Here is a 72,089-nt window from a genome sequence, read left to right as displayed (position 1 = left end):
TTCATACATTTAAAATTCCTTTTCCTTTCCATGAATCTAAAAAGCCCTTGTGTGAGTATATGTGTGTGTGTGTGTGTGTAGGGGATGGGTACTATCGAAGGGTGATCTCATCCATAAAAAACATATACACATTCATACATTTAAAATTCATTTTCCTTTCCATGCATCTAAAAAGCCCTTGTGTGTGTGTGTGTGTGTGTGTGTCTAGGGTGCTCATGATATTCCACAACATATCTTATGCAAACTCTCCATACACTCCATACATTTTTTCACTATTACCCTTTAGTCCTCCAACTTTTAAAATCCTAGATTACCCCCTGTTTGTGTGATAGGTTTGAAAACTAACAATTTGCCCTCTAAAAGACCCATGCCGCGGCATGAGTTTTTCATGTCGCAGCGTGAAAGAAACATGCCGCAACGTAGCTTCCGCAGAACACTCCCGAAAATTCCAAAAACTTCATGCTGCGGTGCAGAACTTTCTGTGCTGCGGCGTGGACCTGAAATTACCCATTTTCTGGGTTTTTCTCCACTCAAACCCACTTTCCTTACTTCCCAATCAATATACTCACCCTAAATTCACTCCACTAACATTTATATGCATGCAAAAACTCATCCTAAACATACCATGAACACAAATCACCCAAGTTGGGATCTCCATGATCCCACAATTCAACCCAAAAAACCCATCTCTCTCTCAATAACTCTCAACTCTTCCACAACCCACACAACAAACCAACCCTTCAAAAAATGGTTGGATTTCCACTCAACCACACCAAATATAACACACATATTGCACCCACAGTCAACACACAAGAATAAGAGAAGAAAATGGAAAATGTTAAGGTTTAGGATGAAATGCATGCATGAATTACACTTCATAAATGCTCTTAAACTCCCTCTAAATTCAACCCAACTTCTATCAACTCAACCAACCCTTCTCATGAAGAGTACCCATTCATGGATCATCATCAAACTCAATAACAAGTTTTATACACAAATCTCAAGCATATGGACTTCATATGAATTCACATAAAACAATCTTTATGCTTTACTTGTTCAAACAAGGGGTTAGGGTTGGATTTACTTACCTTATGCTTGAAGAATTGCATAAAAGCTCTCTATCCTTGTTGGACTTGTTCTTCCTCTTAAACCCTAAGCATAAACTTAATAAGAATTCAACATTAACACAACTTAATCTTATGTCTAGAACAAGAATCCTTACCTCTTATACTTAGGATAAAATCCTTATAAGAATCCAACCAAGAGCCTCAATTTCCTTTAGGAAATGGATGAAGAGATGAGAAATGGAGAGTGAAGTTGGCGTGAAGGGAGTAGAGAATGATAGAGTCTTTGTGCTTGAACCCTTAATATCTCATATTATAGGCATACTTTCCCATTTTGCCCTTACACTTTATTAAAAATTCATCTTTGTCCCTTATCATTTACACTAATGCCCTTACTTTTATTACATTCTCCATCAAATTTCCTTATTTTCACTCCCCACATTTTCAACTAATAGGGGTAGAATGGTCATTTTGCCCCTAAGGAAGATTCTCTAGAATTTTCTCACGATTCTTCGCCTCGTGACAAAATCTAGGAGTTCTTTGCCTCGACGAAGTTCTTTCTTCTCCTCGGCGAAGTTCTGACACCAATTTGGGAAAAGTTCATTACCGTGGCGAAGTTTGCAAATGTCGATTTTTCAATCTTTCTCCTTGAAATAAGCAAAACTAAGGCAAAAAGCACAATAAAACATATCCAATTAACTTAGGCCAACATACAACATTTAAAAGACAAATAAACTTGAGTAAACGATGTACCTCAAATGGGCTTTACAAGTTTTCCCCTCCCCCCCCCCCCCCCCCCCCCCCCCCAAAGAATTTCATCTCCGAAATTCAAACAAACAACTCCGGGTAACGGTTCTGCATGTCTTGCTCTGTCTCCCATGTAGCTTTTTCAACTTTGTGATTTCTCCAGAGGACTTTCACTAACGGAATACTCTTGTTTCGAAGCTCTTTAATCTTTCTATCTAGTATCTGAACTGGATGCTCCTCATACACAAGATTCCCTTCTACGTTCATATCCTCTATACTTAGTATATGGGAAGGATCACTGACATACTTTCAAAGCATCGAGACATGAAACACATTATGTACTTTGTCCATGCTGGGTGGTAGTGCCAACCTGTTGGCAACTTTTTCCACTCGTTGTAACACTTAAAATGGACCAATATATCTTGGTGCTAACTTCCCTTTACTACCAAAACGCATTACCCGTTTGTAGGGGGAAACTTTCAAAAAAACTTTATCACCCACTTCGAACTCAACGTCTTTTCTTTTCAGATCAGCATAGCTTTTCTGCCTATCTTGGGCTTGTTTCATTCTGCTTCTGGTCAACTTTACATCTTCTATCATTTTCTGAGTCCTTTCTGGCCCAAGAGCTGTGTTCAGTTCATCTTTCTCGCATATCCCATCCCAATGCAATGGAGATCTACACCGTCTACCATATAAGGCCTTATAAGGAGCCATCTTAATTGTAGACTGTTAGCTATTACTGTAAGCAAATTCCACCAAGGGTAACATCTCATGCCAGGATACTTTATAATCCATACAGCATGATCTCAACATATCCTCAAGCACTTGATTCGTTCTCTCTGTCTGGTTATCTGTCTGAGGATGATAGGCAGTACTAAAAGCCAATCTGGTACCCAAGTTCCTCTGTAAACTCATCCAAAAAGCTGAGACAAATCTGAAATCTCTATCTGATACAATTGTCTTGGGTACTCCATGTAACCTCACTATCTCTTTAATATACATATGGGCAAATTGATCTGAAGTAGTGCTCCCCTTTACTGGAAGAAAATGGGTTGATTTAGTCAATCTATCTACAATCACCCATATAGCATTATAACCTTTCTGTATTCTAGGGAGACCGGTAATAAAATCTATTGAGATACTCTCCCATTTCCATTCAGGAATACTAAGTGGCTGAAGCAACCCTGATGGCCTTTGGTGTTCTACTTTCACTTGTTGACAAACCAGGAACTTAAGTACAAAATCTACAATATCTTTCTTCATACCTAGCCACCAATATCCTTTCTTTAAATCTTGATACATCTTGGTTGCTCCAGGATGAGCAGTGTATGGTGTGTCATGAGCCTCTGTAAGAATTCTCTTTCTTAACTCATCATCTAGAGGAATACACAACCGATTCCTGAAACAGAGGACACCATTTAACAAAAAGAACTATGGTGTCTTGCTCTCATGCACCTGCTGAACTATTTTCTGACACCACTCATCAGCTACTTGCTTTTCTTTGATTTCTTCCAGTAAGGTAGACTGAACTTCTAACCTGCCAATCCTTCCTGGTATGACCTCAATCTGCTCTTTACACAACTCTTCTATTAACTCTTTCTGCTTTGTGAGTTGGGAAAAATAAGCTTTCCTACTCAAGGCATCGACTACCACATTGGCTTTCTCTGGCTGATACTTAATCTCACACTCATAATCTTTAACTAGCTCTAACCATCTTCTCTGTCTCATATTCAACTCCTTCTAAGTAAAGAAGTACTGTAAACTCTTATGATCAGTGTAGATATTACTCTTGGCACCATAAAGGTAATGTCTCCATATCTTCAATGCAAAGACCATAGCTGCCAACTCTAAATCATGCGTAGGGTATCTTGTCTCGCACTCTTTCAATTGCCGAGAAGCATAAGCTATCACCCTACTTAACTGTATCAATACAGCACCAAGTCCCGGCAATGAGGCATATATATAAATATCATAATCCACACCCTCCTGTGGTAAGACCAAGACAGGAGTTGAGTTGTCATTAATCTTTTCTTCAACTCTTGAAAACTCTCCTCACAGGCATCTGACCATATAAAAGGAGTTCTCTGTTTGGTAAGAGCTGTCAATGGCTTAGCTAACTGGGCAAACCTTGCTACAAACTGGCGGTAGTAACCTGCTAGTCCCAAGAAACTTCCAACTTCCTTCACTGTCTTTGGCCTTTGCCAATCAAGGATTGCCTTCACTTTACTAGGATCCACTGAAATTCCCTCGCTAGAAACAGTGTGGGCCAAAAATATCACTTGATCAAGCCAGAACTCACACTTAGAAAACTTGGCATACAACTTCTTTTCTCTCAATCGCTGTAGCACAAATCTTAAGTGTTCCTCATGCTCTTCTCTTGACTTTGAGTAAACCAGGATGTCATATATAAATACCACTATAAACTAATCAAGGCAATCATGAAACACTCGGTTCATTGAGTCCATAAAGACTACTGAGGCATTAGTTAACCCAAAAGGCATCACCACAAATTCATAATGCCCATATCTTGTCCGGAAGGTAGTCTTAGTGACATCTTGTTCTGCCACTTTTACATGATGATAACCCGACCTCAAATCAATCTTTGACAATACAGCAGCTCCTTTCAATTGGTCAAAAAGATCATCTATCTGAGGTAACGAGTACTTATTCTTCACTGTCACTTTATTCAACTCTCTGTAATCAATACACATCTGTAATGACCCATCTTTCTTTTTTACAAACAAGATTGGAGCTCCCCATGAGAATGGCTAGGTCGGATAAAACCTTTATCTAGAAGCTCTTGGAGTTGCTTCTTCAATTCTTGAAGTTCGGCTGGGGCCATTCGATAAGGGGCTTTAGAAATCGACGCTGTCCTTGGTGCCAGTTCAATACTAAACTCAACTTCTCTTTTCGAAGGCAAACCCGGTAAGTCTTTCGGAAATACATTTAGAAATTCCTGGACTACTGGCACACTCTGCAATTCTGGTTGTGGGAAATCTCTACTTTGCACCACATGGGCTATATACTCAAAACACCCTTTCCTTAACATCTTTCTAGCCTTCATGCTACTAATTAGCATACTCAACTGGTGGCCCTCTCCAAAACTAAACTTATCTCCACTATTGAGATTAAATCTCGCTTTCTTCTTCGGACAATCAATTTCTATTCCATACCTCCCTAGGAAATCCATGCCCAAGATCACATCAAAATCGGGCATATCAAACACTATTAAGTCAACTGCTAACTCCCGACCACGGATCACTATGGACTCTCCTGACAGCATCTCATGGGTCACAACACTAACCCCATTAGGTAACTCTATCTTAATAGGTTGGCTCATTCTAGTAGGCTTCAAACCTAATCTTTCTATCATCCCATAAGATATAAATGAATGAGTGGCTCTAGAATCAATTAAAGCATAAAGAGGAACTGCATGAAATAATAACTGACCAGTAATAGCTGATGGACTGGCCTCTGCTTCACCTTGAGCCACTGTAAACACTTTGGCATTAGTGCCTCTGGAATTCTGTGCTGCAGATGGAAAAGGTGTCTTACAATCTTTCATCAGATGCCCTGGCTACCAGCATCTATAACACACATGACGGCCCAGCTCTCTCAGGCACTCTCCTGGATGAGTCTTCCCACACTTAGGACATGGGGGAAACTCCACTGTTCTTGGTCGTTTACTCTGCCAATCTTTTATGTTCTTCTTTGGCTGAAACTTCTTCTTATTCTTCACTTATCTATTTCTTGCACTCTCAAATCTTTCTCTCTGCGGAGTGAGAGATGGTTCACTTGGTCCCGCCGGGGTGAGCTTGTTCACAAAAAGTTTTGCCCTTAAAGCCCTCTCTAAAGCTTCACTATAGGTTCGATGGGGCTCAGCTCCTGCCATTACATCCTGAGCTATTTCTGGCTTCAGCCCATTGACAAACTTATCCCTTCTCAACTCTGGGGTACTCACTATACCGGGTGCAAAACTCGCAAGGGAGTTAAACCTCACAAAATACTCTTTCACTGAACTCAACCCTTGCTTCAAGCTAATAAATTCTTGTTTCTTCTCATGTCCCCGATCCACTATTCTATACTCAACATCAAATAATCTTCTGAACTCTTCCCAAATCATCACAGAAACATCATGAGTGTCTTCCATCAATTCCCACCAGATTTGGGCATCACCCCGGAACAAAAAACTGGCATACTGGATCTTCTCCCGGTCGGTCATAGGAAACAGTGCCGTCAGATGTTCCACATACCTAAACCATTCTTCTGCTATTAAAGGGTCTGTCGTACCTTTAAACTCTGATGATTGATGTTGACTTGGAAGCCCATATATCGGCTCAATCCAATTCTGTACTATCGAGGGTATCGGCCTTTCTCTTTCTCCTCTAGTAGGCGGTACTTGAACAGGGGTTTCAATTCTTTCTGGTTCAACCCTCCCTTGTCTTTCTACTAAGACTTGCTGCACAATCCCCTGAATTCTAGCTTCATCAAGGGTAGGGGGAGTAGGTTCTGGTGGGTTAGAGGGTTCCCCAGTACTTATTGAATTTCTACTACTTGCTTGGGTTCTACGTCTCATCTACAAGACAACCACACTTTATCAATTCAAGCAAAACTTAAAGTAAGGAAAGAATTAACTTACAACAGTCAACTACGAAACATCGCAGCAGTGAGAGTGGCACACTGTCAAATCCTAAAATCTTTGCTCTGATACCAACAATGTAATAACTACTTTCTACTAGTATACTTTAGAATATATACGATGAAAACATACATACTTAGCATATGAAAAATAGTTGGGCCCAAATTTTTTCTTCCTTTACTTATAAAATATAATTATTTACATATACCAAAATAACATGTATAAAAACTTTAGCAATGATGGACAGTGATGCCATTTCTCTCCGTTTTTCGACGTCCATCCAACCGCTTCTCACCTATTTCCTGCAAAACATGGAAAAACAACGAGGTAAGCACAAAAATGCTCAGTAAGTAAATCCTTTTCTCTTCTATCCCTACAACTTCCTCTTTGATTCTTTCCTTACTTATTTCTTTTCTTCTTCATTCTTTCTTAGTTCTTTCTCTATTTCTAATTCTCACAGCTCTTTCTTTCTTTCTAATTCTTGCAATTCTTTCTTTCTATACTTTCCAACCACGAGGGAAGTTATGGTAATATGCATGAACGAAATGCATATGCAATAAGGCATAGAAATGCATTTTCTTTCTTCTTTTGTATTTTTTATTCTATTTCTTTTCTTTTCTTTTTTTTCTTGCTTGCTCAAGCTCCTCTTTTCTTTCTTGTTTTTCTTTTCTTTTCTTTTCTTTGCTTGTTTAAGCTTTCTCATTCTTTCTTTTCTTATTCTTATTCTTTCTTTTCTTAATCTTTGCCAAGAAAATACACTTCATAAATGCTCTTAAACTCCCTCTAAATTCAACCCAACTTCTATCAACTCAACCAACCCTTCTTATGAAGAGTACCCATTCGTGGATCATCATCAAACTCAATAACAAGTTTCAAACACAAATCTCAAGCATATGGACTTCATATGAATTCACATAAAATAATCTTTATGCTTTACTTGCTCAAACAAGGCGTTAGGGTTGGATTTACTTATCTTATGCTTGAAGAATTGCACAAAAGTTATCTATCCTTGTTGGACTTGTTCTTCCTCTTAAACCCTAAGCATAAACTTAATAAGAATTCAACATTAACACAACTTAATCTTATGTCTAGAACAAGAATCCTTACCTCTTGATGCTTAGGATCAAATCCTTATAAGAATCCAACCAAAAGCCTTCAATTTCCTTTAGCAAATGGATGAAGAGATGAGAGAAATGGAGAGTGAAGTTGGCATGAGAGGGAGTAGAGAATGATAGAGTCTTTGTGCTTGAACCCTTAATATCTCATATTATAGGCATACTTTCCCATTTTGCCCTTACACTTTATTAGAAATTTCATCTTTGTCCCTTAATCATTTACACTAATGCCCTTTCTTTTGTTACATTCTCCATCAAATTTCCTTATTTTTCACTCCCCACATTTTCAACTAATTAGGGGTAGAATGGTCATTTTGCCCCTAAGGAAGATTTCTATAGAATTTTCTCACGGTTCTTTGCCTCGGCGAAAAGTTTTTTCTTCGCCTCAGCGAAAAAATCCAGAGAGTTCTTCGCCTCGGTGAAGTTCTGACACCAATTTGGGAAAAAGTTCATTACCGCGACGAAGTTTGCAAATGTCAATTTTTCGATCTTTCTCCTTGAAATAAGCAAAACTAAGGGCATAAAAGCAACAATAACACATATCCATTTAACTTAGGCCAACATACAACATTTAAAAGACAAATAAACTTGAGTAAATGATGTACCTCAAAGTGGGCATTACAACAACCTTCCCCCCTTAAGAAATTTCATCCCGAAGTTTACATACCGATTTAAAACAACTCCGGATATTAAGCTCGCATATCTTCCTCGCTCTTCCAAGTTGCTTCTTCTCCTGAATAATTACTCTACTGAACTTTACCTAAGGAATAGTTCTAGAGCACAACTCTTGTCTTTTCCAATCAATATTTTTTTTTTTTCAGTCTTTCCACATATGTTATATCACTCTTTATCTGAATCGGTTGTTGCTACAGTATGTGTGAAGGATCGGGTATATACTTGCAAAGCATGGACACATGGAATACATCATGGATTCTGGATAACTCCTGTGGCAAGGCTAACCGATATGCCACAGTTCCAATTTGTTCTAGAATCTCATATGGTCCAATGTATCTTGGTCTTAGCTTGCCCTACTTCCCAAACCTCAACAACCCTTTCCATGGTGAGACTCGTAAAAACACCATGTCTTTAACTTGAAATTCTAATTCTCTTTTACGCTTATCAGCATAGCTTTTCTGCTCATGTAATAACTGCTTTCTACTAATATACTCATAAAAATACACATAATAAAAATACATGTATAGTAGCAAAAGTAGTTGAGCCCAAATTTTTCTTTTACTAAAATATATACATTCTTTACATAGTACAAAATCTCATGTACAAAAACCATCAAAAATAGTAGACAGTGTAACTATTGCTCCTCGCTTACCGACGTCCATCCGACCGTTTCCTCACCTATTTCCTGCAAAACATAGAAAACAACGGGGTAAGCACAAACAATGCTCAGTAAGTAAATCCTCTACTCCCTATTCCCGTAACTCTTCTCTTAATTCTTTCCTTCCTTACTCTCTTCTCATTTTCTTTCTCTTCTTATTCTTTCTATTCTCTATCTCGATTTCTCTGTTTCTCACAATTCTTTTCTACTAATTCTCTTTCTCTCTGTCTCTGTTCTTTCTCGTGCTCTCTTACTCTTTGCCGATCGGACTCAATTATGCATGGATTCGGAACCCTTGGCCATGTGAGTGTATTTTCTCTCTCTCAGGTACTCTCGGGTATAGCCCTCATCCGCACGTACTCTCATGGGCTATACCAATTCTTTCTCTCATGCTTAGGCCGCTCTCTCAATGCGGCGTACATGCGAGAATACTCTGCCCATTACTCACAGGTTCCCCATTGCACAACCTATTCTATTCTCTTCTTTAGCGCTTCTCTTTCTTTTATTCTCTCTTTCTCTTTACTCTTAAAGTGCTTTATTCTTAGAATTTTATACTCTTTCTCAAGCTATTATACAAATGCAAAATATATGCTTGTGGATGGCTCATGTTCATTAAATGCACTCATAGAATGCAAATATGCAATGTTGCAATAAGTTAAGGTTCCCTACTCATACTCATGCTTCTCTTAAGCATTACATCAAACTATAAGTGTGCATACAAAAACTCTACTTTAATTATAACACTACTTCTCTCTTTAACCATCCAAAATGGGAGAAAACTCCCTTGTATAATCATAGTTCCTGTCAAGGAAAAACACTCCCAAAAAGTTTACTCAAAACTCCTCCAACTTCAACCCAACCTCCATCTCTTATCACACATCTAAAAACACTTCTCATAATTTAAACATCTTCAACAACCATAAATAAATACACATCTCATCTCAATTTCTTAACAAGCATAAAATATACATACATAAAGAAAGCTCTACTCAAGTGATTTCTTAAAAACCTTAACTTGAATTGGATTTACTCACCTTGTGATTGAGTGACTCCACTAGAATCTCTTTTCCTTTGGTAGATAGTCCTCTCTCTAAAACCTTAAACAATAATACTATAAGACTTCAACACTTCTATAAATAAATCTCACATATATAGCAAGAAATCTTACCTTAGGATGCTTTGGCTTAACTCTTTACCAAAAACCACTCAAAAACCCTCTAAAAGTCCTTGGATAATTGAGTGGGAAGTTGAGAGAAGATGAAGAATGGAAATGGTGGTGGAAGTAGAGAAATGAGGGGTTGTTCTAAGACTAAGGGCATTTTACAAACATTCTTTCCCATTTTGCCCTTACACTTTCTTAGAAATTCCATCTTTGTCCTTTAATTCATTGCAATCACACTTCCAACTCCGATACATTCTCCATGAAATTTTCTTACATTTCACTCCCCACTTTAGCTATAATTAGGGGTAGAATGGTCACTTTGCCCCTAAGGAAAATTCTCTAGAAACTTCACCAAACATTTCAGTTGGCTCTTCGCCTCGACGAAAAATTATAGAACCTACACAATTACAAAACCTTTGTCACCGCAGCGAAAATTATTCTTCGTCCCGGCGAAGTCTGGAACATCAAGATTTCGCCAAGTCTTTACAATTTTCAGGGCAACCACTCAACCAAACCAAAACACTCATTCAACTAAGAGTCAACCAAACAATATTAACAACATGTAAACTCAATTAAGGGCAAATCAAAGAACATTTAGGAAATACTACATACTTTAACTACGTACTCAAGTGGGCGTTACAGCTCATCTTGGGCAGCCTTTAACTTATCCCTAATCATATTGATCAAATCATTTGTTCTTTGCACAAAATCAGAGGCCCTAGTAGCTTCCTTTCACCTACTTAGTCCCAACAAATCGGTGTCCTACACTTCTTGCCATAGAAAGCTTCATAAGGTGGCATCTCAATGCTCGCTTGATAACTATTATTGTATGCAAACTCAACCAAGGGCAAATACTTATCCTAACTCTTTTTGAACTGTGTCACCACGACTTTCAACATATCCTCTAGAATCTAAATTGTCCTCTTTGGCCCATCTCTTACAGGATGAAAGGCTGTACTAGACCTCACTTTTGTCGCCAAAGCATTTTGCAAACTAGGCCAAAAGCAAGATGTGAATCTTGGGTCCCTATCTGATACTATAGATACTAAGGCACCATGGAGCCTAATTATCTTCAACACATAGAGGCTCGCCAACTTGTGCAGAGAATATGCTATCTTAATTGGCAAGAAATGAGTAGACTTCATCACCTGATCTATGATTACCCAGATACCATTGTGACCATCCTTCGTGCANATTATCAGTTTAGGGTATAAAGAGAGAATAACGGGAGAGAATTTGTTATGCTGACTCAGGGTATCATGACAGTAGAAGAGTATATTGTAACGCCCACATGGAGGTACGTAATTTAATTTATGCTCTTATACCTTTAGTTGATTTTTGCTTAAGTTATTTTGAGAAAATGTGAAGAAAATGCCTTAAACTTGCATTAAGGGTAAAATGATCTTTTCACTCAAAATTAGTTGAAAAAATGGGGAGGGAAAAGAGATAGAATTTCATGGAGAATGCAATAAAATTTTGGCGAGGGTCAACAGCTTAGTATGTTAATCAGCAGTGTAAAGGCCAGAAAGATGTTAAGAAAAGAGTGCTCGGGGTATATTGCTCATGTAGTGCACAGTAGTGTATGCATATTTATGATCCAAATACATAAATGCATAGATTATGTATTTTCTTTTCTATTTTCTTATTCTTTATTTCTTTCTATTCTTTCTTTCTATGCTTTCTTTCTTTCTTTCTATTCTTTCTTTTCTTGTTGATCGGACTCGATTAAGGCATGGAATTGGAGCCTTGGCCGTGTGAGTGAATTCTCTAATTCTGGGTACAGTCCTCATCCACACGCACTTCTAACGGACTGTGCAATTCTTCTTTCTGAATTCTGAGGCCGCTCACTAAAGGCAGTGTGCATGTGAGACTCTGTCACTCATGACTCCCGATCGCAACAACCTTCTCTTCTTTTTATCTTTTTACACTTCTTTAACTAAAATTTTAGATTTGAATATCTTAATATTCTCATTTCTTTCCATTTTCTCTTTAACATATTTTAGTGCTTTTTCATGCTCTTATGAAGATGTATGCATGTAGATGGTTTCATGCTTATAATTCTTTCTAAATGCAAATGTTTAAGGTCACTCGAAATGTCACGCAGTGGAAGGGATTGGGTTACACTGTCAAGTTGCTATTTTGAGTATATTTTGTAAATATTTGTATATAAAGAAAAAGTAAATATGGGCCCATACTTTATTACTCGTTTATATGTGTATTTTCTTATACATAGTTTTAATGAGTTTTATTGATTATTTTATGAGTATACTAGTTAGAAAGAAAATATTACATATATGAATAAGTTTTTGGAACTTTCTAGGTTTGCTATAGAGATTGTAGANTGTGAAAATTGTTTGAAGATCCATGGAAAACTGGCTAATTGGAAAAGCAGCAGGCATGGTGATAGATCCAATCGTGGGTTTCCTTCAACAAATGAAGCTGAAATGAGTCCCTTCAGTAAAGAGCAAATGGATCAGCTCCTTAAATTGCTAAAGTCCAATTCCTCATCTAGTATTCCTAGGGTTTCCTTGTCTCAAACAGGTAGTGATCCTCTTGCTCTATGTTATTCTTCAAATTATGCTCCTTGAATCATTGATTCATGAGCATCTGATCATATGACTAGTTTTTCTCATCTGTTTACAAATTATTTACCTTAATCTGGTAATGAAAAAATAAAAATTGCAGATGGTAGTTTTTCACCTATTGCAAGGAAAGGCCTAATAAAGATTTTTGAGAATATAGATCTTAAATCAATTCTCCATGTCCCCAGACTTGCCTGTAATCTTTTGTCCGTGAGTAAATTGTCCAAAGATTCTAACTGTCGTGTTATTTTCTCTAATTCTCACTGTGAATTTTAGGACTAGATCTCAAGGATGATGATTGGCAGTGCTAGGATGATAGACGGTCTTTACTACTTTGGTGACAACTCCTTCAGTAATAATAAAGCTCAAGGTTTTAGTAGATGAGTTCAATTTCTGCTCGTGAACAAATAATACTTTGGCATCTTAGACTAGGACATCCTAGTTTTCCCTATCTTAAACATTTATTTCCTGGTTTGTTTAAAAATTTGGATTGTTCATCTTTTCAATGTGAAAGTTGTCATTTATCAAAAAGCCATCATGCTACTTATTCCTTGAAACCCTATAGTGCTTCAAAACCATTTTATTTAATTCATAGTGACGTATGGGGCCTTTCAAAGTTATCTTCAGGGGGAGAAAAAGAAAAAAGAAGACAATTTTTGGGACATACATGTTTCGTTACCTAACCCAATTTTGAACAATCCTGGTCTTTCTAGTCAACCATTGCCAAGTATTAATGTATCACCAACAAGGGAAGAAATACTACAAAATGATCAAGACGATCTGAATATTGAGCTTTAGGTTTATATTAGAAAGAGGACTCATACAAAAGGTAAAGACTTGTCTATCAACCCAGCACAAAAGCATCCAAAATCTCTTAGAGATGGTCCTAAGAACATTCCAGGTGCTCTTGTTCCTATTCCTGCTTCTATTGAACCTTCAAATAATGAGCCCATAGATCTTGATGTTCCTATAGCTATTAGGAAAGGAGTCTGGTCATGTACTAGTCATCCTATTGCCAAAAATTTATCTTACCAAAAACTTTCTAATAACCATAGAGCTTTTACCTCTAAGATATCTCACTTGTTTGTTCCATGGAATATTCAGGAAGCTCTAGATGATCCAAATTGGAAGTTAGCAATTATGGAAGAAATGAATGCTCTTAGAAAGAGTGGCACTTGGGAGGCAGTTGACTTGCCAAGGGATAAAAAAACAGTAGGATGCAAATGGGTGTTTACAATAAAGTGTAGAGCTGACGGAAGCATAGAGAGGTACAGGGCAAGACTTATGAAAAAATGGTTCACAAAGACATGCGGGATTGACTATCAGGAAACATTTGCTCCAGTAGCCAAAATAAACTCAATCCAGGTTTTATTATCTTTGGCAGTGAATTCCAGCTAGCCTTTACATTAGTTCGATGTAAAAATTGCTTTTCTAAACAAAGACTTGGAAGAAGAAGTTTTTATGAACCTACCACCTAGATTTGAGGAAACATTTAGTAAAGATAAAGTTTTCAAGTTGAAGAAGTTGTTGTATGGACTCAAATAATCCCCTAGAACGTGGTTTGAATGCATTGGGAAGGCTGTAAGAAATCATGGTTATTGTCAAAGTCAAGTAGATCATACTATGTTTTATAAACATTCAAGAGAAGGTAAAATTGCTATCTTCATTGTATACATAGATGATATAATCATGACAAGTGATGACAATGTTGAGTTGGAACAACTTAAAAAGAAACTTGCTAATGATTTTGAAATCAAGGACTTGGGTATACTCAAATATTTCCTCGGGATGGAGTTCGCCAAGTCTAAGGAAGGTATATTCGTTAATCAATGCAAATATATACTTGACTTACTTGGTGAAACAGGTTTGCTTGGAAGCAAAGCAGCTGAAACACCAATTGAAACCAACATGAAACTACAACCTGCCAAAACTAAAGAAATGGTGAATCGGGAGCAGTACCAAAGACTTATTGGAAGACTAATTTATTCAACCCATACACGTTCAAATATAGCTTTTGCAGTAAGCATGGTTAGCCAATTTATGCATTCACTTGGTCTTGAACACTTTGATGTTGTGTATTGAATCTTGAGATACTTGAAAAGGACTCCTGGAAATGGTCTGCTGTTTAAAAAATGTGGCCATCTACAAATTGAAGTCTACATTGATGCAGACTGGGTCGGGAGTATAACGGATAGAAGATCAACTTCTGGTTACTGCACCTTTGTTGGAGGAAACCTAGATACTTGGCGAAGCAAAAAAACAAAATGTGGTGACTAGGAGTAGTGCAGAAGCGGAATTCAGATCAATTGTTCACGGGATTTGTGAAGGGGTGTGGATTAAAAGACTTTTAGAAGACTTGAAGATTCCTTACTCCTCACCCATGAAGGTATATTGTGACAATAAGGCAGCAATCTCAATTGCTCATAATCTAGTTCTTCATGATAGAACAAAACATGTGGAAGTGGATAAACACTTTATCAAAGAAAAGATTGATAGTGGAATGATCAGCATGTCATATGTTCCAACCACTAAACAAATTGCTGATATACTTACAAAAGGACTTCAAAAGAAACAATTTGACTACTTGACTAGCAAGCTGGCAATGGAAGATATTTTCAAGCCAGCTTGAGGGGGAGTGTTGGAAAATAGAAGATTTGTTCCCGTAAATTAGGCTAATTGTTTCTTATAATTAGGCTAATTAGTTGCTGTAAATTAGGCTAATTAGTTCTTGATTTTATGCATTGTATTCTCCTATAAATAGGAAACATGTACAATTTGTTAATAAGAGAGAAAAGAAATATATAGAATTCCTACTAAAAGTACTTTTTTTTAACTCTGCTTTTACTTTCCTAGGGTGGTAATCTATCATGCGCTTATAATCCTTAATTGACTCTCCATCTCCCTGTCTGATATTCAACTCTTTTGGGCTAAAAAGGTACTTTAGACTCTTGTGTTCCGTACAAATCCGGCAAGTTACTCTATATAGATAATGTCTTTAAATTTTTAAAGCAAACACCCACTACAAGAATTTAGGCTTTTCAAAACAAAATAATGTCACTATAAATATCAAAATTGTGACCATTTCACTAATGTGGAAAATTATATTAGTCACTAGATTGGTCACATTAAGTTCGTACTCTTAAGTATATGGTGACGAAAGAGTGTTTGATCATCATAGTCTAATTATTTATTGTGACAATAATAATTTGTCATTGTAAACTAGTTTATTGTGAGAAATTATTTATAGCAATAGACGACAATTTTTATCACTATAAGTAATATTTTATCACAATTGATTTACATTTAAAGAGCAAATGATAAGCTTTATGACGAAAATATAATATATGATGACGAAATTGATTTTGTCAAAATTGTGACAATAATGACTAAATTATATTCTCATAATTTGAATAGTGACCGAAATTTATTTGTCATTGACTTTATTGTGATAACATTTATTTTGTCACATGTTTGTTTATATGATAATATTATTTGTCAAAAATTGCATAGTGACGAAAATAATTTTGTAAAAAATTTAATAGCATGACAAATAATTTTTAATACAAATATTTTTACATGACAAATTTTTTATTGACAAAAAAATATAGGCGTGACAAATATTTTTTGTCGTCTCAATATATTTTGTTTCTCTATCTTTGCATAACCCTTCTTGCATATTTTTTGGGTAAAAAGGTAATTATATAAAGAATAAAAGAATTGCATCCCAAAAAGAGGAGCCTTACAAAGTCAAGTTCCTTGGACAAGCCCAAGCAACCAAGCCAAAGAAAACAAAAAAGGTGGCATGGATTTACATTCCAAAAAAAGCCACCAAGCAAGCCTCAAAGAGGACTCTACAAAATGACCAACAACACAAAAACAGTGTCGAACTTTGGTATACAAAAGCCAACTGCACATGCTATACACAAAAGAACCATCCACCCAAAGAACCCAAAAATTATGCACAACTACTAAAATCCTGCTTATATACGCAACCAAAACAAGAAGAAAAGGAGGGAGCAGCAACATGCAATCTGTAAATAATTCCCCAGCGAAAAAAGCTCCAGAAACGGTTCTGGTCAATGGCAAGAAAAGTCTTCTTCCAAGCCTCCAAGGTTTCAACATGGAAATATCTACAGCCCAAATAGTAATACTCACCTAGCACACACGAATAAGTAAGCAAGAATGCAGCAGCCCCCTTGGAGGAAGAGACTTGGCAGCATCCAAAACCTGAAGAGTTAAAAAAAACAAAAACAAAAAAAGGGAAAAATATCGTCAATACAATATGAACAATGTTTATAGCATTAAAAGAATTTAGAAAAGCATAAAGTGGTAACATTCTTAAGAGAGAATGGAACTATAAGGTGATACAAAGTAGCTACTATTGGGTGTTAAAAGGTGAGCCCATGAGGTTGGACCTAGTCAATACTGAGTAAAATACCCAAGAAAAACCAACGTTATAACTATCTCCATTGACTTAAAGCTAGGAGTATTTGGCACATAAGGGTTAATCATTACTTCAAACCAGGGCAACATCTTACAAATTATTTGCATTGGGAAACTTAGATGATAAATAACAAAATTTATTTCCTGAATAAGCATTTTGGTTGAAGGAATAAAAGCTACTAATTCATCAACACTACAGTACTACTCCCACATCAAACATGAACCAAGATGCTCAAGAATTATTATATCTGTAGAACTTGATCATAGTTGTATCTTTCAATAAACACACTTATCTTCTTATTACTTAATTAAGGGATAATAGAATATATAAGTGATAAAATGATGCATCCTCAAAGAAGTTACAATTCTAGATTATTCTAGATTTCACACTTCATCATCCAACCAAGTGCATATCATACAAAAGTCATGCTATTTCATGAGATGCACCAAATGCTTGTAGTTTGATCCTCACGCTAAACATCCAACATATCATATCACAAATAATGGAAAGTAATGTTTGTCTCTTACCCATAAGTGACATATGGCTCCACCTTTTGCAGCTATTCTTATATGCCTTCACTAGCCCCACCGCCGTCGCCTTAGCCTCCACCACCATCCGTTCGCACCAAGCCTGTAATAGCACGGTGTGATTCTGGAAACCAATGCACCCTTAACCGTAACCGCAACAAACAAAAACCTCCAAACTACGCATTATATTAACCCAACACAAGCAACCAGTGCACCCCAACAACCATCAATTCACCTGAAAATGAACAAAATCCATGAAAACTTAAACAATAGTGAGGAGGGAAAACAGAATGAGAGAAAAAAAAAAAATATTAGAAAGGTGGCCACCTGCTAGAGTTCTAGTGACTTCGATTGGAGGTTTTTAATTTTGGGGCTGTGGAGGGAAGTCGGTGGGGATGAGGAATGTGAGCAACAGGCATGAAAAAAAATTGGGGGTAGAGCTTTTGGTTTTGGGCGGTGGGGTAGGGAAAATGATAAAAGGGGCGCTGGGCATTTTTTCTATTTATTTGAAATTTGATTTTTTCTTAATTATTAAAATGGTTTTATTAATTTATATTTTATATTTTTTTCTTTTTTTTTTAAAAAACTTTTTTTTTTCTTTTTTTTATAAACTGATTTTTAACAAAAATAAAGATGTTTATCTTTAATATATAAATATATATTATTATTCTATATCCCACACAATTTATATATTCGACCCTTCATAATTTTTATAGATTTATGACCCAAACTTTTCAATTGAGCATTTTTTAGGTTTTTTATATGTTTAATTAAATCAATACTTATGCTTATAAAAAACTAAAAAATGTCTATCGTTAATAAATAAAAATATATTTATTATTTGTCATAACTGTAAATATTGTAATTGATTTTTGTTATAATTTCAAGTTAATACATATTCATCATTTACATGCATATATATTCTCATTCATCCTATAAAATTAGAAGTTTGAATCAATCACTCAATCGAGCCTTGCTGCAATAAATTAGAAATGGCATTTAATTAAATAGAGTATTAACTAAACCACATCAAACCCCACCTCAAGGATAGCTTGAATTATATAATTATCTCAATCTTCTATTTCATATGATCATATACTATATATACTTATTACTGACAACCAAAAAGAATAACAGAATTCCAAAGAGGATGAGCAACCGCCTGTATGGTCTAAATTATGTTATTCATTAATCCAATACTGGTTGTAGGGTCTTTTTCTGATATTAATTAATTTAGTAAATTTTATTGGTCTAGTTATTATTAAAGTTGGAGTAGTATTAGAATAAGTATTACTACATATGTTAACTTGTAAGTCTTATAAGAAGCCTAAACAATGGATTTATTGATTTTTATTGGATTAGGATATATTCTAATATACTAAATGAGTTCTTTTTTCTCTTTTTCTTTTCTTCCAATTAAAGTAAATTGTGTGCAAAGATCATTGGTGGAGCTGCGAAACATTAATGAAATAAATTTAAAAAAAAAAAAAAGACCAAAGAAAAAGCCAATTTTTAAAAGGGTATTGGAAGATTTGAACCTATGCACTCTTCTCTCAACGCTTCCCTTTAACCATTAAGCAAATCAACTCATTTTTTTTTTCTTACTCTATATATATTATATCTAACTAAACATACAAACTCACAGTCAAAGTGTGAGGGAAACAATTGGTTTGAGTATGTTTGTCCCTTCTCCTACTTCTTCTCCTTCTTGCTTGTTTTATTTTCTTCTTTCAGGATTTAGTTTTTCCAATTCAATTTTACAAAAAATAGAAGAGATCAAAGGCAGCTCACTTCACCCAATTCAATTTTTCCCTTTTTCACCCAATTCAATTTTCTCCTTTTTGTTGTATCACCAAAGAAATTAGGAGAATCAAATGAGAGTCATAAGGAAATTCCCTTTTTCCCTTTTTCGTTTCCCCATTCAATTTTTCCCTTTTACCCTTTTTGTAACCATGGCTGAATCGATTTTTTTTGTAATTTCATCTTTGATTACGTGTAATACAAAAATTATATACATGTGATCCAAATATAATCTATACATTAAAGCCGAAATGTAAATATTTGTATTCAAATTGAATTTCATTTGTATTCTTTTATCATTAAAGCTGAAAATGGTACATAATTTAGGTTTATAAAATTATTAATGATTTCGTATTTTTTATACATTTTTTGGCTTTTTCGAGTTTAAAAAAAAAAAATAAAGGAGGTCATTTATATGTTTTTTAGCAAATTTTTGTCCACAAATATAACGTTCAATCTAACTCAAATATTTGTCACTAATACCTCTATTATAACATATAATGACATTTTTTTTTTTTTTTTTTGTAATGATAATAATCTTTTGTGGCAAATGAGTTTGTAATTATAGCATGTATTATAAATAGAGTGACTAAAGTTTTTGATGACAATATGTTTGTCACGATAAACAATTTATCTCGGTCTTAAATTTTGACTCAAACATTTTGTCATTAAACCTTCTATTTCAACATTATTTATGACATTTTTTAATAATAATAAATTCTTTTGGTGACAAAATAATTTGTAGTTATATATGTATAAACAATACAGTGACTAAATGTCTATGACAAAATATTTTGTCACAATAACATTTACCTAGGTGCCAAAATTTTGCGCCAAAAATTTGTGATGAAATATTATGATAAAATGTTTTTCTTTACTACATTATTATGGGTTTCTTAATTGTGATAATATTATGACAATATTTTTTTTAGTCACTGTATATTCTCTTTATCATACTAATGTGATGTTTCTTTATTTTGTCAAAACTATATTACTCGTGACAAAATAACATTTGACAAAATTAATTTTGTTACATATAATATATTTCTTGTAGTGACCAACGTACCAATCTCCAGGTCATAATCGGGTAATTCTGCTCATGTTTCTTTTATTGCCTAGAAGCATTGCAATCACTTTTTTGTGTTGCATTACACACCCCTAGTCGTTGCTTGGATGCATCTCTATAAATCTCAAATCCTTCCCTTTCGAGGGTAAGGTAGGACAAGGCTATCGAGTCCTCCTTTTCAATTCTTGGAAGCTCTATTCACACTTGTCAAACCATTCTGAACCTTACCCCTTTTCTAGTCCCAAAGGAAGTATAGAACCTACCGAGGCCGATTCCACCAAAGTTTCTTGACCATTTCAGTTTAGGGTATAAAGAGAGAATAACGGGAGAGAATTTGTTATGCTGATCCAGGGTATCATGACAGTAGAAGAGTATATTGTAACGCCCACATGGAGGTACGTAATTTAATTTATGCTCTTATACCTTTAGTTGATTTTTTGCTTAAGTTATTTTGAGAAAATGTGAAGAAATGCCTTAAACTTGCATTAGGGTAAAATGATCTTTTCACATCAAATTAGTTGAAAAAATGGGGAGGGAAAAGAGATAGAATTTCATGGAGATGCATAAAATTTTGGCGAGGGTCAACAGCTTAGTATGTTATCAGCATTGTAAAGGCCAGAAGATGTTAAGAAAAGAGTGCTCGGGGTATATTGCTCATTAGTGCACAGTATGTTGCATATTTATGATCCAATACATAAATGCATAGATTATGTTTTTTTCTTTTCTATTTTCTTATTCTTTATTTCTTTCTATTCTTTCTTTCTTTCTATGCTTTCTTTCTTTCTTTCTATTCTTTCTTTCTTGTTGATCGGACTTCGATTAAGGCATGGATTGGGCCTTGGCCGTGTGAGTGAATTCTCTAATCTGGGTACAGTCCTCATCCACACGCACTTCTAACGGACTGTGCAATTCTTCTTCTTTCTGGATCTGAGCCGCTCACTAAGGCAGTGTGCATTTGAGACTCTGTCACTCATGACTCCCGATCGCAACAACCTTCTCTTCTTTTTCTTTTTACACTCTCTTTAACTAAAATTAGATTTGAATATCTTATATTCTCATTTCTTTCCATTTTCTCTCTTAACATATTTTAGTGCTTTTCATGCTCTAATGAAGATGTATGCATGTAGATGGTTTCATGCTTATAATTCTTTCTAATGCAATGTTTAAGGTCACTCGAAATGTCACGCAGTGGAGGGATTGGGTTACACTGTCAAGTTGCTATTTTGAGTATATTTTGTAAATATTTGTATATAAAGAAAAGTAAATATGGGCCCACCTTATTACTCGTTTATATGTGTTTTTCTTATACATAGTTTTAATGATTTTTATGATTATTTTATGAGTATACTAGTTAGAAAGAAAATATTACATATTGAATAAGTTTTTGGAACTTTCTAGGTTTGCTATAGAGATTGTAGAGAATGGAGAAATAAGGTGGGAAGGTTTGAGAGGACTTAAGAGAGAAATTAGAATGGCGGTGTTGTTGGATTTTCACATTCAAATTTTGCTAGGGTGGTAGAATCCACCGTAAGGATAGAGCGAAGCTTGGTTGGGAAAGAAAAGGAAGAACCACGTAGGCAAAACACGGGTAATAGAGATGGGTGTCAGTGGTTTAGAAACCAAGCAGAAGACAGGAAGACAATTTCTCTGGACATCCAATAGCCAGGTTTTTGGGGCTAATGGGAGACAGGACATTTTGGTGGTCTACAATTGGGTAGTGGGAGTTTAGTGGGAACCAGATGCCACTGTGTAGTGAATGTGGAAGACAACATATGTGAAATTTGGAAGTCACATCATCCCTCAACTCACATACCTCAAATCACACATCTTTACCTTAGTTGACAAAATGTCAACCCTATCTCATAGGCTCTACAAAATTGCCCACACTACTAACAACATGTGCTTGAAAACGACATTGTGTTACCTAACATCACAATGCAACATTAAAGAATAGAACAATGTCACTTGGAATGAGTTAAATACATACTTCATGGCTATAGAGAATAGGATCCATTCTTGTTGGATGCATCTTATTTTAACTTTCTTTATTGCCTTCACTTTTTCCTTCGTCTCTATCCTCCCCTTCATCAACGTCTCCAAAACAAATGACAGAGCCCAAAGGTTTCGCACCGAATCTATGCACCGAATGACGTGACAAAATTCTGACCGTTGATTAATATTAACTGATAATGAATCAATGGTCAAGATTTGGCCACGTCATTTGGTGCAACATATTCGTTCGAAACCTTCGGTGGCTGTAGCATTACTCTCTCCAAAATCTCCTCAGGCTACCGTTTGATCATCATCATCATCAGCTGACTCTACCCAAGCCAATTCATCATCATCATCGTCACCTAAGTCGTCGCTCTTTACTAACTCCTCATTATGTCAATGATGTTTTTACTCTCAAAATGTCCTAATATATCCAAACCTCTCAAAACCATTGTTCCTTCCCACCCTTATTAGTCAAATTCAAAGACAATTGGTTTGATTTTAGAGTGCCACCCAAGGGCCAACCATAATTTTTGTTATTAACTCTTTTAACCTCATTTTCTCATTAATAAAAGGAAAATTTTCTATACCATGTAATTCGTATATTTTGTTGTGATATATGTCCTTAGAATGGTAGAACCATGATGAGGAATCAAGTGTTTTAAATCTTGATTGTGACCCTATGACACATATGTTGGTCATTCTAGAAATGTCTATAGCCTTAGTATTATTCTGACCGAGGCACAATAATACGTAAAGATATTATCGTGTTGAACAACCCTACTGAAGTTAGTGACAGATCTCACATGTCACAGTTGTTTGATGACAACTTAGGCACCACACTGTCCTTATTATAAACAAGTACATTGGACTAACTCACCACAAGGATTCCATGTAGATGATAACCTAATGTGTAAAACCTTATATATTACATATTCTTTGTGATTTTTTATTTTTATGAAGGGATTTCTGTCATTTTTAAAAGTTTTATTAGGAGTTAAATTGAAAAAATGGAAGTTGCTGGTGTTTGCATGTACAAAAGGGAAAAGTATGGACGTTTTTGTAATAAAAACTAAAGCGGCGGGGTGCAGTAGAAAATATAATTTTGGGACAGTTTCATAAATCTCAGGAAGTTGTTTTATATGTAAACTAGGTTGTTCGCCCAAAATAAAGAAGACAAAGAAAAAGAGTAGAGAACAGAAAGGAAGAAGAAAAGAGAGAGAGAGAAGAAAAGGAGAAGGAAAAAAAAAAAAAGAGTAGGGAAGAAGGTGGTTGGCCAAGAGGTTGAGCGAGAGAGCAATGGAGGAAATGAAACGAAATGAATTGGAGAGAAGGAAAAAAAAAAGCGCAGATCGGCCATAACCCCCATTCTGGTAGTCCATGCATGTAGATTGGGAGGTAGATATTCTAAATTTCTTCTTCAATCCAAGAGAAATTAACCCATTATTGTTCTTGATGCTAGGAACGAAAGAGAAGAATGAAGGAGAGTGCAGGGAGCTTTGGCTGAGCTGATTTTAGTGAGTGATTTTATCATAATCCAAACCTTTCCTATTGCATGTCAACTATTGAATTTCTATTGTGTGGTTTCGGCATAAAATTTATGTTAAGTAAAAATCTGACTAAAGGGTTACTCTGCATGCATCAGCTGAATGAGTTTGTGTCGAAATGCATTCAAATTCGATTTAAATGGAATATATTTCATGCTGCATGTTGATTAAGAATATACATATAGCCATTGTATGTTCCGCTGTACAATGTTTGAGTGAGACAACACTAGATCTAGTCAAATGAAGAACCTTCCATGTTGCATGCTTTATATATATATATGGGAACTTGCTGCAGTGTGTCTAAAGTGCCATAAAATTTGAAGTGAATAATGGTGATTTAACATGGGTTGTGTGTCTCGGCTGTCATTTTATTTGGATAATATATCACATGTACTCGGCTGGACAGTGTGTGGGAATTGTGCTTGGATTGTGTTTTAATTGAAATGCTTGCTGGGTAATACATTGCAATATTGCATGCACTTAGCTGGAATACCTTTGGGAAATTGGTTGGTTAGTGTTTAAAAAGTGTTCGAATTTAAGGCAACTTGGGATGGAAAGTGTGTTGGGTATTGAGTAATGTTTTGGTATTGAGTAATGTTTTATAAGTATGGAATAATGAGTCTTGGAAGTCATGAAAATACTTCTTATTTATGATTGTATGGCATTTCCTTGGGATTATATATAAATATTGAAAGTGATAACTACGCACGAGTGGTGTGGGACGTGTTAGTGTGATGTGATGTTGAAGAAACTCTAGATCTGGTTAAACCTTCAGTTTCGAAACATGTTTAAAAATTTGCAGTTTCACCCTTGGATGTGATTTCAAATACTATGTTGCATATAATGAGTTACAAGCAATTATGTGGTATGTCTTTAAATTTAAATATTATTTAAAATGATGATGAGGTAATTTTGGTTCTAAAACCACCCTACGAAGTACCCATCCCCTGAATATTTAGGCTCTGCCCACATAACAGAATAACATTGAGTATTGAGAAATTTGTTCTTTAGGCTTTGCGCATATGTATTGAGATATATTAGAGCTCTACCTAGGCGTTGAGTTTGGTCCGCTACGTATGACAATTTTAGAGGCTCTACCCGTGCAATGATAGATCTTGTCGGGTATGACAAGTACGTTTCTTGCTCTGCCTGTGTGCGCAACGCCCACCAGGTATGACAGATTTCCCCCAGGGTACTAGTTGTGGTGAGAGTATTTTAGTTCACCCCCTTTTAGAAATGTTTTCCCCCATGTTCTTAGGAAGATCATGTCGAGGAGTGATTCCTCTCGAGGTTGGGCCCACAAATCATCGACTTATCATATGTGCAAATGTTATGTTTTGTTTTCCGCTGCAAAACTACGTTTTATTCTATGGATGTCATCTCATGTTTTGATTGTAAATGATATGAAAACTTGATACCACATGTTTTCAGAATTGAAAAATTATTTATGGACATGTTTATTTCTAGTGGAAAGAATGAGAATTGGCTTTTGATGTTATTAAGAAAACATGTTTTAAAGTCTTCAGCCTTTTTCACACAGCACGTCTCAGTCGCCCAAGTCTCATGGGTGAGCTCGGAGCCTATGGGATAGGGAGGGTCGGTGCGGGTCACAATGTGTATGGAATAAATCCTCTAATGGTTGGCAGTACATGTGATCCTTAGACTTGAGATCACTAGAGCACATTTTGTACCTATTAATTTAGTTTGACACTTGCCCAACGTAGTCCTTTTATTAAGGCTATCAGAACGGTAGTGATTAGCTACATCAAGAAGTATATTGAGACTATGATGGATCAACAAATGACTCATCACTTCTGGTTATAGGAGTTGTTATCTTACTGCACAATTTGGTTAATTGGCAACAACTACAAATTTGTGGCATAGTCGAATTGAGTGGTCTCTAAAATCCAATTTTAGTTTGGTCGTTTGTTTGATAACCAAACACCAACATATCCAGGATCAAATCTAAAGAAGACTATTTTTGTGTCTCAGCCTTGATGGGATAACAGATGATGAAATGATTTAAATGCACGATAACCATACCATTGATAGGTGATAGTTTTCATTGAATCTATGTAACAACTACTTTCTTCTACCAAATTCGTAATATAGATTAATAAAAAGATAGCATATTTATCAAAACAGTTGGGCCCAAAAATTTCCTATACATTAAAGCCGAAAATGTAAATATTTTGTTCAAATTGGAATTTCATTTGTATTCTTTATCATTAAAGCTGAAAATGGTACATAATATTTACGTTTATAAAATAATTAATGATTTCGTATTTTTTTAACAATTTTTTGGCTTTTTCGAGTTTTAAAAAAAAATAAAGGAGGTCATTTATATGTTTTTTAGCAAATTTTGCACAAATATAAACGTTCAATCTAACTCAAATATTTGTCACTATACCCTCTTTAACATATAAAATGACAATTTTTTTTTTTTTTTTGTAATGATAATAATTCTTTTGTGGCAAATGAGTTTTGTAATTATAGCATGTATTATTAAATAGAGTGACTAAAGTTTTTGATGACAAATATGTTGTCACGTAAACAATTTATCTCGGTGCTTAAATTTTGACTCAAACCTTTTGTCATTACCCTCTATTTCAACATATATTATGACAATTTTTTTAATAATAATAAATTCTTTTTGTGAACAATAATTTGTAGTTATAGTATGTATAACTAAATACAGGGACAAAATGTTCTATGACAAATATGTTTGTCACAAAAACAATTTACCTGGTGCCAAAATTTTGCGCCAAAAATTTGTGATGAATATTATGATAAAAATGTTTTTCTTTACTACATTATTATGGGTTCTTAATTGTGATAATATTTGACAATATTTTTTTAGTCACTGTATATTCTCTTTATCATACTTAATGTGATGTTTTCTTTATTTTGTCATAATAACTAATTACTCGTGACAAAATAACATTTGACAAAATTAATTTTGTTACAATATAATATATTTCTTGTGTGCCAAACGACCAATTCCAGGTCATGATCGGGTAATTCTGCTCATGTTTCTTTTATTGCCTAGAGCATATGCAATCACTTTTTTGTGTTGCATTAACACACCCCTAGTCGTTGCTTGGATGCATCTCTAAAATCTCAAATCCTTCCCTTTCGAGGGTAAGGTAGGACAAGGCTATCGTGAGTCTCCTTTTCATTCTTGGAAGCTCTATTCACACTTGTCAACCCATTCGAACCTTACCCCTTTCTAGTCCCAAAGGAAGTATAGAACCCTACCGAGGCGCTTTCCACCAAGAGTTCTTAGACTTATCAGTTTAGGGTATAAGAGAGAATAACGGGAGAGAAGTTGTTATGCTGACTCAGGGTATCATGACAGTAGAAGAGTATATTGTAACGCCCACATGGAGGTACGTAATTTAATTTATGCTCTTATACCTTAGTTGATTTTTGCTTAAGTTATTTTGAGAAAATGTGAAGAAATGCCTTAAACTTGCATTAGGTAAAATGATCTTTTCACTCAAAATTAGTTGAAAAAATGGGGAGGAAAAGAGATAGATTTCATGGAGAGGCATATTTTGGCGAGGGTCACCAGCTTAGTATGTTAATCAGCATGTAAAGGCCAGAAAGATGTTAAGAAAAGTTGCTCGGGGTATATTGCTCATGTAGTGCACAGTAGTGTATGCATATTTATGATCCAAACATAAATGCATAGATATGTATTTTCTTTTCTATTTTCTTATTCTTTATTTCTTTCTTTCTTTCTTTCCTATGCTTTCTTTCTTTCTTTCTATCTTTTCTTTCTTGTTGATCGGACTTCGATTAAGGCATGGTTGGAGCCTTGGCCGTGTGAGTGAATTCTCTAATTCTGGGTACAGTCCTCATCCACACGCACTTCTAACGGACTGTGCAATTCTTCTTCTGAATCGGAGGCCGCTCACAAAGGCAGTGTGCATGTTAGACTCTGTCACTCATGACTCCCGATCGCAACAACCTTCTCTTCTTTTTATCTTTTTTACACTTCTTTAACTAAAATTTTAGATTTGAATATCTTATATTCTCTTTCTTTTCCATTTTCTCTTTAAACATATTTTAGTGCTTTTGCATCTCTTATGAAGATGTATGCAGTAGATGGTTTCATGCTTATAATTCTTTCTAAATGCAATGTTTAAGGTCACTCGAAATGTCACGCAGTGGAAGGATGGGTTTACACTGTCAAGTTGCTATTTTGAGTATTTTTTGTAATATTTTGTATAATAGAAAAAGTAAATATGGGCCCATACTTATTACTCGTTTATATGTTTTTTTCTTATACATAGTTTTAATGAGTTTTATTTGATTATTTTATGAGTATACTAGTTAGAAAGAAAATATTACATATTGAATAAGTTTTTGGAACTTTCTAGGTTGCTATAGAGATTGTAGAGAATGAGAAATAAGGTGTGGAAGGTTTGAAGAGGGACTTAGAGGGAATTAGAATGGCGGTTGTTTTGGATTTTCACATTCAAATTTGCTAGGGTGGTAGAATCCACCGTAGGATAGAGCGAAGCTTGGTTGGAAAGAAAAGGAGAACCACGTAGGCAAAACGTGGTAATAGAGAATGTGGTGTCAGTGGTTTAGAAACCAATGCAGAGACAGGAAGACAATTTCTCTGGGACATCCAATAGCCAAGTTTTGGGGCTAATGGGAGACAAGGACATTTTGGTGTCTACAATTGGGTAGTGGGAGTTTAAGTGGGAACCAGATGCCACTGTGTAGTGAATGTGGAAGACAACATATGTGAAATTTGGAAGTCACATCATCCCTCCTCACATACCTCGAATCACACATCATTTACCTTAGTTTACAAAATGTCAACCCTATCTCATAGGCTCTACAAAATTGCCCACACTACTAACAACATGTGCTTGAAAACGACATTGTGTTACCTACATCCAATGCAACATTAAAGAATAGAACAAGGTCACTTGGAATGAGTTAAATCATACTTCATGGGGCTATAGAGAATAGGATCCATTCTTGTTGGATGCATCTTATTTTAACTTTCTTTTTGCCTTCACTTTTTCTTCGTCTCTATCCTCCCCTTCATCAACGTCTCCAAAACAAAATGACAGAGCCACAGAAGGTTTCGCACCGAATCTATGCACCGAATGACTGACAAAATCTGACCGTTGATTAATATTAACTGATAATGAATCAATGGTCAAGATTTGCCACGTCATTTGGTGCACATATTCGTTCGAAACCTTCGGTGGCTGTAGCATTACTCTCTCCAAAATCTCCTCAGGCTACCGTTTTGATCTCATCATCATCAGCTGACTCTACCCAAGCCAATTCATCATCATCATCGTCACCTAAGTCGTCGCTCTTTACTAACTCCTCATTATGTCAATGATGTTTTACTCTCAAAATGGTCCATAATATACCAAACCTCTCAAAACCATTGTTCCTCCCACCCATTATTACGTCAAATTCAAAGACAATTGGTTGTTTTAGAGTAGCCCCCAAGGGCCAACCATAATTTTGTTATTAACTCTTTATACATCATGTTTTCATTAATAAAAGGAAAATTTTCTATACCATGTAATTCGTATTATTTATGTTGTGATATATGTCCTTAGAATGGTAGAACCATGATGAAGGAAATCAAGTGTTTTAAATCTTGATGTGAGACCCTATGAGTCACATATGGTGGTCTTCTAAAATGTCTATAGCCTTATTATTATCTGACCGAAGGCACAAATAATACGGTAAGATATATCGTGTTTGAACAACCCTACTGAAAGTTAGTGCAGATCCACATGTCACAGTTGTTGATGACAACCTAGGCAACACGTGTCCTTATTATAACCGTACATTGGACTAACTCACCAAAGGATTCCATGTAGATGATAACCTAATGTGTAAAACCTTATATATTACATTTCTTTTTGATTTTTATTTTTATAATAGTGGATTTCTGTCAGTTTTTAAAAGTTTATTAGGAGTTAAATTGAAAGAAATGGAAGTTGCTGGGTTTTGCATGTACCAAAAGGAAAAGTATGGACGTTTTTGTAATAAAAGCTAAAGCGGCGGGGGTGCAGTAGAAATATAGATTTTGGGACAGTTTCATAAATCTCAGGAAGTTGTTTTATATGTAAACTAGGTTGTTCGCCCAAAATAAAGAAGACAAGAAAAGAGTAGAGAGAGAAGGAAGAAGAAAGAAGAAGAGAGAAGAAAAAAGGAAGAGGAAAAAAAAAAAAAGAGTAGGGAAGAAGGTGGTTGGCCAAGAGGTTGAGGAGAGAGCAATGGAGGAAATGAAACGAATAAAATTGGAGAGAAGTGAAAAAAAAAAGCGCAGATCGGCCATAACCCAAATTCTTATTCATCATATCCAACACAATTTATATTATTCGACCCTTCATAATTTTTATAGATTTAATGACCCAAACTTTTCAATTGAGCATTTTTTAGGTTTTTATATATGTTTAATTAATCAATTACTTATGCTTATAAAAAAACTAAAAAATGTCTATCGTTTAATAAATAAAATATATATTATTATTTGTCATAACTGTAAATATTGTAATTGATTTTTTGTTATAATTTCAAGTTAATACATATTCATCATTTACATGCATATATATTCTCATTCACCCTATAAAATTAGAAGTTTAAATCAATCACTCAATCGAGTCCTTGCTGCAATAAATTAGAAATGGCAAATTTAATTAAATAGAGTATTAACTAAACCACATATCAAACATCCACCTCAAGGATAGCTTGAATTATATAATTTATCTCAATCTTCTAATTTCATATGATCATATACTATATATACTTTATTACATGACAACCAAAAAGAATAACAGAATTCCAAAGAGGATGAGACAACCGCCTGTATGGTCTAAAATTATGTTATTCATTAATCAAATACTGGTTGTAGGGTCTTTTTCTGATATTAATTAATTTAGTAAATTTTTATTGGTCTAGAGTTATTATTAGAAGTTGGAGTAGTATTAGAATTAAGTATTACTACATATGATTAACTTGTAAGTCTATATAAGAAGCCTAAACCATGGATTATCATTGTATTTTTATTGGATTAGGATATATTCTAATATACTAAAATGAGTTCTTTTTTTCTCTTTTCTTTTTCCAAATTAAGAGTAAATTGTGTGCAAAGATCATTGGTGGAGCTGCGAAACATTAATGAAATAAATTTAAAAAAAAAAAAAAAGACCAAAGAAAAAGCCAATTTTTTAAAAAGGGTATTGGAAGATTTGAACCTATGCACTCTTCTCTCAACGCTTCCCTTTAACCACTTAAGCAAATCAACTCATTTTTTTTTTCTTTACTCTATATATATATATTATCTAACTAAACATACAAACTCACAGTCAAAGTGTGAGGGAAACAATTGCGTTTTAGAGTATGTTTGTCCCTTCTCCCTACTTCTTCTCCTTCTTGCGTTTTATTTTCTTCTTTCAGGATTTAGTTTTTCCAATTCAATTTTACAAAAAATAGAAGAGATCAAAGGCAGCTCACTTCACCCAATTCAATTTTTCCCTTTTTCACCCAATTCAAATTTTCTCCTTTTTGTTGTATCACCAAAGAAAATTAGGAGAATCAAATGAGAGTTCATAAGGAAATTCCCTTTTTCCCTTTTTCGCCCAATTCAATTTTTCCCTTTTACCCTTTTTGTAACCATGGCTGAATCGATTTATTTTTGTAATTTCATCTTTGATGTGAACGTGTAATACAAAAATTAATATTTAACATGTGATCACAAATCTTAATTCTATACCATTAAAGCCGAAATGTAATATTTTGTATTCAACTTGAATTTCATTTGTCTTCTTTTATCATTAAAGCTGAAAATGGTACATAATATTTAGTTTATAAAATTATTAATGATTTCGTATTTTTTAACAATTTTGCTTTTTTCGAGTTTTAAAAAAAAAATAGGAGGTCATTTTATTTGTTTTTTAGCAAATTTTGTCACAAAATATACGTTCAATCTAACTCAAATATTTGGCACTAATACCTCTATTATAACATATATAAAGGACAATTTTTTTTTTTTTTTTTGTAATGTAAATAATCTTTTGTGGCAAATGAGTTTGTAATTATAGCATGTTATTATAATAGAGTGACTAAAGTTTTTGATGACAATATTGTTTGTCACGATAAACAATTTATCTCCGTGCTTAAATTTTGACTCAAACTTTTGTCATTAATACCCTCTATTTCACATATTTATGACAATTTTTTAATAAATAAATTCTTTTTGTGACAAAATAATTTGTGAGTTATAGTATGTTAACTAATACAGTGACTAAAATGTTCTATGACAAATATGTTTGTCACAATAAACATTTACCTAGGTGCCAAAATTTTGCGCCAAAAATTTGTGATGAAATTTATGATAAAAGGTTTTTCTTTACTACATTTATTATGGGTTTCTTAATTGTGATAATAATATATGACAATATTTTTTTTAGTCACTGTATATTCTCTTTATCATACTTAATGTTGATGTTTCTTTATTTTGTCATAATAAATATTACTCGTGACAAAACATTTGACAAATTAATTTTGTTACAATATATATATTTCTTGTAGTGACCAACGCTACCAATCCAGGTCAGATCGGGTAATTCTGCTCATGTTTCTTTTATTGCCTAAAGCATATGCAACACTTTTTTGTGTTGCATTAACACACACCCAGTCGTTGCTTGGATGCTCTCTATAAATCTCAAATCCTTCCACTTTCGAGGGTAAGGTAAGGACAAGGCTTGTGAGTTCCTCCTTTTCAATTCTTGGAAGCCTATTCACACTTGTCAACCATTCGAACCTTACCCTTTTCTAGTCCCAAAGGAAGTATAGAACCCCTACCGAGGGCGATTTCCACCAAGAGTTCTTCGACATTATCAGTTTAGGGTATAAAGAGAGAATAACGGGAGAGATTTGTTATGCTGACTCGGTATCATGACATTAGAAGAGTATATTGTAACGCCCACATGGAGGTACGTAATTTATTTATGCTCTTATACCTTGTTGATTTTTGCTTAAGTTATTTTGAGAAAATGTGAAAAATGCCTTAAACTGCATTAGGTAAAATGATCTTTTCACTCAAAATTAGTTGAAAAAATGGGGAGGAAAAGAGATGATTTCATGGAGAATGCAATAAAATTTTGGCGAGGGTCAACAGCTTAGTATGTTAATCAGCATGTAAGGCCAGAAGATGTTAAGAAAAGAGTGCTCTCGGGTATATTGCTCATGTAGTGCACAGTAGTGTATGCATATTTATGATCCAATACACATAAATGCATAGATATGTATTTTCTTTCTATTTTCTTATTCTTTATTTCTTTCTATTCTTTCTTTCTATGCTTTCTTTCTTTCTTTCTATTCTTTCTTTTCTTGTTGATCGGACTTCGATTAAGCGGAATTGGAGCCTTGGCCGTGTGAGTGAATTCTCTAATTCTGGGTACAGTCCCTCCACACGCACTTCTAACGGACTGGCAATTCTTCTTCTTTGAATCTGAGGCCGCTCACTAAAGGCGTGCATGTGAGACTCTGTCACTCATGACTCCCGATCGCAACAACCTTCTCTTTTTTTTATCTTTTTTACACTTCTTTAACTAAAATTTTAGATTTGAATATCTTAATATTCTCATTTCTTTCCATTTTCTCTTTAACATATTTTAGTGCTTTTCATGCTCTTATAAGATGTATGCTGTAGATGGTTTCATGCTATAATTCTTTCTAAATGCAAATGTTTAAGGTCACTCGAAATGTCACGCAGTGGAAGGATTGGGTTACACTGTCAAGTTGCATTTTGAGTATATTTTGTAAATATTTGTATATAAAGAAAAGTAATATGGGCCCATACTTTATTACTCGTTTATATGTGTATTTTCTTATACATAGTTTTAATGAGTTTTATTGATTATTTTATGAGTATACTAGTTAGAAAGAAAATATATATACTATATGAATAGTTTTTGGAACTTTCTAGGTTTGCTATAGAGATTGTAGAGATGGAGAAATAAGGTGTGGAAGGTTTGAAGAGGGACTTAGAAAAGAAATTAGAATGGCGGTTTGTTGGATTTTCACATTCAAATTTTGCTAGGGTGGTAGAATCCACCGTAGGATAGAGCGAGCTTGGTTGGAAAGAAAAGGAAGAACCACGTAGGCAAAACGTGGTAATAGAGAATGGGGTGTCAGTGGTTTAGAAACCAATGCAGAGACAGGAAGACAATTCTCTGGGACATCCAATAGCCAAGGTTTTGGGCTAATGGGAGACAAGGACTTTTGGTGGTCTACATTGGGTAGTGGGAGTTTAATGGGAACCAGATGCCACTGTGTAGTGAGTGGAAGACAACATATTGTGAAATTTGGAAGTCACATCATCCCTCAACTCACATACCTCGAATCACACATCATTTACCTTAGTTGACAAAATGTCAACCCTATCTCATAGGCTCTACAAAATTGCCCACACTACTAACAACATTGCTTGAAACACCATTGTGTTACCTAACATCACAATGCAACATTAAAGAATAGAACATGTCACTTGGAATGAGTTAAATCATACTTCATGGGCTATAGAATGAGTAATCCATTCTTGTTGGATGCATCTTATTTTACTTTCTTTATTTGCCTTCACTTTTTCCTTCGTCTCTATCCTCCCCTCCATCAACGTCTCCAAAACAAAATGACAGAGCCACAGAAGGTTTCGCCGCGTTCTATCCCCGAATGCGTGACAAAATTCTGACCGTTGATTAATATTAACTGATATAATCAATGGTCAAGATGTTGTGCCACGTCTTTGGCACATTTCGTTGAAACCTTCGGTGGCTGTAGCATTACTCTCTCCAAAATCTCCTCAGGCTACCGTTTGTGATCATCATCATCACACTGACTCTACCCAAGCCAATTCTCATCATCATCGTCACCTAAGTCGTCGCTCTTTACTAACTCCTCAATTATGTCAATGATGTTTACTCTCAAATGGTCATAATATATCCAAACCTCTCAAAACCATTGTTCCTCCCACCCATTATTATGTCAAATTCAAAGACAATTGGTTTGATTTTGAGTAGCCACCCAAGGGCCACCAATATTTTTGTTATTAACTCTTTATACATCATGTTTACTCATTAATAAAAGGAAAATTTTTCTATCATGTATTCGATATTTTTATGTTTGTGATATATGTCCTTAGAATGGTAGAACCATGATGAAGGAATCAAGTGTTTTAAATCTTGATTTGAGCCCCTATGATCACATATGGTGGTCATCTAGAATGTCTATAGCCTTAGTATATTCTGACCGAAGCACAAATAATACGGTAAGATTTATCGTGTTGAACAACCCTACTAAAGTTAGTGACAGATCTCACATGTCACAGTTGTTTGATGACAACCTAGGGCACCACTGTCCTTATTATAAACAAGTACATTGGACTAACTCACCAAAGGATTCCATGTAGGATAACCCTACAATGTGTAAAACCTTATATATTACATATTCTTTTGTGATTTTTATTTTTATGAAGGGGATTTCTGTCAGTTTTAAAAGTTTTATTATGGAGTTAAATTGAAAGAAATGGAAGTTGCTGGGTTTTGCATGTACAAAGAGGAAAAGTATGGACGTTTTTGTAAAAAACTAAAGCGGGGCGGGCAGTAGAAATATGTGAACTTTTGGGACAGTTTCATAAATCTCAGGAAGTTGTTTTATATGTAACTAGGTTGTTCGCCCCAAAATAAAGAAGACAAAAAGTAGAGAAGAAGAGAGGGAAAAGAGAAAGAAAGAAAAGAATCAAAAAAAAAAAAAAAGTAGTAAGAAGGTGGTTGGCCAAGAGTGTCTGAGCAGAGCAATGGAGGAATAACGAAATGAATTGGAGAGAGGAAAAAAAAAAAGAGCGATCGGCCATAACCCAATTCTGGTAGTCCATGCATGTAGATTGGGAGGTAGATATTCTAAATTTCTTCTTCAATCCAAGAGAAATTACCCATTATTGTTCTTGATGCTAGGAACGAAGGAAGAATGAAGGAGTGCGGGAGCTTTGGCTGAGCTGATTTAGTGAGTGATTTTATCATAATCCAAACCTTTCCTATTGCATGTCAACTATTGAATTTCTATTGTGGTTTCGGCATAAAATTTATGTTAATAAAAATCTGACTAAAGGGTTACTCTGCATGCATCAGCTGAATGAGTTTGTGTCGAAATGCATTCAAATTCGATTTAAATGGAATTATTTCATGCTGCATGTTGATTAAGAATACATATAGCCATGTATGTTCCGCTGTACAATGTTTGAGTGAGACAACACTAGATCTAGTCAAATGAGAACCTTCCATGTTGCATGCTTTATATATAATGGAACTTGCTGCGTGTGTCTAAGTGCCATAAAATTTGAAGTGAATAATGGTGATTAACATGGTTGTTGTGTCTCGGCTGTCATTTTATTTGGATAATATCACACATGTACTCGGGCTGGACGTGTGTGGGATTGTGCTTGGATTGTGTTTTAATTGAAATGCTTGCTGGGTAATACATTGCAATATTGCATGCACTTAGCTGGAATACCTTTGGAAATTGGTTGGTTCTTGTTTAAAAAGTGTTCGATTAAGGCAACTTGAGATGAAATGTTTTGGATACTGAGTAATATTTTATAAGAAGTACGGAATAATGATCTTGGAATCATGATACTTCTCATTTATATTGTATGACTTTCCTTGGGATTATATATATATATTGTTTTATTATGAAAGTGATACTACGCACGGTGGTGTGGGACGTGTTAGTGGTGATGTGATGTTGAAGAAACTCTAGATCTGGTTAAACCTTCGTTGTCGAACCATGTTTAAAATTTGCAGTTTTCACCCTTGGGATGTGATTTCAAATACTATGTTGCATATAAGATGTTACAGCATTATGTGGTATTCTTTAATTTAAATATTTTTAAAATGATGATGAGGTAATTTTGGTTCTAAAACCACCCTACGAAGTACCCATCCCCTGAATATTTAGGCTCTGCCCCATAACAGATAACATTGATTATGAAATTTGTTCTTTAGGCTTGCGCATATGTTTGAGATATATTAGAGTCTACCTAGGCGTTGAGTTTGGTCCGCTACGTATGACAATTTTAGAGGCTCTACCCGTGCAATGAGATCTTGTCGGTATGACAAGTACGTTTCTTGCTCTGCCTGTGTGCGCAACGCCCACCAGTGTATACAGATTTTCCCCCAGGGTACTATTGTGGTGGGAGAGTATTTTAGTTCACCCCCCTTTTAGAATGTTTTCCCCCCATGTTCTTAGAAGATCATGTCGAGGAGTGATTCCTCTCGAGGTTGGGCCCACAAATCATCGACTTATCATATGTGCAAATGTTATGTTTTGTTTTCCGCTGCAAACTTACGTTTTATTCTATGATGTCATCTCATGTTTTGATTGTAAATGATATGAAAACTTGATACCACATGTTTCAGAATTGAAAAATTATTTATGGCATGTTTATTTCTAGTGGAAGAATGAGAATTGGCTTTTGATGTTATTAAGAAAACAGTTTTAAAGTCTTCAGCCTTTTTCACAACAGCACGTCTCAGTCGCCCAAGTCTCATGGGTGAGCTCGGAGCCTATGGATAGGGAGGGTCGGTGCGGGTCACAATGTGTATGGAATAAATCCTCTAATGGTTGGCAGTACAGTGTCCTTAGACTTGAGATCACTAAGACACATTTTGTACCTATTAATTTAGTTTGGACACTTGCCCAACGTAGTCCTTTTATTAAGGCTATCAGAACGGTAGTGATTAGCTACATCAAGAAGTATATTGAACTATGATGATCAACAAATGACTCATCACTTCTGGTTATAGAGTTGTTATCTTACTGCACATTGGTTAATTGGCAACAACTACAAATTTGTGGCATAGTCGAATTGAGTGGTCTCTAAAATCCAATTTTAGTTTGGTCGTTTGTTTGATAACCAAACCCACATATCCAGGATCAAATCTAAAGAAGACTATTTTTGTGTCTCAGCCTTGATGGGATAACAGATGATGAAATGATTTAAATGCACGATAACCATACCTTGAGGTGTAGTTTTCATTGAATCTATGTAACAACTACTTCTTCTACCAAATTCGTAATATAGATTAATAAAAAGATAGCATATTTATCAAACATTGGGCCCCAAAAATTTTTTCTTTACTTAATAATTACATTCTTTACAAAACAAAACATCATGTGTACAAAGACTCTCAAAACGAAAACAGTGACAGTGCAGCCAAGTCTCCCCGCTTGCCGACATCCACCGACCAGGTCCTCACCTATTTCCTGTACACAAAGAACAATGGAGTGAGCACAAAGATGCTATAAGTAAAAATCTCTTACTCTATCATCCCCGTGCATTACTCATCATTCTCTTCGTATTCTTATCATTTTCTAATTCAAATTCTCATTTTTTTTTTTTCTTTTCTTTTCTTCTATCTCATTCTCATTCCGCTTTCTCATAGCAAGACCCGCTCTCTCTCATAGCGTTCACATGTCTCCGCTCTCTCATGGCGGATCGCTCTTTCTCAAGCGTTTACATGCATTCCGCTCTCTCATGGCGGAGACCGCTCTTTCTCATAGCGGTTTACATGCATTCCGCTCTCTCATAGCGAGAACCGCTCTTTCTCATATCGGTTTACATGAGGTAACTCTACACTCACGAGTTCCCCATCACTCAACCTATTTTCTTTTCTTTTCTGTAGCACTTATAACATTTTATCCTCTATGCTAGTTATTTCTTTCTCTTTACTCTAAGAGAATTGATTCTTTTCTTTATCTCTATTCATAGAGTAGTTCTTCCTCATCTTCCATATTTCTTTCTCATGTGATTACTCAATTAGCATATGCATATGGATGGCTCATGCCAAAAATCTTTCTTATATATGCTTCATGACATGCAAATATGCGTTGCATAAAGTAAGGTTCTCTACTTCTCTCTACTCATGCTTCTTTTAGACATTTTCATCAAACAAAATGTGTGCATACATAAACTCTATTAAAAAAAAAAGAAAAAGAAAAAAAAAACTTTTAATTATACTTCTTGGTCTTAATCATTGTCGGGGGGGGGGAGGGAGGGGAGGGGGGGGGGAGGAAGTAGACCAAATACCGTCACTCAGGCCTGTCTATCAATCGATCACTATCAACAACCTAGACTCAGAGCGAACCCGAAGACCCATAGGAAAACCACATAAATCACAGACGAAAACGAAAGGAGCCGCCGCGCTAACTCACCTAACGGCGGGCACTCGCACGAACGAAGACCCAAAATACCGCTATCACACGTGCGTACTACTACAATAAGCTTAACCCCCAACGGGAAACAACACGAAGACCAAAACCCATCTCCGAGTGGAAAATTCTGAGCAGAGACACCTAGAGATTACAGCAAACTCTTTTAACATAGAATAATCTCAAGCACATCAAAAGCCACAAAATCTAAATCTAAAACTCTACCATCCTAATAAAATTCAATGAATCAATTAAACTCATCAACTTAGGTAATTTACTTACCTTATAGACATAAGTAGAATCCACTAAACCTCATAACAGGTGAACACCCCGGATGGCATTATACATTATACTCATGAAAAAAAACGCCTTAATCAATACGACACATCTAAGTAATCCAAATACTACAATCATTCAAATAAATAAAATTACACTAAGTAGATGAGTCTCAACACATAATATTTCTGATTACTTAGCTTACTTGTAACATTCAATCTAGTCTAAATAGCTATGACACAGAATAACTTGGAAAACTTGAATGAAATAACGAAAATAGGGAAATGAAGATGACGGTGGAGGCGTAAAGCATAATGAGGGAGATTTCTAAGCTGAACACTATACATTCACTGTGTGTGTCTCATCCTCTCCTACAGGCTGCTTTCAAATACCTTAGGCTATCCATTCGGTTAATGCATTGCATTTAAGACCTTTCATTATCTTCGCAACACACCCCAATCAAACTAATTCTACATAAGCCAATTTATTATCCATCTCAACAACCCCAGCACTAATTTCTGTCATAAAAATGGAAGTAGATGTCATTAAAACATTGAGTCTCAAAAGAGAAAAGATTCTCAACAAAAACCCCCAACATCAGGGGAAACATCATGAACCAAGGGAATCTTCGACCGCGAGCGAAGAGCTATATTCTTCGCAACAGTAGAAAGACACCGAGCGAAGGCTCCGTCGGCAGAAGCTTACAAACGGGTTGTAGTGCACTTCCTCATGACAGCCATGCGGTTGTAGAAAACCCTAACCCTAAGGAAGGACAGAGTGGTAATACGACGGGTGGGGAAATGTTATGGCGGCAGACCTCTTAAGCCCAAAAAAAAATAAAAAAAAAAAATAAGAATAAATATCTAAAAACACCAGAGCCACTAACATAAACCTAAGGGGCCTCCCAAGGCGTCTAAATAAAAAAAGAAAACCCAAGCAAAAGCAGCGCCATTTTTTGACCACCCGCACCAGGTAAATCAAGCCTATAATACACTAAAACACTAAACGTATAGTGGCACTATACAATCATTGTAGACACACCTTCAAATCAGATGATACATTAAAAGAGGATAATCACTAATATAAGATTGTATTACACCAGGTACTATGTGATAACTGATAGAAAGTAAAATAACCAATCAGACTCAATGAAGGTGACAGTTGCCTAATCACGTATTAACCGCGTACATCACTGACTTGCGAACTCCGAAAGCATATAAAGGCCCATGCAATAACTCAGTGGGAAACTCCTTACTCTCTCCAAATACGCGCTCTCAGTGCGTAACCCTTAAAACTCCTATAATTAAGCCTCTAATTTCTCAACAGCCTACGAGCTATCCACATCAACACATCATCATGGTAACGACGTTTGGCATGGCTTTTGCTCTGTCTCCACAGTAGCTTCTTCACTAGGGTTTCTCCAAAGGACTTTCACTAAAGGATACCTTATCCGTAGCTCTTTAGATCTTCGGCATACCAATCTGAACGGATGCATCATTCGTACCAGAGATACTCTTAAAAACTTAAACAGTCCTCTGTATTCAATACATGGGAGGGTATCACTTACCTATTTTCCCGTAAGTCAGTCACACGCCACTCAATGCTGACCAACCACCTCATAAACGCACTCCTGACATCGCTAAAACTCCTAACACTAAAGCCCTAAAACACTAAAACCCTAAACTACCGTTATGCTACTAAAGCCGCTAAAATACTGTACCCGACCAATCCCCTAAATTCCCCACCTAACATACTCTCGCTAAAACCTAACCCTAAAAACCATCTAGACCAGATCACAAACCCAAAATCCCAAACCCCTAACCCCTCTTAAACCTTAAATAGGAACCCAACTAAATACTCTTAAAAGGCATGCTAAAAAGCGCTAAGGCTTTCCTTTATTTCCAAACCGCACACCTGCTTAAAGGGGAAACTTCAAGAAGACTTTATCACCACTTGAATTCAACTTCCTTTCTCTCAAATCGGCATAACTTTTCTGTCTATCTTGGGCTTGTTGCATTCTGCTTCTAATCATTTCACATCTTCAATCAGTTTATGAGTCATCTCTGGCCCAATAGCTAAATTCAACTCATTTCTCTCACCTATCTCATCCCAATGTATGGAGACCTACATTGTCTACTACCACAAGGCCTCATACGGTGCCATCTTATGTCAAATGTGATACTATTATTGTAAGCAAACTCCACTAAGGGCAGCATCTCATGCCAGGATACTCTATAATCCATACAGCAAACTCGCACATATCCTTAGCCCTTGATTTGTTCTCTCTGTTTGTCCATCAGTTGAGGATGGTAAGCGGTGCTAAAACGCCAAATCATAGTACCAAGGTTCCTCTGTAAGCTCATCCAGAAAGCGGAGACAAATCTAGAATCTCTCTGTCTGAGACTATGTCTGGGTACCCCATGAAGTTCACTATCTCTCTAATGTAACATCTGGGCTAGCTGATCTGAAGAGTGCTCCTCTTTCACACAGACGAAATGGGCTGATTTTGTAAATCTATCCACAATCACCCAAATGGCATTAAAACCATCTTGAACTCTAGGGAGACCTACCTACAATAAAATCCATCGAGATACTCTCCCATTTCCACTCAGGAATCTAAGTGTTGAAGCAATCCTAATGGCTCTTGGTGTTCTGCTTTCACTGTTGACAAACCAGGCATTTAGCTACAACTTCGTAATATCTTCTTTCATACCTGGCCCCAATAGCCTTTCTTTAGATCTTGGTACATCTTGGTTGCTCCAGGATGAGCAGTGTAGGGTGTGACATGAGCCCTCCCATAAGAATTCTCTCTCTCAACTCCTTATCCTGAGGAATACACAACCGTTCTGAAACGGAGAACACCTCTACCAGAAGGAACTCTGGTCTCTCATTCTATATGCACTCTTTCAATACTTCTGATACCACTTATCAGTCACTTGTTTTTCTCTCTAATTTCGTCCAATAAGGTGGACTGAATTCTAACCTGCAATCCTCCTTGAATCACTCAATCTGTTCTTTACACCCTATCATGTCTATAGCTCTCTCTTGTGACTAGTTGAGTCGGGATAAATGAGCTTTTCTACTCAATGCATCGACTATGACATTAGCTTTCCCTGCTGATATTTAATCTCACATTCATAGTCTTTAACTAGCTCTAAAACCACCTTCTCTGCCTCATATTCAGCTCCTTCTGAGTAAAGAAATAATTTCAAGCTCTCATGGCGATGTAGATATGACTCTTTGCACCATAAAGAATGCCTCCAAATTTTCAAAGCAAAGACTACTGTTGCCAACTCTAAATCATGCGTAGGGTATCTTGTCTCGTACTCTTTCAATTGACGAGAAGCATAGGCTATCACCCTACCTAACTGCATCAATACAGCATCAAGACCTTGTAGTGAGGCATCTGTAAAAATACATATATACTACCCCTCCATCCCCTCTGAGGCAACACTAAAACAGGAGCTGATGTCAACTTTTTCTTTAACTGTGAAAACTCCTTCACAAGCAGTTGACCATATAAAAGGAATTCTCTGTTTGGTAAGAGCTGTCAATGGCTAGCCAACTGGGCAAACCTTGCTATGAATCGCCAGTAGTAGCCTGCTAGTCCCAAGAAACTTCTCACTTCTTTTACCGATTTCGGCCTTTGCCAATCAAGGATTGCCTCTACCTTACTAGGGTCCACTGAAATCCCTTCACAGAAAACAATATGGCCTAGAACAATACTTGATTCAACCAGAATTCACACTTGGAAAACTTAGCATACAACTTTTTTTCTCTCAATCATTGTGTACAAGTCTAAATGCTCCTCACGCTCTTCCTCGACTTAGAGTAAACCAGGATATCATCAATGAAAACCACAATGATTGATCCAAGCAATCATGAAAGACCCAGTTCATCAAGTCCATAAACTGATGGTGGCATTTGTCAACCCAAAAGGCATCACTACAACTCATAATGCCCATAACCTTGTACGAAAAGCATCTTACTATATTTGCTCAACCACTCTCACTTATGGTACCCTGACCTCAAATCAATTTCAAGAACACTGCCGCTCCCTTTAATGATCAAATAATCATCTATCCAAGGTAGTGGGTACTTATTCTTCATTGTCACCTTATTCAGCTCTCTGTAGTCTATACACATCCGTAACGATCCATCTTCTTCTTCACAAAAAGAATTGGAGCTCCCCAGGGGAATGACTTGGTCGGATAAAACCTTATCTAAAAGCTCTTGGAGTTGCTTCTTCAATTCCTGAAGCTCGCTGGGCCATTCGGTAAGGGGCTCTTGATATGGAGTTGTCCTGGGTGCTAGTTCAATACTAAACTCAACCTCTCTCTCTAGAAGTAAACCGTAACTCTTCAAGAACACCATCCAAAAATTCTCGAACTATAGGCACCCCCTGAATTTCTGGCTAAGGAACATCACCACTCTGCCTACATGTGCAATATATCCTGAACAGCCCTTTCTCAGCATCTTTCTAGCTTTCAAGCTACTGATCAACATACTTAATTGATGACCCTCACCGAAGCTAAACTATCTCCACTATCAAGATTAAACCTTGCTTTCTTCTTCCGACAGTCAATTTCTACTCCATACTTCCCTAAGAATCCATCCCCAAAATCACGTCGAATCAGGCATATCAAACACTATTAGATCAACTAATAGCTCTCTTCCATAATCATTACAAACTCTCCTGGAAGCATCTCACGGGTCAGAACACTAACCCCATCAGGTACCTCTATCCTAATGGGTTGATCTACCACGACAGACTTCGACCTAATCTTCTATCATCCCATGAGACATAAAGGAATGCGTCGCTCCAGAATCTATTAAAGCATAAAGAGGAACTGCATGAAAGAATAACTGACCAGTTACAGCTGATGGACTGGCCCTACCTCACCCTATGCCACGGTAAACCCCTGCATTCGAGCCTCTAGGGGCCTGTGCTGCTGGTGGAGGAGGAGCTTTACAATCTCTCATTAGGTGCCCTGGCTGGTGACACCTATAATAGATAATCGGACGAACTCTTTTAGACACTCCCCAAATGATTCTCCCCACACTTAGGCACGGAGTGACTCCAGCCGTTCTAGGCCATTTACTTTGCCAATCACCCCTGTTCTTCTTGGCTGGAACCTCTTTTTGTTCCCATGTCTCTACCTCTTCTAATCTCAACTCTTTCTTTCTGCAGAGCAGGGGCGATTCTTCTGTACTATCATGGATGCCCTTCTGAACTCTCTTGTTCACATAATTTCTATGCTCTCAAAGCCCGATCTAATGCTTCCATATAGGTATGTAGGGGCTCTGCTCCTATCATAACATCACGGGCTATTTCTGACCTCAACCCAAGGACAAATTCTCTCTTCTCAACTCGGGAGTACTCACTATCCCAGGTGCAAACCTCGCAAGAGAGTTGAATCGAACTGAATACTCTTTCACGGTACTCATCCCTTGCTTTAGGTTAATAACTCTTGTATTTTCTCATGAACCCGTCAACCGTCTGATACTTGGTCTCAAACACTCTTCTAAAATCTCCCAAGTCATGGTTGCCTTGTCATGATTCTCTTCCATTATTCCCACCATTCGGGCATCACTTGAAATAAGAAACTAGCATAGCTGATCCTCTCTCTATCATTCATGGGAAACAGGGCCACCATCCGCTCAACAGACTTAAACCACTCTTCGCTCTAACGGTCCCGAGTACCCTAAACTCTGGTGGCCGATCTGACTGCAAGCCCTTGAATCGGATCAACTCGATTCTGTACTATCTGAGGTACCGGCCCTTCTTGCTCTTACCTTACGGGCGGTACTCTACTAGGGGTCTCATTTCTCTCTGGTACAACTCTCCCCTGACTCTCTGCTAACACTTGCTGTACAATGGTTCGAATCATTATCGCATCAAGGTAGGGGAGTTTGTTCCGGCGGGTTAGAGGGTTCTCCCTCATTCTCACACCACCTTACCCTTCTTCTATTACTATGTCTCATCTACAAAATAACCATTCTCACATCAACTTCAATAACCCACTAATAAGAAAAGAATTTAACTTACATTGGTCGGATAAGATACGTCATAGTGGCGAGAATGACTCACTGTCCCATCCCAAATCATGCTCTGATACCAAATGTACACTACTTTCTTCTACCAAATTCGTAATATAGATTATAAAAGACAGTATATTTATCAAAATAGTTGGGCCCAAAATTTTTTTCTTTACTAAATATTACATTCTTTACAAAACAAAACATCATTTGTACAAGACTCTCAAAAACAAAAACAGTGGACAGGCAGCCAAGTCTCCCCGCTTGCCGACGTCCATCCGACCAGGTCCTCACCTATTTCCTGTACAACAAAGAAACAAGGGAGTAGGACAAAGATGCCCGTAGTAAAATCTCTTACTCTATCATTCCCGTGCATTACTCATCATTCTCTTCGTATTCTTATCAATTTCTAATTCAAATTCTCATTTTTTTTCTTTCTTTTCTTTTCTTTCTATTCTTCTCATTCCGCTTTCTCATAGCGGAGACCGCTCTCTCTCATAACGGTTCACATGTCCGTCTTCCGCTCTCTCATGGCGGAGACCGCTCTTTCTCATAGCAGTTTACATGCATTCTGCCTCTCATAGGAGACCGCTCTTTCTCATAGCGGTTTACATCATTCCCCTCTCTCATGGCAGAGACCGCTCTTTCTCATAGCGGTTTACATGGGGTAACTCTACACTCACGAGTTCCCCATCACTCAACCTATTTTCTTTCTTTTCTGTAGCACTAATAAACATTTTATCCTCTAGTGCTAGTTATTTCTTTCTCTTTACTCTAAGAGAATTGATTCTTTTCTTTATCTCTATTCATAGAGTATTCTTTCTCATTTCTCATATTTCTTTCTCATGTATTACTCAATTAAGCATATGCATATGGATGGCTCATGCCAAAATCTTTCTTATATGCATTCATGACATGCAATATGCTATGTTGCATAAAGTGGTTCTCTACTTCTACTCATGCTTCTTTTAGACATTTCATCAAACAAAATGTGGCATACATAAACTCTATTCTAACTTTAATTATACTTCTTTCTTAATCATCACAAATAGGAGTTCAACTCCTTTAAACATCATACACCTGCAAGGAAAAATACACTTCAAATAATCCTCTCAAATCCTTCTAATTCTATCCACACTTCTTCCCAACTTTAACAACACAATCCACCCTTCTCTGGTGAAATTCTTTCTTATACACACCTTGAATTCATATCACTCATTTTAAACATAGAAATTCAGTATCAACACATATCTAAAAATCTCTACACATCATTCGATCAAGTAAATCCAACCTTAGGTGAATTTACTTACCTTGGACAAAGTAGAATCCACTAAACCTCTCTACTCTTGATGCTTGATACTTTCTCTTAAACCTTCAGTACACAACTTAATAAGGATCCTACCCTTTCAAAAATAAAATTACTACTGAGTAAGGATTCTCACCTTTTTGTGCTTAGGCTTAACTGTAACAATTTCTAGTCAAAAGCTCTTCAAAGATCCTTGAAACTTGAATGAAAATTGAGAGAAATAAGGGATAAAGAGCGGTGGTGAAGAGGCAAAATGAAAGGGTTTCTAAAGCTACCCTTAATATCACATATTTTCTCCACTCTTTCCCAAATACACTACTCTTTCTTTGAATTCCATTTAAGACCTTTCATTCTTTGCAAACACAACCCCAATCAAACTATTCTCCATGCAATTTCTTTACAATTCCCCTTCCCACTTTTCCTGCTAAAAAGGGGTAGAATGGTCATTGAGTCTCAAAAGGAAGAATTCTCAAAAACTCAAGGGGAACATTCAGCCGGGTCTTCGCCGCGGCGAAGCTATTTTCTTCGCCCCGGCGAAGGCTCACAGAAGCTACACGGGTTGTAGCACCTCCTCATCGCCGCGGCGACGATTTTTCTTCGCCCCGGCGAAGACTGTAACCCTAAAATTTCGCCAAGTCTTACAATTTTCAGGACAATCACTCAACCAAACCAAGACACCTTTTTCAACCAAGGGTAAACCAAACAATATTAACAACATACAGACTCAAATGAGGATAAATCAATAAACATTCAAGTCATTCATCAACTCTTAACTACGTACCTCAAATGGGGTGTTACAATCTATGTCTGTTGGGTGGCCAGGATTCCTTGCTATAGGTCAACCTTGATATAGAGAGATTAATTGATTGGTGGTTAATCACGATTCCATTCACTACCAACATGATAAGGAGTCTATGGATCACACACATAAGAATGTTGAATTCCAAAGCTTTAAAGCTTTAGGGGTTTATTGAGTGCATTGTCAAGCTTCTAGAATTATGTTGTTGCATAATTTTGGGATTTGGTGACAACAATTCTGATCTCTTTAATAAACCGAGTCAAGAAGGCAGTTTAAGGTTTATTAGTGAAAGAGGCATTTTGGTCTTTTGTATAAAGGGTATTTTGGTAATTTTACCATGTAATTGAATGAATGTAAAACTTACTTATCGGGTTGTCGCCTATGTCTATTTCTTCATGGAACGGAATTAGAAAAATTACAAGAATTAAAATAAAATAAAATAAAAAAACCTATTAAACCTATTCCACTTTGGAATAGAGTTAAACCTGTTCCTATGCATTGTTTTAAAAACCGGACCGTTCCTTTACCCGATCAGGGGGTTGGTTCCTGAGTTGACCGGCTCAACCGGTTGGACCGATCGATCTAACCAGTATACAACAAATAGATCTCTGAATAATTTTTCAGTCCTTATAAGTTTAAAAACCCGCAAATTTACTCCTAAAATTTACACATAAGTCACTATATTTGAAATAACTTGCAACTTTTATTATTAATCATTTTTTCCTCTCTCCCCATCACTTTCATCTTTCTTTTTTTTCTCTCTCCTCATCACTTTCATCTTTCTCATTTTTCTCTTTCTCCCCGTCATTCTTCTTTCTTCTATCTCTTTCCCCTTTTTCCAATAATTTTTTTTCTCTTTTCTCTTTCTTCTTCCTTCCTCTTTCTCTTCGTCTCCTCTTTTCTTTCTTCTAATATTTTTCCTTCCTCTATTCTTCTTCGTCTCCTCCTCTTTCTTCTAATCTTCTTCCTTCCTCTATTCTTCCTTCCCCTCCCCTTACTTCTTCTTCTTCTTTATATGGTAGATTTTAGAGTAAGTGAAGAAGAATATTTTAGAGTAAGTGAAGAAGAATAGAAGATGAAAATGGAAGATGCAATTTGGTCTTTGGAGATGAAAATGTTATTGAGATGAAATGAAGAATGAGTGCTGGGTCAATGAAACAGAGAATAAAAAAATGCTGCAAATCTGGTTTAGAATTAGGGATCAGATTAACCCCAAAACAGTGAACCATTTTAAGCTCCAAACCGGTCGGACCGATGTTTTTTACTGTTCCGTCGATCTATTACCGGTCCAAAGCAGGTTTATGTTCCAACTTTGTCTTTGAACATTTTGCTATCGACCCAAGTGTAGGATCGAACCAATGAAGTCCACACGAAGACAATCACAAAGAACTAAGGAGGGATTTGATAGATCCTCCTTAGCTTTAAGATTAAAGAAGAAAATCAAATTAATTGATTTTGGGCAAAATGCAATACTGCCGTGGGAGTGTTTTTGTGGCTGGAGGCTTTCTTTCTTTTCAATCAAATGACATAATGAAAAACCTATCACCTTTTTTTACAAATGACATTTTTCTTTTATAGTAAAACTTTAATGCCTTATTCCCATATGGAATAGGCTTGGGCTCTAACCCAAACACCCCATGTTATCAAACACTCCCAATTAGATATTTTAGTTTTATTTCATCATTATCTCAATCAAAATCAATTAATATATATTTAATTTATATATTAACATTTAACAATAATGATGATTTAATTAAATATATGCGAACACATATTTAAACGTAATTTCACTTATTTAATTTTTTTCTAATAAATTAAATAAAGGCTACGACCTCAGCAAATTTAATTGCACTGTGAAATTACCAAAATACCTTTTCGCCTAAAAGGACGAAAATGCATTTCTTTCTTCTTGAGTCTTCAATTATCTTCTATGTGTGTGACCCATAGGCTCCTCATCATACCGGCAGTGTATAGTATCGCGATTAACACAATTAATCGTCTCACTAATACACAGACCAAGATTGGCTCCTAGCAAGGCATCATGGCCACCTGATAGATTCGGATTCAGCAAAGTAACTACTTGTCAACGATATGGTTACTATACAATTCGATCCTTTCATCATACGTTATCTCGACGAGACGAAGACATAGAAATAGTGTTAACCTTCGATTACTCTCGATATTATGTATTCAGTTTTTGGACCAATGACCCGTATCATAAACTGGATAGAGCAACAACTCAATCCCACTGTGGCCACAGTTTTAGTGTCATTGCCATTTACTGAATTGCGCCATGAGATAACTTCTCCCGTACCCAGGAGTGATGAATCCTCTGTCTATCCACCATAGTCTTGATACACTCCTCGATGCAGCCAATCACCACCGTATTGACAACTCTGAAAAGAATTGAGTTAGGCTAGTGTCAAACTGCACCAATCGGTGCACAAGGCGCTCCAGTGATCTCAAGTCTAAGGATCACATGCACCATCATTCGTTAGAGGATTTGTTCCATAGACACTAGGGTTACCATCTATATGGAATCCTCTGGTGGGTCAGTCCAGTGAACTTGCTGCGGTGTATTCGCCTACAACAAGCACCCATGTGTTGCACCAGGTTGTCACCAAACAACCTTGACAAGTGAGATCAGTCACTGCCTTTCGACAGGGTCATTCAACACTATGATAGCCTCACTGTATTATCTGTGCCCTTACTTCAGAATAATACTAGGGCTACGAACGTTTCTAGAACGGCCACCATATGTGCTCATAGGGTTCTCACTATCAAGATTTGAAACACTTGATATCCTCGTCACGGTTCTACCATTCTGAGGACATATATCAATACATATTGCAATAATAATGATTTGCGCGATATAGAATAAAATGTCTTTTATTGATTAATGAACATTATTACAAAAAGTCAACTCCCCAATCATTGATTGGCTCTAGGGCACCTACTCCAACAAAAAAAACCTAGCCGCCTGTTTCACTCAAAAATTCTTAGCCGCAAAGTTCATTCAATCTAGTGAATCTGTTCCTAATTGCTTTGGTTACCTTCGCGTGGATACGATGCGCTCGATCCTACACTTGGATCAGTTTGCGAAACAATAAAATCAATTTGGCACGAAAATTTTCGTGTTGTGCCAAGGCCCACAAAAATGCAGACCGTGCCAGGGCCTTAAAAAAAGGAACGCGGGCTGACACGGCATGACCAACTAAAAAAATTAGTTGTTAATAACAGCTATTATTTAAAATAGTCGTTACAAGGGGGTAACAACTATTTTAAATAATTGTTAAAATAGTTGTTAGCCTCCTGCACAAGGGGGTAACAGTTAGTTTAAACTTTAAGGGGATAACAATTATTTTAAATAGTTGTTACCCACAGGGGGGTAACGGATATTTCACATTTTTTTTAATTTTTAAATTTTTTTCCTATAAATACCCCCATTATTTCTCTTATTTTTTCGAACTCCAATTTGAATCATCATTCTTCTTTTCTCTCAACTCTCAAGCTCTCATAATCTCTCTTAAATTCTCAAATTTTTTTTTTTGTCGAATTTATTTTAATATTTAGTTAAATTTCAAAATGGATCCAAATTCAAATGAATTTAATCCTTTTGATTATTTTGATAATGAGTCATCATCACAACAATCACAAAATCTAACACAGCCACAACTACCACCCCTAGAAAAGAAAAAAAAAGTCATTGGGAGCATTTTACTCAAACACAAGAAACAGTTCGTGGTGAAATCGTGCGACATACAGCATGAAAATATTGTGCCTCTAATTTGGCTGGTGCGAGTATGAGTGGCATTAGGCATCTCTGAAGGCATATAAATAAGCATTGCAAAAAAATACCACAATATTTAAAAGGGCAACAACAAATTTCATTTACAAGGGCACCTGCATCGGTATGTGATTCATCTACTAGTCAATCAAATATTATAATAGGCGAGATTTCTAGCTTCACATATAGTCAATAAAACATGAGGGATCATATGGTGTTATCGCAACCAATCAACCTTTTTCATATGGTGATGATCCAATTTTAGAATGGTATATGCAAGGTAGTATACAATCTGCTTTTAGGAGAGTTCTTGAAAATACTTTAAAAGCTGATATTTTTAGAATTTACAATGAAATGAAAATAAATATTAAAAATACACTTAGTAAATTTAATAGAGTTATTTCATTTACTTCTGATTTATGGATGGCCTCTAACCAAGAGTTAGAATATATTAGTGTAACGGGTCATTTTATTAATTTAGATTGGCAACTAGAAAAGAAAATTCTTGCATTTCATATATTTAAAAGAAATCCACATACTGGCATAACTATTTATGAAGAATTGCTAAATTTTTTAGTGAATATGAAATAAATAATAATTTTTTTCTATCACATTTGATAATGCACCATCAAATGATAGAGTTACTGATTTTTTGTCAAAGCAATTAAATCCACCTTATGAAAGTCAATTTTAATATTAGATGTGTTTGTCACATAATAAATTTAATTGCACAAGATGGATTAAAATCAATTGAAAATGAAATATCTTTAATTAGGCATACAATCACATTTATTTCATCATCTCCTTCACGTTTACAACAATATCATAGGTTGTGTATGCAAATGGGGTTAGAAAAGAAAATTTTGAAACTGATGTTAGGACTCATTGGAACTCCACATATTTAATGTTAAAATCTTGTGAATCATATGAAAATGCTATTACACAATGTTTTTAATACAAAACAACATGATCATCAATCTAAAAATCATTGGGAAGTTGGTTTTTCCTTAATGAATATTTTAAAACCTTTAAATAATGCTACTAAAAAATGTTCTGGTATTTATTATCCTACAACTTGTTTAGTCTTATATAGTATAATGGAAATAAATTTTATTTTTAAAAAAATATAGAAATCATGCAGTTTTTGGAGATATTGCAAAAAAAAAAAAAAATGGAAAATTTTTTTTTAGAAAATATTGGGAAAAAAATTATATACTGCTTGCTTTAGCTATTGTAATGGATCCTAGGTAAAATTATCAGGAGTAAATAATATGATAGAAGAAATTTCAGCAAATCTAGAGACCCCTTTAAAAAAAAAAATTAGATAATGTTAGAGCTTTATTACTTCAAACGTATTCAAATTATGAAGTCAAATGTGAAAACACGACAAATATACAACCACCATCAAGTTCAAGTTCCTCTAGAGGTAAAAAGCATATTTGGTCTATCATCACTAAAGGTAAACAATCCGTAGGTGCAAGCTCTTCATATAGTAAAATTACAAATTATTTAACCATGAATCATTTGGCTGAAATTATGATTCAAAATGATCAATTTGATATTCTTCGATGGTGGAAAGCACATAAAAAATACTTATCCTATAACCACCATCATACATGATTTACTAATGCCTCCAATTTCTACTGTGGCATCAGAATCAACTTTTAGTGTAGGTGGACGTGTATTGGACAAGAGAATATCAAGTTTACATTCAATTGTTGTTGAAACCCTTAACTGTATGAAAGATTGGGTGGCAGCAAATTTCAAGCTTCAAAATTGTGTTGTTCAGAATATATTTGAAGATCTTAAGAATTTAGAAATTAATGAAAATGAAGACGTATGATATTTTTTTTATCAATCATTTACTTTGAATATTTGTATTTCTAATGAAGAAGTAAACTAGAATCAAAGTTAAGATAGTTGTATAATTTACTTCGAATATTTAATTTTTAATATTTGTAAACTAGAATATTAAAGATTAAATATTAAAAAAAAATTGTGGGCTGACTTGTGTGCTAGGCCCACGACACGCTATATGGCAAGCCATGTCGTGAGCCTTCAAATTTGGCAGGTCACACGGCACGACAAGACATAAATTTTTATAAACCTTGGTAAGTACGGCCCACGGCACGACAGACCTTGAATTTTTAAGTATGGCACAACCCACCGTTAGCTCTAGTTTAGAGCAATACACGAAGAAAACTTCACATTCCGAAAGTTATTCCAAAATTCACATCTCGACTACTCTGTCATCCTATTTGGTATTTTCATATAATTTATCAAATCACAACTTCAATTTTTCAACCCAATTACAAGAAAACTATCAAAAGTACAATTTTAATTAAATGATTAAAAAAAAAAAGTAGCATTTAATTTCACCAACTCATAAGCCCAATGTAGCCAAAAAGCAATGCCACTATCAAAGAGATTCGATTGAAACAATCATCTTATGTTTCTATATGTGATACGGAAAGCCTTGAAGAACAGTCCAAATTTTTATACTGCAAGTAGATCTTCTGAAGGGTGAAAATAAATGAGAGAAAATTAGTATTAAACAACAGAAACTACACATTGGCTGACACAGGAATCACATCATTGATCAGAAAGATCAACTACATGAAAAATGGATTGTGTGGAATTATGTAAATTCAACAGTACATAAGCAAAACGCTTAACTGTCAATTAATTGTTCTTGCCCCAACAAAATCCTTGCCTCCTGGATATATCCCCATGCACTTTTCAGCTCTTCTTCCACCTTTCCTGATATCAAGCATGAATGAGACTTCGTTTGATCAAATATTTTGGAATTTTTCTCGGCAGCTGCAGCCCTCACCTTTTGCAACTCCTCTAGTCTTCTCAATTGTGAATTTAATTCTTCCTCCAAAACCTTCATCTCGGCTTCCTTCAAATCAGCCTCAAACACCTGTTGTTGATATTCAAGAATCATGCTTTCAATTTCTGATTTTCCTTTCTCTCTAATCTCTAACAGAGTTTCCTTCTCTTGGGTTACAGCCTGAAGTGCAAGCTCCATTTCCTCTGTAGATCTTGAACTTTTTTGTACTTCCATTTGAACAGTTTGCAAGTCACTCTCTATCTTCCAGGATTTCTTTGTCAAATCCTCAAATTCCCTCTTCACGACCCCGAGTCTTTCTCGAGACAACTTCATCTCATTTTGCAACTTGGTTTTTTCTTCCTCCGACTTCAGCAACTCAGTAGCTTTACCCCCCAAATGCCAATTTTTCTGTGAATGGTCAATTTTCTCAATGTTATCTATGGCAAATAGAACCTTTTCATTTTCCTGCCTTTTGTTCTCTTCCTCAAGTTTTGATTTCACTAGCGCAAGATTGCTCCTCAGTTCAACTTCTGATCGTTGAACCCTTTTAATAGCAGCCTCAATTTCACTCTTACAGGCTTGAAGATGCCCTGCTTCCTCTTTTTTCTGATTCAGGTAAGTCAACGAAGCAGTTACTCTTGCCCTTGATCGAGCTTCTCTTTGTTCGAAGTATGCAACTGATGAAGAAAAGTTTGATAGAGAGTACTTCAATGCCAACAACTTTTTATCCAGAAGAGCTTTTCTTTCTTGCATTTCATTGAAAACAAGTTTGAGGGAACCAAGATGTTGTTGCTTGACCTCGACACTCTCTTCCATCGCTTTAATTTCTCTTGAAAGTTTATCAACCTCAGCAAATGCCTTCTCAACTGAACCAAATAGCGTAACTGTATTGGCAGAATCCGAAAGCTTTTCTTGTGCTTTTCCCAGCTTCTCTCTGACCAAATTTATATCTTCTGAGACCTCCTTAGGAAATTTCATTGGCTCTATTTCCATGTCAGCGAAGGTCACTTCCACATCATGCATACCCACTAAGGAAATCACTTGTCCAGACATAGTTGGATTTTCCCCACTATCCTGCCCCTTCGAAACAGGGAGACCAAGTCCATCTGATGCAATATGCTCCCCTCCGTCAACTTCAACAAGCTTTTCTGGGCAATCAAACTCTCCTTTAACTTCAGCACTGTTTTGTCCACTAAGAGAAATTGTTCTTCTGAGTTCATCTCTCTCTTGCATGGCCTTTTCATACATACCCAATAATTTTTCATTTTCTTCATGCATTTCCATAAGTTGATGCTCTAGATTCTCAATCACTTTTTTCATCTCAACCTCTTTTTCTTGAGCAAGTTCATCTAGATAACCACTATTCTCTTCTTCCATGCCACCTTGAGCAAGCTCAACTGTATTCTGAGTGTTAGAGTTACTTTCTGCAGCTGCACGTTCGTACAATTCAATGAGTTTGCTCTTTTCCTCAATTAAGACCTTGAGCTTCAATCTTAGCTCATCATTCAATTTATTCAGTTCAATTTTCTCTTCATTAAGGATCTCAAGCCTCAACCGTTGCTCGTTATTCTGTTTGGACAACATAATTGCTGTCTGATGAGCCTCCGCTTCCCTTTGACTTGCAGTAGCAATGGCATCAACCATTGTTTTCAGCTCCATTTGGTCATTAAAATCAATGATGGGCAGATTAGTTGGCAAAGTGGAAAGCCCAATATGCTGTTTTTCTTCATTCATCTCTCTAGAAGATGTCTCTTCTTGAAGTTTTTGAACCAATTCTCTCACATTGCTGACAGATAATAAAATTTATATTAACACATCAAAATCCGGCAACAAAGTCAAATCATGGTCTTAAACAATAAAGAAGCTACACAACTAATCATCTTCTCAAGGGGAAAAGATATCAATGAGCTGGAACTGGCTCAATTACCAGGAATTAAGATATGTAAACAAACTTCTAGCAACTTAAATGGTTCAAGTTACAAGACTAACAAGGATAAAAACAATCACCTTTCCAATTTCTCTTTTTCCTTGAGGCAGAACTCTAACTTTTTTTGGAGTGCTTCCATTTCAGCCTGATTTTGAATAGCCTTTAATAAAGTAAAAAAATTCTGCATCTGATTAATGTGATACATGAAAGCTATCTGTTTTAGATGAAATCAAATTTCAACAATAAAATCTTCATCTAAGTGCATCATCTACCTGGACACGCAGGAACTCATTTTCCTCATTAATTGAAGAGCGCCATGGTATTACTGGTTCCTGTCATAATAAAAAATATATATATGTTATATTCACCTATATGAAGTCAGGAACTATTTAATGCTAAAGGTACTATTATCCCCACATAGATATTCAGTGGAATATCAAGAAGATAAACTGTAAATTAGATTAAAATTTGGCTAAGGATTGTAGTGAAAAGTTGTTTTTGGACCTAATGGGCTTTCATATAATTTATGCAACTTTTCAATTCATTTGTAGAATGAGTAATGTATTTTATGTTCTTTTTGTAGATGAAAGATGAAGACTTTGATGAGTTAAATGCGCTAATGTGGGAGCCACAAGAGTGTATCCCCTTTCCCCCATTGTACTCACCCATGCCAGGGGAGATACAATCTTCTTATATGCCTTGCACAGTCAATGATGATTATGAAAAGAATGCTTATATTTCTCAGTTCTTGGATTCTATTCTTAATACTTCAGACGATTATTCAACCATTGAAAGTGAGACCCCTAAGAACATGCCCCTTGTTAAGGACAGTGGATCTTGCAGCGAGTCAGATGTAGAAGTAGGCCAATCATTGGTAAGTCAGAGCTATTCATTTTGCAATACTGCTATACAAAGTTTTGTTTGCAAATTGATGTCGCACACAATGGAAGAGGGAGTGTTAAAAATCAAGGGAATTAATTAGAGTTTGTGATATGATGATATAAGAGAAGGGTTACATTAATTTTGTGTGCCAGAGTTTGAACAGAGAGTACGTATGTGTAGCATTACTCTTCATTTTGCCCTCAAACTTGTTTAGTTGTGTCAAGATTTGGTTTCAGTGTTACTATAGTCCTATTTTGTATTTGTCTAACATAATTGTTCTCCTGTGCAACAGCCTGAGGCAGAATTTCCTAATTCATTGTGGTCTGAGGCTGCTCATTTTAAGATGGAAAGACCTCCAGAAGATTACAGAAGTCTGACAAACCAGTGTTTCTTAGAGCCTGAACCTTTCAAACAGGATGTTTTCTCATCTGGTTCTGCCGCTGGCCAATCTTATGATCGTTACAATAAATTAAACAATCAGATGGATGCAATCGGCAGCAATGACGTTGCTGGAACTGGAATCAGGATTAGGACACGCCAACGACAGAGTAATCAAAAGAATGATGGCTCGTTAACTCAGGGCACTGCTTCAAGAAGAGTACGGCTGCAGAGTAAACTTCAAGTTGGGTCAGTGGTTTACAAGGAGTCAGGAGCTGAAACCGACATGCTAGAGGAATATGAATCAAAACCCCTTGTTAGAGAGGTTAGAAGTTTTTAAATGGAGATTATGAAAAGCTCTTATATTATCTATATTCAGATTCTGAATTCGATTATATTTAAATGTGCAGGGAGTAAAAGCTGCAGAAAAGTCAAGGGAAAACAGTAATATTTCTGAAGAGCTTACTACAATTGATAGACCTGATGGAAAATTGAATGGCAGCGTTTCAACGGATAGTGAAATTTCAAAGGCTTTTCGAGGCCGTCAGTCACTTGCAGTTTTGTTTAGGGTAGCTGCAATTATAGTAATGTTCTCAGTCTTGGTTAGCACATTCAGGTGTCTTGATCTTAAATTATAGTTCTGCATAGAGAGATCTTATCCGTGTGTATAGTCTGCTATTTACTTCTTTTTTTTGGGATTTACTAACTAGACTTGAGGAGATATATTTGTAACTTTTATTTTTTTTAATGTAATGTATGATCTATGTAACTACTTTTGTAGTATATGCTTTTGGACCTAGCTTGTGTTTCTCTCTCTCTCTGTCTCTCTATATATATATATATATATATATATATAACAGCATTTTTATATACATTCCTCTTGTGTGGAACTATATTTTTATGTAGATTATGGTTTTGAAATTGGTTTGTGGATGTGGTGATATGATAATGAATCTCAATGGTATTAGAAGCTTTTTGGGCTTAAAAAAGAGAGAAAGAAGTCCAAAGGTCAAGATGGCCTAACTATATTCTTCTTCTATAGAGTGTCTCTAAGGCCCAATAATATATATGGATTAGGAGAATTACAACGGAGATCACTAGAAGTCGTCCAAGTGAGCAAAAAGCATACTTAAAATGGACGAATTTAGAAGTGGAACAAATAGACTGAGTTAGGCGGGTCAACCTTAATCCGACCTGTCTCAACTCGGGTTTAACCTAGCTCGGGTATCCCCTGTCGGGTGGGTTGGGCCTTCATAGGCCAACCTGACAACCTAGTGGGTTGTTTTTTTTTTTTTTTTTTTTCAAAACCTGTCCAACCCATTGGGTTGGGGGTTGTCAACCCGCCAGGTTGACCCACGGGTTGACAACCACCAGCCCGGCAGTTTGGACAAAAAAGAATTAAATATTTTTTTTTGTAAAACCCCATTTTACTCTTCAAATATAGTCGTTTTATGGCAATTGGAGGGATCTTTTTGGTCATTTTCTTTTTCCTATTTTTTCTATAAATAGGGTATAAATTCTCATATTTCCTCACATCCCAAATTCTCTCATTTTCTCTATTGAAGCCTCTCAATCTCTTTGTTATCAGTTTGCTCTCATTTTAATTTTTATTAGTTTTTGTAATTTTCAATTCATATTTCCAAATTCTAATGCTCATTCTTTAATTCTTTTATATCCATTTTTTATAACTAAAATGGATAGATATTTCAATGATGAAGAAAATTATCATAGTCCCCCTGAATTTACTAACGTAAATGTAGTAGATTTAAACACTCCCGTTTTCCCATTCTCAGAATCCAATACACCTCATAATATCCTCCCCTTCCTCCCCATGATGCTACAACTCCTAGTGGTTCTAGAGGTCATTCTCGTAATCATCGTCCTCGCCCAACCCATCTCAAGTAGAAGCGGGTTCATCAATTGCAGTCGGAATCGACGACAGGCATACATCAAATGTTTGAGTGTATTTCAAAAAGTTTTACGAGACAGAAAATAAAGTTCAAGTAAAGAAAACAAGATGCAAATATTGTGGAAATATTTATAAAGCTCATGCAGGTAATAGTACTAGTACTTTAAAAACACATGCTAGTAAATATATAAATCATCATGGAAATAGAGAAATCAATCAAACTCAAATAACTAGTATGGATACTACTTGACATTATAATTCTGATGTATATATGGAATAATTAGCTTATATATTGCTACAACTGATCAATCTATTAATATGGTTGAAAATAATATTTTGAAAGATTTATTAAAAATTCATTTTTTCCAAAATTTAAAACTTATTCTAAAACTACAACTAGAAATGATTTAATAAAATTGTTTGGAAAAATGAAATTAGAATTAAGAAAAAAAATACATAGTTGTCATGTTAGTGTGACTCTAACCATCGATATTTGGAATGATAAAGTTAAACAAGCTTATATGTAAGTGACTAGTCATTATTTTGATAACGAATGTAAATTAAATAAATCTTTATTGAGATTTAGATTAATGGACGTGGATCATAGTGGTCAACAAATTTATAATAAAATTGTTGAAGTTTTAGAAGATCGTGATATTGTTCACAAAGTGATAAATTTAACTCTAGATAATGCAATTGCTAATAGTAGAGTTATAAATTTTTTAAAAATAAATTTTCCTTTTTATAACAATTTGAAGTTTTTTTAACAACGTTGTGCATGTCACATTATTAATTTAATTGTAAAAAGTAGTATGAAAAAAATTATACATAATATTGATAGAAATAGAGATTCTTTAGCTTGAATTGCTAGTAGTAATAGAAGAAATGTTGAATTTCAAGATGCTTGTATAAAATCAAATTTGTCTCCAAGAACTTTTGTATTAGATATATCTGTTAGATGGAATAGTATTTATTTAATGCTTGATTCATGTTTACCTTATGCAAATTTAATTAGTTATTTTGTAGCAAATAATAGGAGTTCTCATTATTTGTCTATCATTATTTGGTAAACAGTGATCGATATATATCTTAAAAAATTCATTATTTTCTTAAAATCTTTTATCAATCTACTTTAAAACTTTTTGGTGTATATTATTCTACTAATCCATTGGTAAAACATATAATTATAAAAATTTCAGATTTATTTAAAAAAAACAGAAACAATGAAATTTTAGCAGGACCAATAGAGACAATATAATTAAAATTTTAAAAATATTGGAAACTCATTCTTTTTCTTTTTTGTTTAGCTACCATATTTGATCCTATAATTAAATTAGCGGGTTTAGAAAATGGTTTAGACACGTTAAGTGAAAATTTACGAGACGAAGCATATGACATTCAATTAGGAGAGATGAGATAGTGTCTTGCAAAGGTATATTTGCAATATGAAAGCAGGTATTGAAACCAGTAAAGAGGCAAAATACCCAAGGAAGTAGCATCAGAAGACACAAATGAAGACTTCGACTCCTAGAGTGTACTTAACAAGTCGAAGAAGACTCGAACCTAAAGCATAGCTTTCTCTTCAAAAGCATCAACAACAAATATACTGTCCTCTATGCAGTTGCAGAGTAATGAGTTTCACCAATATTTGGGAACTCCTGATGTGCTACCAGCAAATCCACAACAAAGAGCCAACTTTGATGTTTTAGAATATTAGAAAACCAGAAAATGTATGGCTGCGTTTGGTGAACTTTTGGGAATACTACTTTTAGTATTCCCAAAAAAGTTAAACAGTAAATTACCCAAAATTTCAGATTTTTGGGAATACTACTCCCAAAATTATTCAACTTTTTTTAAACCCTTTAAATTTGATAATTTAATTAAATACCCCTAAATATTTTTTTTAAATTACAAAAACACCCCAATAATCCAAATTTACCAGATTCCGGCCACCACCACCGGAAAATGGCCGGAATCTGGTAGAATGGCGCACTACCGGCTGAATCTGGCCGGCAGTGCGCCGATCTAGCCTTTTCCGGCCAGATCCACGGTGGATCTGGCCGGAAAAGGCCAGATCTAAGGCCAAAGATCTGGCCGTTGANAAAAAAAAAAAAAAAAAATATCAATGGTATTATAGGATAAAAACTATTGGTTCTGCAGCATTTTTTTTACATGGAACATGCAAAATCAAATAAAATCAAAGTGGGTATACTTTTGAAAGGACAAAGTTCATTTTTTTAATTTGAACAAAGTATTTAATTACTGTTTGGGAATATATTCTTCAGATTTTGGGCATATGAATTGGCTTTTTCATATATATATATATATATATATATATATAGGGGTTCAAACAGTTTACAAATATCTTAATTAATCTTCGAAGTTCATTAAATATTTTACAAGTTTAATGGATTAGATAAGTCATAAATGTTGTAAATAACTATTTTGTAGGACTCAAACATAAGACCTCTGGATAACTTATTCAATAGTTGAAATGGCTACTGTTGCTCCACCGAAATTGCCTAAATGGCAGCTGAACACGCCATGACCATTTGAGAAGAAGAGATTTTTGTTCTGTTCTCTTTTAGTCTTTTATGATTCACCTAAAAAAATAAAAATAAATAATAAAACAAAACAAAAAAGATCATTGTCTTCTGGAATCACTTTCTTGGTTAGACTGTAATTGTCAGTTTTGTTTCAAAGAAAAGATCTCTTTACAATTCAAACTTCAAATTTTCTGCCTAAGAGCAAGAACTGTTAACTGAATCTTGGTTTAATTATGACATAATCGGATGAGTTTATATTATGCATTGAATTTGCAATTAATGTGAGATATTTTTGTCAACCAATTTAGCGGCTCAACCCATTAATTAATTTCGTCCCAGTAAGCGAGGAAGCACTTTTCTAGGCATGAATAACGTGATACCGCAAAAAAATCCACATTTTTAGTATTAATTAATAGAAATTTAAGATATAATTTAGAGATTTTTAGTATTTCAAATAATATTGCTAAAAAAAAAAAAAGCCAATATATGTAAGAGCATCTCTAAATTAGTTTTTATATAATTCCAACTTTTTATTATAAAGAATTTATCTATAAAAATAAAAATCTAACAGACTATTTATTTTTTAAATATAAATTAAATAGTGAGTTTAATTCTCTGAGTCAAATTTCATTCTCTATTATAATTTTAATTAATAAATTATAAGTTTTTATACATTTTATTTATTAATTATCTATCCTATTAAGTCTTTTTCTTAAAAATAAAAACAAAATATCTTCATTAAATTTAAAGAGTACATTAGATTTGAATAAAAAATTTATTCTTTATATTTAAAAATACTTTTTATTTATATAAAAGATTCTCTTTAAAATAACAATAATATTAGATGTACAAAGATTTCTGTACATAGTAATGTGACAAGAAATAAATAAAATCTTACATAAATCTTTATAAGATTTCTTTGTACAGACTAATATTTGAGATGCTACAAGCAAAATAAGATTATGTCTAATTAATCACTTTTGTCCTTATAAAATAAGTTGAAATAATAAAAAAATCAAAAGTCAATAAAAAATCAAAAGATTATGTCTATTGGCTCGATCCATAAATATAACGAGCTTCCCTTAAAAAGTGGGCATAACATTCAAGAATGCAGCCATTTGACATTTAATTAGGCGAATTAACAACCTCACGACTAAGCTTTTTAAAGTCAATTTCGTTATCACTAACCAGATCCTAAATTTTAGACAATAAATAAAAATAAAGTTGTCACTTTTCTCACGGTATTAGCAAACATAATTATCATATCTTTCACTACTCTTAACATTTATTTTATACAATTAAATATTCATTTTATAATTCTAATCATGATAATGTTGTTGAACCAAATTTTATGCAACTTCAAAGTAACGCCTAATTCCATTGAATTTCACATTTTCAACATTTAAAATATAAATAAAACAAATATAAACTAGATAATAATTTTAAAAATCTGATTAATATAATGAGATAGATTAATATATGTTATTTTAAGTACTTTATCATTGAGTAATTCACCCATATAATTACTCTATTGTAACGTTTAATTATAGATATTGATTTGATAGATTAAAACTGAAATTAGAGGTAATTGTTTTTAGTAAATTGTGTCTTTGATTCATTGGATACACTAGTTATAATTTGTATATATATATAAAATATATATTTTTTTTTTTGACAGGGGTGTTCGGACCAGCTTGCATGTATCTCAACTAATTCTTCAGTCAGGTAAACCTCATGTGGCCGCTCTTATAACAAATCTCAGGGCTTGAAGTAACGGCTAGATAAATCTCAAATGGTTACTCTATTACAAACAAAAGTGAATTTAACTCATAATCTCTTAAGTAATTCTTAAGAGTACTCTTCAACCAAGCGGCTACCCAAGAGTGGTTTGAATTAAATAGTGTGTCTCTAACAATCATTTCATCGTTTAGGAAAAAAAAAAGTCTATTAATAAATTAATATAATAATTTCATTTTGTGTTTATATCTATTCATAAATAATATAATAAACTAAAAATAAATATAATATGAACATAGAAATTTCATTGTTGTTTATTTTCTCTCCAATAAATTAACATAATAACTAATGATTTTGATATGAATTAATGTTTTGGATATATCTATTCAACTTTGAGTTTTTTTTCCTAAATTAATACGTTGTTTTCCAATACAATACGCGGAATAATTTTTAATAAAATTTATTACATTATTTATATACTTTTTCATGAATGTTTTATAAATTGAGAGTTTTTTAATAAGAATAAAATTTAATAGAATAAATGTAAAAAAATGAGATATTTATGAGTAGGGTATGATTTGATTTGAATTGAAATATAGCGCATCAACAGTACGTCCCAACTTTTAATTATAACATAATTACAAGATAACGTTACGGATCCTACAGAAACATAAAAAAGTAAATAATATAATATTATTATTTTATTACCAAACTACAAAATCCAACAACACCACTGCCCCAATCCCCCATTCCTAATGTCAGAAATACCTACCTAAACAACAAACTGTTGCTTAACGCCAACACCAGCACTCCCTTCTCTCTCTCCCTCTCTCTCTTTTCTTATATTTATTTTCACCACAATCTACTAAGCCCAGCCGTCTCACCTTCAGCTACTTTTCCCATGGACTGCGCCTTGACATCTTGCCTCCTCTCCTCTTCTTGTCCGACACCAATCCCGACACACCCGTGCCTCCTCTTCTTCTTCTTTTCCTCCTTCTCTGCCGTACTCGTGCGCTTAATTTATCAGTCTCAGACTCTGATTTAAAGCTCGAAGGTGCCAGAGAAATCCGCCGCCTCACCAAGACTTCAGCGCTGCCGCCGCCGCTCGCCGCCGCCGTTAAGCCTCTCGTTCAAATGCTCTGTGATCACTCGTCTGAGTCTCATCATGAGTCTGCTCTTCTCGCGCTCCTTAATCTTGCCGTTAAAGATGAAAAGTACGTATTTCTTTACCTTAATGTCAGTTTTTCCAGTTTTGTGGGTTTTCTAAATTGAATAAAATCCAAGTCCTGTTTTGAAAATTTTGTTTTTACCGAGAATTATGTTATTTTTGCTGATTTGAGGAGATTTTTTATGATTATTCTTCCCTCAGATTTTATTACGTTTCTCTTTCTTTTATTTTTCCTCGGATTCAGCAATTTGAACATAAAAAGAAATCTACTTTTTTTTTTTTTTTTTTTTAAGTTGTGGGACAAGTTAAAAATTTAAGATATTGAATATTTGAATTTACTTATTAAATTATAACGGACATCAAATTTGATGGCTAAGAATCTTATATGATAAATAAATTCTGTTATTCGGCTTTTGTGTGTCGCGAATGAACACAGAATCATGGACTGTTAATTTGGTTGTTCAATTCCATTCTTAATTTTTGTTTAATATTCAAATGGTTTATATATAATCAAAGTGTCGGTCGAATCACGAAAACTTCAAATACCCTGTTAGAAAACAAAAAAAATAAAATTTGAATAGACGATGATGAAGCTTTTACGGTTGAAGCATAAATAAGCTGGGTTTTGTTCTTTGGTTCACATGTTACTCTTTCTTTTTATCTCTTTTTTATTTGCTTTTGTTTCTTTTTTAATTTTATCTTCTCTTTCAAGTTATCATGTCAATAATGGGTTCTTGTTTGGTGAGAGAGAACTCCCTTTACCTTCTTGGAGAGAGAGAAACTATTATCTTTCTCTTTATTCCCTTTTAATCAAAATGTTAAACTAAAACTTGGTTTTTTTTTAGCAATCAAATGTGAAGTAATAGGATTTATTTATCACGGAATCACTGGGATATGAAATAACTGAAAATGGAGTTGATGTCACCGACCTCCTCTGTACTAGATTATTATGTCCTTACTTTTATGCAGTAAAATCTATTAAAAAGATTTGTTTTTGTTAAAAATACTGCACGAAGCTCTGATTATGGGGCGAAATTTGACCACCTTTTTTTTTATTGATGATTTATAGGATTTAGGCAAGACATTTTAGGGTTGATATTGGAAAATAAATCTTGTAGGACAACATCTTTTGGTTTTATGTAACCCTTCTTGCAGATATGTAGGTAGTGGAAAACTTTTGGATATGTGATTCCGTGACCATTATAAGTGGAACTTTTTTTTTTGAATGAACTCTTCAGTCAAAGGTCTAATGTCCACAATGATGTCAGGGACACTAAAAATGCCGGTGTGCTAAGTATTTTAAACTAGGAAAAAAACTTACTGTGTTGCTTAGCTTTGATCTGTTATTAGCTTTGTTCATTCTCTTGTGAATTGAAGGTTTAACGGTGTTTGATTCATAAACGTTCCACTTTGAGAGCAGACGGATTTATTTAATTCTTGTCATCTTATCTTGCAGGAATAAGATCAGTATTGTAGAAGCTGGGGCCTTAGAACCAATAATTAATTTCCTTCAGTCTCAAAATTTGAACCTACAGGAGTCTGCTACTGCAGCTTTGCTCACTTTGTCTGCTTCTACTGTGAACAAGCCATTTATAAGTGCTTCTGGTGCCATCCCTCTCCTGGTTGAAATCCTTAGACATGGAAGCCAACAATCCAAGTTTGATGCTGTAATGGCTCTCTCAAATCTCTCAACACACCCGGATAATCTCAGCATCATTCTTGAAACAAATCCGATCCCATCTATAGTTAATTTGCTCAAATTCTGTAAAAAATCATCAAAAACAGCTGAGAAATGTAGTGCTCTTATAGAATCATTAGTGGCATTTGATGAGGGTAGAATTGCATTGACATCTGAAGAAGGTGGAGTGTTTGCTGTCGTTGAAGTGCTTGAAAATGGATCTCTTCAAGGTCGGGAGCATGCAGTTGGGGCACTACTTATGATGTGTCAGAGTGACCGATGTAAATATAGAGAACCAATTCTTAGAGAAGGTGTGATTCCTGGTCTGCTTGAGCTCACAGTTCAAGGAACGCCCAAGTCTCAGACAAAAGCACAAACCCTTTTGCGGTTATTGAGGGATTCTCCCCAAACAAGATCGGACCTTCAACCTGATACTCTGGAGAATATTGTTTGTAATATAATCTCTCAAATGGATGGAGATGAACAGTCTGGAAAAGCAAAAAAGATGTTGGCTGAGATGGTACAAGTTAGCATGGAACAGAGCCTAAGACATTTACAGCAAAGGGCTCTGGTATGCACGCCAACTGATATTCCTATTCCCAGTTGTACTTCTGAAGTTTCCTCAAAATGATTGTTTTGTTTACAGCTTTTCCTTTTTGTGAGGTTTGTGAGAACAAATTTTCCTCTGTAGAAAAGATAAAATAAGGTACAGTGAAAAAGAGAAAAAAGGAAAAAAAAAAAAAAATGCCAGTCCAGGCCGTCGCGTTGGTATCAGGTGACTGGTAAGTGTCAATAAAAACGTTCCAAGTTGTTTGAGGGTGAAGGCATAGTTTTGTAGTTTGGCTTGTAAAGTAACTTTTGTATCACATTTTACACAACTAGTAAAAAGATTTCCTCTTCCCTTTACCTATTATGACTATCGCCATTTCTATGCTATGAACTTATACAGAGCAGCAGGTGCGAATGATCAGAAAATTTGACATGATTTTATTCATCAAATTTCTCTAACTTTGAGTCTTTGATGAAGGGCTGTGAATGATTAGGAACTGTTGGTGGAAGGGGGGTGAGTTGAAGTTGAGGAATTGATAGGCATGAAGTCAGTATCAATCAGGGTATTGAGGAGTTGATGTTTGCTTCTATGAGTGTCAAACTCAAATCTCTCTTATTGCCTCCTTCATTGTCAGATGGAATATTAGTTGGTTGATTCCTCAACAAAATTAGGTAAGCGGGAAGACAATTCTGATTCCAACTGTTGAAATCAGTTGGCATTTTTTCATATAAAATTCTGATCATTGTCGTCCAATCTTTGTGGGTAGCAGTCGTAGCACAGCACATGGTTCTCAGTCAAATACCAATGGAATAACTTATATTGATTCGTCAATTCAGCACCTAATCTCTTTTCTTCTGTATTGAAAAAAATTCTTCATTACACAAAGATGTATGGTCTTGAATGATGAGGATTTTCAACAATACTGTAATAAATTATCCTATTGTAGTTTTTTTCAATAATCAAATAAAATAATATTACACCCTATATATATATATATATATATGTTCACTACCTTACATTTACATATATACCCCTAACTGTATACACATAACTTCTATTACTCCCCTCCAAGCTGGAGCATATATATCTATCATGCCTAGCTTGTTACAAATATAGGTTATCCTTTTCCAACTAGAGATTTAGTAAATAAATCAGCTAGTTGTTCCCCTGTTCTAACATGCTTAGTGGAAATTAATTTCTGTTTAAGTTTCTCTCGCACAAAATGACAATCGACTTCTATATGCTTTGTCCGCTCATGAAAAATTGGATTGCTGGCTATATATAGACCTGGTCAAGGATCGGTCCCAAGTGGGCCCAGGCCTGGGCCCGTTTGGGACTAGTCCCTTAGGGACCAGTCGCTCATGGGCTTGGGATCGATCCCAGGCCCGTGAGCAATTTTAGGATCCGGACCGGTCCTATGGGCTTGCAAAATTTTTTTCCCCCTTATCTTTTTTTATATTTTAGGGGTGAAATGAAATTCTGTAGGGGGTTTTAGTAATTTTCAAGGGTAGATTAGTAAGTTTTTAAAAGTTTAATTAATTTTAAAAAATAATAAAAATATAAATAAAATAATAGTTAATTTTAACATAAATGTAATATTCACACAATCACACATTCACGCTTCACAAATAAACAATTAAATAATTTTTTTTAATTAAATTATTCATCTTCATCATTAACAATATTTAAATCATTAAAATCTGTATTCCTAAAGACTTCGAGTAGTTTGGGATCTTCAAGGTGCTGTTGTAGTATTCTTTTTGCATGAGTCCAATCCCGTAAACACGTTATCACTTCAATATCTCATCGGTTAAAGAGCATCTTCTGTCTTCAACAATTCAACCACTTGTTGAAAATGCTGACTCGGATGTAATTGTAGAAACCAGCACAGATAAAATGTCACGTGCCATTTGGGCTACAATGGGGAATCGACTTTCATGTTGGTTCCACCATTGAAGCAAATCCATCTCACGTTTCTCTTTCCTCGTCATGTACGACATGTCCATTTGTAGGTAGCGATTCAACTCATTTAGTCCATGTATGTACGAGCTGAAGCTGCTACTTCCGCTATGTTCCATGTAAGTCCACTTGCTCGATCCTTGATGGAGGTCTACATTAGTGTCTTGATCGTCTCTCCTGAACGTTCCACTTCCACTTCCATTGTACCTGTTCTGATATAAAGAAAAAAGGCTTTCCAATTTTTGCTTAAAGTCAGTCAAATAAGACGTATAATCATGTCCTAAATGCTGGCAAATCTCAGTAATTATATAGTTAACTACGTGTAATTTAAGCCTAGGATTTACAACAAGGCCTAATCCATATAAGAATGAAATATCTAACCAATATTTCTCGTATTTTTCTTCCATATTTGAAACAATTTCCATTAAAACGTCATTATATCTATATTTAACAAAAGTTTTAAAAATTTGAAGTAAAATATCTAACGCTAAATTAGTAGTCGGATAATAAATACCACTTAATGTATCAGTAAAATCATAAAAAAATTTAAGAAATGAATAAAAAAGTTCACAAACCACCCAATCATCATAGCTGACAATTTCCTCTGGATAGTTCTTCCGGTTGACAAAATCTGTAATTTGTCTTGCGGTTGACAAAATTTTTCCAACATCAAGTAGGTGGAGTTCCAACTAATAGGCATGTTCGTACATAACTTCAAAGGTCAAACTGATGGGTCCTCTTACCTACAATATTTGACGTACTCCTGCCATCTTTTATTGCTACCACCGACGATAAATCCGATAGCCATGCACACCCTCTCCATCTTCGAATGTATAACATCTAAACCTGCTTTAACAATCAAATTGATGATGTGGCAAGCACATCTCTGGTAAAAAAATTTTCCTTTACCACGCGGATCCAATCTCTTTTCAAATAAAGAGATTGCTGCAGTGTTAGCAGCTGCATTATCAAACGTTAGTGCTACAACTCTATCAGTTAATAGATATTCTTGTAAAACTTTAAGAATTGTAAAAAAAATAGTGTCAGCACTATGTTTTTCATATAATGGTTTAAAATCCATCAATTTTTGTTGGAAACCCCAATTATGATCTAAGAAATGTATGGTGACAGTTAAAAAATCTGTTTCTGATATAGAAGCCCATATGTCTGATGTAAGTGCAATAGATATATTCCTAAAATTCTGAAATTCGCTTTTAAGTTTATTATTTATTTTGTTATAAAGTTTTAGTATATCTCTTCTACTTGTACTTCTACTAACAGGGGTATATGCTGGATAAAATACAGTTTTAATCATGTGAATAAAATAAGGATTTTCAGATAAACAAATGGGAGAGTCTGTAGCAACTATGAATCTTGTTATTTCCTCTCGTGCAACATGTGCATTGTATTGCCATGTTGAGAGAGTTGAGGATTGTGATTAAAATTAAGTTGAGTTTCAATTTGCCTACCTGATCCAGTTGAAGATGTACTGGACATCTACATTATTTGGGGGTGCTTCTTCTTCAAGTGTCATCGCATTGTCGAAGTCCCATTCTCAGTGCCAATAATGGTTTCACATAAATTACATACCCCAAACGATTCTTCCCCCTCCCCATCTGTCTTTGGCTGTTTTGATTTGGTGAAGTGTCACCATACATCGGATGCGACCCTCTTTGACAGTCGGGGGGGTTAGACTATGCTCGTGCCCGTTGAGTCGCAGCTCGCTTGTGTTTATCTGCATCTCGTCCCGGCCGAATGTGGTTGTTGAATTGCAGTTGCTGCCTCTAGAGGAAATGGTGAAAATGGATTGAACCCTTCCATTTCTTCGGTGGATGGAACGTAAAACTCATTTGGGGATGTTCCTCCGAATGCATCATTTTGGGAATCCATTATGAATTTATGATAAAATAATAAATAATTAAAATGAAAAAAAAATTGAATAATAATATGAATAAGAGATGATATTGAAAAATAGAAAAAATTGAATAATATAAATAAATAAATTATAAATTATAAATATAAATATAAATTGAATGAGAATTTGATTGGAGATTTGGAGTAGAGAGTAGAGAGATTAAGTGGTGTGGAAAAAATGAGAGATTTGGGGGATATTTATAGTGTAGTCCCTCCCCCTCGGTTGAAGATGTACCGGACATCTACATTATTTGGGGGTGCTTCTTCTCCAAGTGTCGTCGCATCGTCAAAGTTCCCTTCTCAGTGCCAATAATGATTCTACATAAATTACATACCCCACACGATTCTTCCCCCTCTCCATTTGTCTTTGGCTGTTTTGATTTGGTGAAGTGTTGCCATATATCAGACACGACCCTCTTTGATAGTCGGGGGGGTTGGGCTATGCCCGTGCCCGTTGAGTCGCAGCTCGCTTGTGTTTGGCTGCACCTTGTCCCGACCGAATGTGGTTGTTGAATTGCGGTTGCTGCCTCTGGAGGAAATGGTGAAAATGGATTGAACCCTTCCATTTCTTCGGTGGATGGAACGTAAAACTCATTTGGGGATGATCCTCCGAATGCATCATTTCAGGAATCCATTATGAATTTATGATAAAATAATAAATAATTAAAATGGAAAAAAAATTAAATAATAATATGAACAAAAGATGATATTGAAATATAGAAAAAATTGAATAATATAAATAAATAAATTATAAATATAAATATAAATTGAATGAGAATTTGATTGGAGATTTGGAGTAGAGAGTAGAGAGATTGAGTGGTGTGGAAAAAATGAGAGATTTGGGGGAAATAAGATTCCCTCCAACAAAAACACAAAATCTAGTCATAGAACGCATGTCTACAGATGATCCTACCCAATTTGCATCTAAAAATCCTTCTACTTTACTGTGGCCATGATTACTATAAAGGATCCCACATCTAGGAGCCCCTTGAGATAGTTTAAAATATGAAAAACCGCATCCCAATGAGGTGTCCTAGGAGATGACATAAACTGACTTACCACACTCATTGAGAAAGCAATATTTGGACAAGTTTCTATAAGATAATTCAACTTTCCAACTCGCTC

At 35.2% G+C, this 72,089-nt stretch overlaps 3 protein-coding genes across 3 annotated transcripts; 2 read left to right on the top strand and 1 right to left on the bottom strand.

Annotated features, from left to right (window-relative positions):
• Positions 1–54,007: 54,007 nt before the first annotated feature.
• LOC116113893 (kinesin-like protein KIN-12E) lies at positions 54,008–56,762 on the bottom strand. Its single transcript, XM_031400052.1, has 4 exons — positions 56,757–56,762; positions 56,516–56,575; positions 56,324–56,403; positions 54,008–56,102 (listed from the first exon to the last, which is right to left on the bottom strand). Exons 1-4 carry the CDS (start codon positions 56,760–56,762, stop codon positions 54,155–54,157), a joined length of 2,094 nt encoding a protein of 697 aa, XP_031255912.1. The 3' UTR covers positions 54,008–54,154.
• A 30-nt stretch (positions 56,763–56,792) lies between these two features.
• On the top strand, positions 56,793–58,233 carry LOC116113930. The gene is made up of 3 exons (XM_031400087.1): positions 56,793–57,117; positions 57,418–57,828; positions 57,914–58,233. Exons 1-3 carry the CDS (start codon positions 56,827–56,829, stop codon positions 58,139–58,141), a joined length of 930 nt encoding a protein of 309 aa, XP_031255947.1. The 5' UTR covers positions 56,793–56,826; the 3' UTR covers positions 58,142–58,233.
• Positions 58,234–60,857: 2,624 nt separating this feature from the next.
• LOC116113892 (U-box domain-containing protein 4) lies at positions 60,858–67,269 on the top strand. Its single transcript, XM_031400051.1, has 3 exons — positions 60,858–60,867; positions 64,723–64,909; positions 66,320–67,269. Exons 1-3 carry the CDS (start codon positions 60,858–60,860, stop codon positions 67,170–67,172), a joined length of 1,050 nt encoding a protein of 349 aa, XP_031255911.1. The 3' UTR covers positions 67,173–67,269.
• Positions 67,270–72,089: the final 4,820 nt, after the last annotated feature.

The sequence above is a fragment of the Pistacia vera genome, unplaced genomic scaffold (genome assembly GCF_008641045.1).
Source record: "Pistacia vera cultivar Batoury unplaced genomic scaffold, PisVer_v2 Contig692, whole genome shotgun sequence".
Classification (NCBI taxonomy): Eukaryota; Viridiplantae; Streptophyta; class Magnoliopsida; order Sapindales; family Anacardiaceae; genus Pistacia; species Pistacia vera.
Note: the sequence above shows the minus strand (reverse complement) of the source record. Positions and strands in the feature narration are given on the sequence as shown.

Coding starts and splice junctions, on each gene's coding strand:
- LOC116113893 (XM_031400052.1), bottom strand. Junction 56,404..56,515: donor ATGAGTTCCTGCGTGTCCAG/GTAGATGATGCA, acceptor ACTTTATTAAAG/GCTATTCAAAATCAGGCTGA. Junction 56,103..56,323: donor GAAAAAGAGAAATTGGAAAG/GTGATTGTTTTT, acceptor ATTATCTGTCAG/CAATGTGAGAGAATTGGTTC.
- LOC116113930 (XM_031400087.1), top strand. CDS start 56,827: ATGAAAGATGAAGACTTTGATGAGTTAAATGCGCTAATGTGGGAGCCA. Junction 57,118..57,417: donor TAGAAGTAGGCCAATCATTG/GTAAGTCAGAGC, acceptor CCTGTGCAACAG/CCTGAGGCAGAATTTCCTAA. Junction 57,829..57,913: donor CAAAACCCCTTGTTAGAGAG/GTTAGAAGTTTT, acceptor TTAAATGTGCAG/GGAGTAAAAGCTGCAGAAAA.
- LOC116113892 (XM_031400051.1), top strand. Junction 64,910..66,319: donor CTTGCCGTTAAAGATGAAAA/GTACGTATTTCT, acceptor CTTATCTTGCAG/GAATAAGATCAGTATTGTAG.